At 47.6% G+C, this 51391-nt stretch overlaps 5 protein-coding genes across 5 annotated transcripts; 2 read left to right on the top strand and 3 right to left on the bottom strand.

Annotated features, from left to right (window-relative positions):
• The first annotated feature begins 4406 nt into the window (after positions 1-4406).
• On the top strand, positions 4407-6731 carry LOC122391816. Its single transcript, XM_043386110.1, has 3 exons — positions 4407-4571; positions 4894-5190; positions 6061-6731. Exons 1-3 carry the CDS (start codon positions 4563-4565, stop codon positions 6454-6456), a joined length of 702 nt encoding a protein of 233 aa, XP_043242045.1. The 5' UTR covers positions 4407-4562; the 3' UTR covers positions 6457-6731.
• Positions 6732-13135: 6404 nt separating this feature from the next.
• LOC122391811 (cuticle protein 2-like) lies at positions 13136-14380 on the top strand. The gene is made up of 3 exons (XM_043386105.1): positions 13136-13144; positions 13323-13493; positions 13856-14380. Exons 1-3 carry the CDS (start codon positions 13136-13138, stop codon positions 14378-14380), a joined length of 705 nt encoding a protein of 234 aa, XP_043242040.1.
• A 3554-nt stretch (positions 14381-17934) lies between these two features.
• LOC122391814 (endocuticle structural glycoprotein SgAbd-8-like) lies at positions 17935-20189 on the bottom strand. The gene is made up of 3 exons (XM_043386109.1): positions 19902-20189; positions 19274-19528; positions 17935-18551 (listed from the first exon to the last, which is right to left on the bottom strand). Exons 1-3 carry the CDS (start codon positions 19908-19910, stop codon positions 18075-18077), a joined length of 741 nt encoding a protein of 246 aa, XP_043242044.1. The 5' UTR covers positions 19911-20189; the 3' UTR covers positions 17935-18074.
• A 15731-nt stretch (positions 20190-35920) lies between these two features.
• On the bottom strand, positions 35921-38174 carry LOC122391828 (endocuticle structural glycoprotein SgAbd-8-like). Its single transcript, XM_043386126.1, has 3 exons — positions 37888-38174; positions 37260-37514; positions 35921-36537 (listed from the first exon to the last, which is right to left on the bottom strand). The coding sequence occupies exons 1-3, from the start codon at positions 37894-37896 to the stop codon at positions 36061-36063; spliced, it is 741 nt and encodes a 246-aa protein (XP_043242061.1). The 5' UTR covers positions 37897-38174; the 3' UTR covers positions 35921-36060.
• A 9303-nt stretch (positions 38175-47477) lies between these two features.
• On the bottom strand, positions 47478-50980 carry LOC122391829 (collagen alpha-1(I) chain-like). Its single transcript, XM_043386127.1, has 2 exons — positions 49555-50980; positions 47478-47497 (listed from the first exon to the last, which is right to left on the bottom strand). The coding sequence occupies exons 1-2, from the start codon at positions 50978-50980 to the stop codon at positions 47478-47480; spliced, it is 1446 nt and encodes a 481-aa protein (XP_043242062.1).
• Between the last annotated feature and the right edge of the window lie 411 nt (positions 50981-51391).

The following is a 51391-nucleotide window of genomic DNA, read 5'->3' as shown; positions in this document are numbered from 1 at the left end:
GTTTATCCGTACGAGAACATAACAGCTCTGCATTTATAATAGCCATTCAAAATAGCTACACCACTGTAAAGCAACGTATAAAGGCATACCAATGCACATTGCACATAAATCATTATATAAACTTTGACTGTGCAGTGTCCATCAAGACAGACAGAAGAGTCGTCTCTTGTCAATCATATCTTCAAAAGACATGACATAAGACAAGAATGTGTTTGTGTCTTGACAAAGCAAAGCATTAACCCTCGCACGACCAGGCCATTTCTCATAACACGAACGACCAGGGGGGGTTGTTACGACCCCCCCCCCTGGCGTTTCGAAACGGAAGGTCGTAGAGCTTAGCGCAAAAAACCAACGGATTGCTCTCAACGAGATCTCGCGATTGGTGGTATATTTTTTTGGTCCTAGGTCAACATTTGACCTACTTATGACCGGTCAAAGGTCAAATTTTCCGAAAAAATCAAACTTTTTCAACTTTCCGCGGCGATTGCGGCAAAACGGTGGGAGATATCGACTTGAAACCTTCACTATCGTGTTCCTTGATCAATTCTCTATCGTTTGGTATGTATTTCGTTTCCCTAGCTCTAAAAATGGCGCGTTGGGAGCGCCGGAAGTCGGCAAGGTCACAGTCGGCGGCAGAAATTCGAAAAATCAAAATTTAAATTTTTGAAATCTGATTGTATTTTTGGATTTGGGAGGTCCATTTGCTCCCTATAGAAGCTGATATTGCTGCATATTCCCATTGAGGTGACAAGAATTAGCAAAATAGTGGTTCGGGCGCTTTTCAAAAATAGTACCGGACGCTGTTCCTCTTGTGACGTCATAGCTCCGTGACCTGACCTGACCTGACCCGGTCAATTTTCTTGCACCACACGATAGCCAATGCTTGCCCCAACATGCATGGGAAGTTTCATCATGATCCATCAAACAATGTGGGTATCACCGGCAGAAAACCTAGGGATTCGGCGCACACGTTTGGTAACTGTCGGCCGGAGGCTGTACCTCTTATGACGTCATAACTCCGTGACCTGACATGACCCGATCAATTTTTTTCGGCAAAAGATGCGCAAAGGTTGCCCCAGAGGGTATTGAAAATTTCAGCCCGCTACGACAAGCCGTTTAGCGTGCACTTCGAAAAAACCTCAGGGGGGGGGGGTGATACAACCCCCCCCCCCCCCCTAGGCGTTCTAGGGTTAAAGTGAATCTCATTGCGACATGGGAGCAAGGTTTTTCTAAAAAACGAGGATGACCCGTTCTCATCAGTGATAATCACCTTTGCATGCGGCTGACCGCATAATCAGGACTGATAATAAAGTTATCCAATCTGATAAAACCGGCCTTCCAAATACCTGACCTCTGCGCTGAGAGCATTGCTCCGGAACCGGTTTGAAATGACGTCACCACAGTCGGGTCCATTCAGAGGCTTCACGCCTCTGTAAAGAGGCGCATTTGACAGTCATCTTCGCCCTTGGGGCATGTTGCGTGCGCGTCACTTGAGCAATTCGCGGTCGGTGTTTTCAAAGCCAGCAACGAGAGACGCATTTAGCATACCATCGTTTACACATTTATAGACAGTTGCGAAGAAGGAGGGGCAGAAAGGAAGCTAGGCAGGTAATAAGGGTAAAATGAAGAGACAAGATCAGCGACAAAGACAGAGACAGAGACAGACAAGACGGACAGATGACTCAAGAAGGACAGACACTAGACAGGTGGTTCTGCGGTTGACGAGCTCAGTGTGCGGAATGGCACGTAGCCTGTCGTTGAAACGTCTCCGGGTCATTAATCACCACGCTTCCCCCCGCGGTGTTTCATCACAGCAAGACGTGCCGCACCGCAGTGACGGCTCATAGCGGGTGGAGAATGAAAGGGTGACGGACAGTCCGTGAGGAGCTGCGCCGACACACAGACATGTAGACACAGAGGGTGGGGAGCAGTGCTCTGCGGAGGGTGGACCGAGTTGAGAAAATGTCTGGATCGGATGTCACAATCCGACTTACGCACTGGGTAGTGCGGCACAGATTAGAGCTGATCGGATTTGGTACGCCAAGGAGAAGGATTATTGCAGATGAGGTGATTTGATCAGCATGTGACTCGTCATTAATCGAATCTATGCATCGTGATATCTGGTTCAGCTGAATGTTGGCCAACAACAAACTAGCACTAAGGGGGTTGCATATCACCTAACGTTATATACGGCCTTGATCAGAGGGCTTGAAGAATAAATATTATCTATCAAAAATAGAAATGTAAGTGAAAAAAATGACTAAAACCCAAATGCCTTCTTCACTCAATATCCAGCCGAACCCCTCCTGCAGTTTGAATAACACTCCTGAATACTTGTATGCATGTATGTAGTGTCATCTGATAAGTCCGTGAATACGGAATGCGGCATTACCCTGGATTACGGCAAATTTTGACACAGATGTGCAAAAAATGCCCGACAACCAACACACAAGAATCTGCGCACATCTTACAGACAAAAATGAATGGATGTTTTGTAGGCTTATGCAGCATACTAAACCTTTGCCCTGGATGACCTGAATCAAAATTCTTGATCTCAAACAACGCGCTGTAAAACTCCATCAGAAACATACTATAAGACAGGCCAGCTTGCGGGTCATCAACCGACTGAAATCGATCGACGGCTTATTCTTAGCGGGTCACACTGGGGCCAGGGCTAATTACGTCAACAGGTCCGAGATAACGTCCTCCCATGGCTGTGGTTCTAGCACGACTTTAGGAGTGCTAACCCTCGCCCGTAGAGGGGGGTCGACGGACCCCCTCGGTTTTTCGCGAATAACTCACGTAAAAAGCGGCCGATTGTACTAACCCTCGCCCGTAGAGGGGGGGGGGGGTCGAACGGTTCTAAGTCGAACGGAAGTGGTTCTAAGCGTTCAAACATGTGATATGGTGTTGGTCCCATGCATTAGGGTGGGTGTCAAGGTCACCTGAAGGACAGGTCAGGTCATTGACCTTTGGTGACCTCTGTTCACTTTTTCGAGTTTTACATGATTCTAGGCTAGGTTTTGGAGCTGAATTCGAATTTAGCAACCATATGAACATTTGCGAAGTAGTTTTGGTGCCTTTGTAACATGTTACGAAGCTGTCAGAGGCGGTTGACACCTACTACAAATACTCGGCAGGACTTCTACTGGTTGACGTGACCTGACCCGACCTGGCCTAAATGCATGAAGGCAACATCTGCGATCAAAACTAACATAATATTCGTGATCAGCACCCCGAAAAACCTTATAGCACACACAGAAAAATATTAACACCGTTAGCGGTGTAATTGCACAGTACATATCTGAGCACTTGAGGAAAGTTAATTTAGTCCCTTCCCCGCTTAAATTACTCGCGCTTCCAAATGAACACCAGGAAGAAGGTAATAGAACACTGTTAGGAGGGTTGGGTGTTTTGCTACATGTAGTAAAACACCCAACCCTCCTAACAGTGTTCTATTACCTTCTTCCTGGTGTTCATTTGGAAGCGCGAGTAATTTAAGCGGGGAAGGGACTAAATTAACTTTCCTCAAGTGCTCAGATATGTACTGTGCAATTACACCGCTAACGGTGTCAATATTTTTCTGTGTGCAGCTATCCTTTACGACGTTCTAACGAGTCCGATTTTCCCGACTTTTGGGTTATTGACCTGACCTGGAAGGTCAACCAATGACCTAGGACCTTAAAATTAGGCATCATCGGCTTTCTCTCGTCACTGGCAACACGCTCGTTTTTCCACAAAGCTCTAGCTCAACCAGGTGGGAAGGGGGGCATATGTATACGCTCGCGGCTGGAAAAACACCAATACGAGCGAGGGTTAACGAAACTGACAGCTAGATTCAGATCTGCTCTAACGACCTGAAGGAAGGAATCATTCGCACAATCTGTGTGCCATGAACACAATGTCAATTTTGACACGTTAAACATTCAAAGAGATATGTGTCTCAATTAGGACACGAATGATTTGCGCTATAACGCGCATTATTTGCCATCATACAAGAATGTACTGGCTTTGTTTTCATAACGAGCGAAGATGAGGAGCAAACCAGCGCACCGACCTCTCTTTGTGACAAATAATCACCATCACGGTGGCGATAGAGCTGCACTGAGAGCTCCGTTATTAAAACACAATCGACCGGACGACGGCACGAAGACACAGGGTGAAGACCCGACCGTGTGATTTCATCACCTTCACCTCATAAGCGGGACATCAGCTGCAGCGATGTAGCCACCGGTGCATGACAGCTACCCGATTGGAGGTCGTCCCCCAGTTTCGTGCAGTCGTCTGTCCACTCTTCTCTCATCTCCCCGCCCAGTTGCCGCGGGCGACCACGCAACCGCCGGCCCCCGCTCAGACAGGTCACGGCACTCGGACAACCACGTGACTGGCTACTGTAACACCGGCGCGCCGTTGCCGACGGTCACGTGACCCGGTCAGTGCGGGTGGCGTGTGGCGGTCAGCGGGTCGAGGTCGGGGGCAGCCTTATAAGCCGTCTGGGAAATGTGAGGGACATCACTCTTCGGTCGGCAGCGCTTCTTCTATCATCACGTGCAAACGGAGCTATGAAGCTGGTGAGTGAAAGGAGAGAGAGAGAGAGAGAGAGAGAGAGAGAGAGAGAGAGAGAGAGAGAGAGAGAGAGAGAGAGAGAGAGAGAGAGAGAGAGAGAGAGAGAGGGAGAGGCATCAGAGGCATCAGCACTGGTTCGTGGGGTAATTCAACGTAGGTGAAATGAAATGTGGATGGAGTCACGAAGGAAACATTATATGCTGCGCCGGAAAGAAGTATTCAAAGACGGAAAGTTCTCTAATCATTTTTGGCTCTTTGGTTATAAAGATTTAGTGTCTCATAATGACCGTCGTTTTACCCATTTCACGTTTTACCATCTTGTTTCAGTTCGTCATCTCTTGTCTGGCTGCGCTGGCTGCGGCAGCTCCTCAGCAGTTTGTCGACCAGTTCGGCAACCAGCAGTTCGTCAGCGACGGCAACCAGTTCGTCAGCGATGGCCAGTTCGTCAGCGACAACCAGCAGTTTGTCAGCGATGGCCAGTTCGTCACCGACAACAACCAACAGTTTGTCAGCGGCGGACAGAGTTTTGGTTCTAACAATGGAGTGAGGACCGTCAACTCGCGGTTTGAGCAGGATCAGACGGGAAACTTCCAGTACGCCTACGAGCTGAGCGACGGAACGAAGGTGAGATACTGGACAAATGTCTGCGAATTCTACCGGTCGGGTAATGGGAATAATATCTGAGAAATATACTTTGCTGGAAGCACGGAGCCTCCGTCTATTGTACGCATAATCGTAGAGTTTTTCACAAGCGATCCATTCTACAAATGCTAACGGTCCGTCGGTCCTGATTCAAAGTTCGATCCATACAAAGCATTCATTCATTAGTTCCAAAAAAAATTGAGAAACGGGGACTTTACCGAACCACTTTTATGATCCGTTACTATCAAAATACCCTTGAAATATTAATTGTGTACTTTAAAACAATGAAACATTATATGTTCTCGACTCAATTCTATGCCGCGCATCCGTTATGGGATGTCCAGTTTCAGTCGGGTGCAGATTTACAAAGGCTTGTGAGGATTTACAAATGCTTTCCCTTCTGTGCTGAGAAGGTTTGGAGGTCGCACGTCTGGCAATAGTGTGAAATATGCGACGTAAGACTCGCTCACTTGAGATGTCTTTTTGCAATACTCACACCCTCAGAGGCGCTAGATTCCATAGTTTTATCGCCACCCTTGATGGGAAAGTACGAGTAAGTTACATAAACACGGTAAATGATGCAACAATAAGTTATATGATACTTGAGGCAACGACAGGAATGCGGTAGGCTATAGACCACAAACAGTCTTCGCTTTCTCGGCAAACTTTTGGCCTTCCAAACCTCCAGCTATCACTAATACTTCCACAAGTCCAAATCCTCTTGTATCCTGGCCCTCCGAAAAAGTCCCGGGTGAAGCTTTATGCTACTGGTGTTGCTATGCGCCAACGTTCCAGGATGCTCGTCTGCAGTAAACAACTCGTTTGACATAAGCGGTTTTGTGTGCTCCTCAGGCTGAGCAGGTGGGACGCTCGACCCCGGGCTCCCAGCCTGAAACCGGAAGCCTGGAGCAGCAGGGAAGCTTCGAGTTCGTCGGTGACGACGGCAACACCTACCGTGTGGACTACACCGCCAACGAGGGTGGCTTCCAGCCGCAGGCCGCCCACCTGCCAGTGGCGCCGGCTCAGATTCCCGAGTACGCCCAGCTGAGGCAGGAGCACCCGGAGCTCTTCTGGGCCGAGAACGGAGGAGCCGTCATCCAGCAGCAGCCGCAGCAGTTTGACAACCAGCAGTTCAGCAGCCAGCAGTTCGATAACCAGCAGTTCAGCAGTCAGCAGTTCGATAACCAGCAATTCAGTAACCAGTTTGACAGCCAGCAGGTGCAAGTTCTGGGACAGTTCATCAACTAAGCTCGCAGGCTGACTGAAAGAACACCTTGCTAAATCATTGTTTCTTTCGCAATGTGCGTATGTGGTTTGGATGTGCTCATAAAGCAGTTCGCGGTGCCAAGAGATAGACGTGCGTTTTAGCACTTGTGACATGTGCTCAGTGTTTTTTTTTTTTTTTTTTTTGTTCTTGCATTTAGGTTGAGTGGTCTCCAGCTATTAGCGTTAGCAATGGCTGCTTGTGAAACGTGTATTGTGTAATGTGTATCTCTGTCGATGAAAATACATTGGCTCGATAGGCGTTATCACAAGTGTATTCGCGGCTATTGGGGCGACGTAAGAAAAGAAGAAACCAGCTGGCCCCAAGAACTTTAAATTATCAGTTAGCATGCACCTTTTCCTTGATGTGTAGAGAATTTACCATTATTTGTTACAGAAAATTGCATTTAAAATCTTCCATTTATGCTTTTTTCATCGTTTGCACAATATGTTCTTTTACTAAGCTAGAAACACTAATTAGAAATAGTTCCCGCATCATCAAGAACAATAGGGAAGGCTTGAAGTGAATAAAATAATTTAAACGGTTTTGTAATCTATGTGCAGGCACTTCTAAAATTGCCTGTAGAAATATTGAAGACAAAAGTTCAACTTTTTCACAAGACGGATGTCTATAAACCTATTTAACTTGTGACAACTCAGCCGGTATTTCGTCGCCTACAGCCCAGCTTTCCCTAGTGACCGATAGAGGCGCTGCTATCGATGTCCGCCCGTGCCGCCTAACGTCGCATACATTTACATTGTTAGCTTGCAAACGATATTTTGATATATGAGTTTCCGTCCAATAGTTTCCAAAATTTCATATATGATCAGAAAAGTTGCATCATAATTGCATTGGAATTATTTGCTGCTCAAATGATCGATATGTCCTACGACTTCTTACATTCAATAAATATAAATAAACTGTTTTGCTTTCAGATCATTAACCCTCGCATGTGTAGGGGGGGTCGGATGGACCCCCCATGGTTTTTCGCAAATAACTCGCGTAAAAAGCGGCTGATTGCGACGAAACTTTCAGTACCCTCGCATTGATCAATTTTACACCTACCCTGAAAATTTCATGACTCTGACCCAAATGACCTTTGACCTGTGACCTCTTTTCCGAGACCATGTTTGGCCGGAATCGCGATTCCGCGTATGTCGGCTCGTATTAGCCGCGCGTTTGCAAGCTTTTCGTGGTTTCAAACGTTCAAACATGTGATTTGATGTTGCTCCCATGCATTAGGGTGGGTGTCAAGGTCACCTGAAGGTCAGGTCAGGTCATTGACCCTTGGTGACCTCGGGTGACCTCGGTTCACTTTTTCGAGTTTTACATGTTTCTAGGCTAGTTTTTGGAGCTGAATTCGAATTTAGCAACCATTTGAACATTTACGAAGTAGTTTTGGTGCCTTCGTAACATGTTACGAAGCTGTCAGAGGCGGTTGACACGTACTACGAATTCCCGTCACGACGCCTACTGGTTGACCTGACCTGACCTGTTTATTGATCGGTTAAAAAAGTGACCCGCACAAGTTAGTTGATAGCCTGGAGGTCCCGCATTGCACTTTAGCACCTGCACCAGTGGGTCACTGTCTCTCTCGCACGTGTGCTGCCCAAAAGGCGTTTCTTTATTAGCCATATCAATTTTCAGCACCTACCTTTTTGTGATACCTATTTATTAATTAACACTGAAGAAGATGCACCTCCCTTACCTTCCTTACCTTTCTTTCTATGCCGACAAGGGGCGAATTAATGCACATTAACCCGCGCCCGGCTGGGGGTCCTGGATCTCCACGCCCTGCTGGGGGGTGTTTGAACACCCCCCCCTTCTAACTCGGCTCCTGGGCCACGTAGCGATACGCGGAAGGCGGCGTTCGAAAGAGCGTCAAAAATAATGACGAAATCACTTCGGTCAATTTTTTGGTCAGGTCAAAGGTCAGGTCACCAGAGGTCATTGAAGGCAAAATTTCGCCGATTTCCAGGTCGAATGTAGAAAATTTCCAAGAAGCCAACGCATAACTCGGGAACCAATAGAGCTACAGCGCAGCGGAAAAGCGCATTCGATAGCCCTATTAACACCCTTCCTGAGTTCTCTCAGAATTGACCTATCTTCAACGGTTTTGCCTGCAGGGGCAAAAACTGCCAAAATAGCCGATTTTTTCTGAAACAGTTTTTTTGCGATAACTTTTGACCCAAGCCTTGTACGAGCTTACTTTTACCGGCATCGTGTGTCTCTCGTCAAGACGCATCGAATGAACTTTAACTTGACCTTGAAAGGTCAACTTGAAAATTTGACCTCAGGTCAAGGTCATGACCTGACCGGAAAGGGTCATGTTGCATATCAGTCGATCCGTATCGTCGAGCTGAACACATCTAAGGCGTTTTCATCGCTCTAGCATGCCTCTATCAAAAGTTATTTGCGAAAAAACTGTTAGATACCATTCGTGACCCAAGATGACCTCAGGGCATAAACAGGGGTCACGGACACCATTTTCATGTTCAGTGTGTCTAAAACACTTGTAATTCAGTGTTTGGAAGTGTTTATAATGTCTTTCGTCCAAAAGAGGCGCATTTCAATTTTCTCCCATTGACTTATAATGGGGAGGTCGCAAAATTGACCTGACCTTAGGTCATCGATATAAAAATTCTGAGATATACATTTTGTACATGCTATTGCTCTTAGCAATCGCTGAAAGTTTCAAAGCGATCGGTCACTCGGTGTAACAATGACAGACATTGAAACTTTTTATGAGGTGAGGTCACTTCAAGTGACCTGGTGACCTGACCTTGAATGACCTTGGTCTGAAATTTTCACAACATGTGTAGAATTGATGTATGATAAGGTGTACCAAAAACGGCGGCGCTCCGCGCCGCCGTTTTTGAGATATTCGCGAAAAACCACAAGGGGGGGTGTTCAAACACCCCCCCCCCAGCAGGGCGCGGGTTAACGGTTGCAAAGCGGATTCGTAAGAACGTCACAAGATACCAGAGCTTTGAGACGTCTCAGGATAAGTCTTTTGGCTATTTATAAATCCAACTGAACTACCTACATCCGCCTAGCACCGCCGGGCGCCGAGGGAAGCACAGCAGACACAGATCAGTGGGCATTTATGAAAAATACTGCCATGACACTGTCGCCGTCGCTAGCTCTGTACCTATATCCAGTAGTCATTACTCATTACTCACTGTTCTTATATGCGTAATTATCACACACAGGGGAATTCATGATTCGATGTGTCCTTGGTCCATGTCTCACAGGTCGCGAGCCATTGATGCGTCGGTGACGTGACAAAAACGACGGTGTCGTTGCGTCATATGACGGCGATGTCTTCCCTTTCATAGCGGGCCAGACGGGTGATGCTGCTTGCGCAAGACCCCATGAACAAGCGAAAAACAGACACTGTGCACGTCAAATGAATGCCTGCAACGCTACACGAACAGGTTATAGCGGATAAACAGACCCGTTCGTGTAGAACTGCACCATATAGGTATGCTGACTAGACGCTGATTGCTAAGTTGACACGCAAATAAGTGTTTAATAGATGGAGTTGGGTAGAAAATTCATCACACCAAGGTAGCCAGGTTAGCCAGGTAGAGCGCTTCTGAAGATACAGATACAGATACAGATGCAGATATATTCGAGCCAGATCCACTCAATGGAGTGGCTTTCCACAAGCTCACGTCATACGATGGGGGACGTCATTGAAGACAATGAAGAAACGTGGAGACATTGAAGCCCGTGAAGGACATTGAAGAAACGTGGGGACAACAATGAAATTAGTAGCCGCGAATCTGGGGAACAAACGACCTCTCATGCAGGGTTGTATACCAATCAAGTCGATTGAATTGATTGATTTGATTCAACGCATATTTTGAGTTGATTGGATTGAGTCGATTGACTTTTCGAGATGACTGGTTGACTGACTCGTTTGACTTTAGCGACTGGTTGACTGATTTGATTCCCGAAAATTAGTGACTCGTATGATTGAGTCGATTGAATGGAAAGTTCAAATAAGTTTTAGTTGACGAAAAATAATGACACCAATTGATGACATCAAAGATCACAAAACTACACTGAAAACTGCTTGTCATCACAACTGCAATTATGGGGTAGATGGCCAAATAAAGAACAGGGCCTAAACATGAACAGCCAACTTTGACTTTTAACTGTAATAACTGCTCCAATCCTGGTGATAGAACCTGACGATGCACCTACCTACCTTTCTGCACTCAGCAGGAAACTTTTTTTTTTAATCCAGATGATAAAGTGCAAGGCCCTATATACTAATAAAGTGTGATTAATTAATAATTAACATCTCCACATCTCCCTCCACATCTCCTCAGAAACAACCCACTGAACTCTATAAATATCTGAAACCCCTACAAAAATAACTGAAACAAAAGCGCCGTTTTCGTCTCACTAATTACAGTAGCTAATTTGCTGCATTGTTTAATTTGCAGCAGAACGTTTGTTGATCCTTTTCTCCTGAGAGCCTAAGCATAACATATTTAATATATTTCATTTTCCTTAAAATATTTTACAGAATATTATTAAGTGGTTTTATTTCAAATGAAATAATAAATAAAACGAAATTGGTGTTGTACAACCGATTTATTTTATGATGATCTACCATACTACATGATAATCAATGACGTCATCTTACCAAAAAATCAAAAGACGTAGAATAGGGATTTATAAAAGCTTAGCATTTTTTTTTCAAAACATTTATTTCACGCAGACATGAAACCTTCATAAAGAGACAAGGCACGCAACTCAGATCAAAACAAAAAAGCAGCTAGTCCCCGTGCTCTTACAATCCCTCCTCTCCCATCCCTTCTGCGAAAGAAAAAAAAAACACAGACAAACATCGCCGTCCGGCCCGATGCCATGCCACACTCAACATTTGGATGTTTGGCACCGTCCAGATCACATGGTCAGCGGCTGCAGCGGCTACCCACACAGATGGTCAGCGGCTGCACACATAAATGGTCGCGCGACTAGTGTCTTAACAATCGGGAGCTTAGCATACTTATTGGCAAAACGTTTTCTTCGTTTTTCGCAGTCGCACCGTGCCGTTTTCGCGTTTTAATTTTCATTCTCCCTACTTCCTTTTTCCTTAACTTATCCTGTGGTTCCGAGTCCCTGTCCTCTCCATTTCCTTTTAAATATATTTTTAATGCTCATCCCTATCCCCCAGTCCTAACAGTTTCAAATTGTATTGCAATAAAATGTTTTGAATTCTTCACATATAACCTATCTACCTTCGTTGGTACTGTTGGTAGCCAGTGACACATCTAGGCAGGTAAGTAGGCACCTACCTGCTGTCCTGCTGTCTTCATAAAGCATACCTAATGAAGTTGTCAAATTTGTAGCACATTTTCAACACTTTCATTATTCATATGGTGTCAGTGTGGCATGAAACCTAGCTAGGTTCATTATGTTCAGGGTTCAATTCAGAAGAGCTCCGCATAACTCACATAAGAGACAGACAGGGGCTTTACACGGGGTAGATGGCCTGATGACTTAGCTGGAATATGGCCAAAATTAAATTGACAACTTTTAGGTGAAAGGTGGTGATTTGGGTTAAGGGGCGTTTGTTGAAGTCAACTACTGGGTTATTTTGCACCCATAAAATGAAACTTCTGCTCCAATTCTACCCATTGAACCTCAATATCATGATCCACCTGTCCATCACTAGCCTTCCTTATACATAGAAACTTTGAATGGCATTGCAATTTATAATTTTAAATGACAATATTTTTATGTTTCTTCTGTAGGTAGGTAGGTAGGTAGGTAGGTACATCAGACTGCTATGGACACTTTTCCAAGTTGGTGGGGCAAAAAACCTAATGTATGTCTTGGTTTGAGTCGTTTGATTGAGTTGATTGATTCCTTTCATTGTCGCGTTTGAGTCGATTGAATCAATTCCCGAAAACTGCTCTGACTTGATTGATTTGATTGGTTTCCCAAATTTGTCGTGATTGAATTGATTGCTATTGATTGAGTCGTATACAACCCTGCTCTCATGTCACGGTAACGAAGGAACTCTGGCGTGAGGACCCATGTCTTATAATTCAGTTTTTCAATGCTTTCCTTGAAATAAAAGTAAACAAATTTATTAGACCAGCAGAATAATTGTAGTTTTCAAAACTGTGTTTTTCCTTTATAACGCTCACGGTTGCTGACAGTGCTAGCGCGGTGTCAACACTTTTAGCAATGTTGAAAGACCGGAGCATAGGTTTTGAACGCACAAAACGCAATAGGCAGCGAATATAAATGCGAACGTAACATATATATTGAGCAACAAACTATTCCTTCATCCACAGTCGTCTCCCTTTCACTTAACGACATCCCGAAAATCCGTTTATTTTACACTCGTACACTCAACACCAGTGTCAAAAATTCACACCTGCGTAAACGTTACAGCAACGCTGCTAAACGAGTATTTCTCGCTCACGCACGTGCATGACTGCACATTGGGCCCTGTCGGTCAATTATGGCTGGTCGCTGACGGCTGTCGCGCTGGGGCGACGGCTAATATGAAACAGGACGGCTGGTCCGGATTGGCCTCGGAGACGAATAAGCCGGTATATATGACGTGTGTCGACTCAGAGTGGGCATTACAAGGTGTCAGCTTGACGTGCGAGGGTAGTCTAGTGCGACAACATGAAACTGGTGAGCGCAGTGACGAGTTGGGTTGTACAGAATCAAAACATGAGAGTGACGTTTTAGTGTGGTGCCACAACGATAGTGATTTAAAAGTGCTACCTGTGGAAGGCCTGCCTCTTTGCGTTGTCTGTTCCCAACGGTTCCCGTTGCAGGATTGATTATGCATTCTGCTTTGTCTTCCCAGGCTGGTATGCTGATGATGGCGGCGGTGGCAGCGGCTGCCCCTCAGTTTGAATTAGGCGACCAGCAACAGCTCATCAGTGGCCAGCCATTGATTCGGATCATCAGTCAGAAATATGAACAGGATCCAGTCGGAAACTACGAGTACTTCTATGAACAGGACGACGGACAAAGGGTAAGAAGGATGGAGAGAAATATCGCAATTCAGGTGTAGTAAATTATTTTAGATCTGTTTGTGCATAAGCCTTTCTTTCAACCACTAGTATTTTGTAGGGAAACAAAAACATTTTGAATGCTCGTATATACGAATATTTTTTTGCATGGAGTCTGTGAAAGAGGCAGGAGCATTACATTTTAGGTAGCTAATTTCATTGCAAGGCGTAAATTTTTCTTAGCGACTTTCCAAAAATAATACGACAAATTATATGTGTAATATGCATAGATCATTAGCATAAGTATATCTAATTGAGGTACCGTATTACTCCGAAAGTGTCAGCTTTAGGGTCTAACTATCATTATCGTCCTGTTTTACTTCAGATGTTGGAGGCCGGCCGGGTTCAGCCTGGACCTCAGCCCGAAACCGGAAGCCTTGAGCAGCAAGGTTACTACGAGTACATCGGCGATGACGGCAACACCTACCGCGTCGACTACTTGGCCAACGAGGGAGGTTTTCAGCCTCGTGCTCCGCATCTGCCGCAGGCGCCGGCTCAGATTCCCGAGTACGCCCAGCTGAGGCAGGAGCACCCAGAGCTGTTCTGGGCTGAGAACCAGGGCGTCATCTTCAACGACCAGCAGTTCGTTCAGCAGCAGCAGTTTTCTCAGCCTCAGCAAGATTTCAGCCAGTCTCAGTTGTTTGACCAGCCCCAGCAGCTGGTCCAGCAGGATCTCCTCCAGCCTCAGCAGGTTGTTCAGCAGGATGTCAGCCAGGCTCAGCAGTTCACGCAGGAGTCCAGCCAGTCGCCGGAAAACACCAACGTCCCACAGCAGTTCATAAGCCCGCAGTCGAGCGGAAAACAGCAGTTCGGTGGCAGCGGCGCCGACGTGCCAGTAATTTTGCTCTGAATATTGTTTTCTGTTTGTAACATGGTGTACACCAAATATTGTTCCTTGTTGTTGTTACCAATAGTCAGTGAGCTAGTGACGTTAAATGCAGTGGATATTACGTTTGCCGAGTTTGATTGCATTGCAGTGAATACAAATGCTCAGCAACCGCTTCTTGTTTGGCAAGCAGAACGCACAATTGCATCTTGTTCTTTCTTAACAAGGAACAAAAATGATAGACGAACGCGTTTCGGCTAAATCGCCGTCATCAGCGTCTTTTTAGACGCTGAGTCATCAGCGTCTTTTTAGACGCCAGCGTCTTTTTAGACGCTGATGTTCGTCTATCATTTTTGTTCCGTGTTATTATACTTGTCTGAACTGAAATACACTTGTTCTTTCTCTGCGATATGGAATTGCGGGCCTCAGCACAGCACTGTTTCCCATCGTTTATTTGTTTTGACTCTGTTCTGAAAAAAGTGATACAATAAGCGAAGATCAGGGCGATTTGAAGACAGCGTGCTCCTTGTCACGTCATTGCGGAGAGGCTGCCTTCTTCCTTCGATATCAAAGTCAACAGTACCGATATCGAGGTCACTGAAATTCTTTAGTATGTATGGGTCACGTGACACATGTTTATGGTTTCAATTTTGGCCATAAATGAAAGTTTTGCCATGAAAGTGTTGTCTGTGTTATCCAAAGCCATTTTCAGACAACTTCAGCGAATATATGACATTATCGGGTAAACTAAGGTCAAATTTCGAATCTAAGAATTTAAAACGAAAATGATGTCTGATTTCGGTTCAGGAAGACGATGGTGCATTTTGTTTCGGCTTAAAATGTCTAAGCGCACTGCAAAGTGCATTTGAATTTGAGTTATTGACTACAATAAAGTGTGAAAGCGGACAACTTTCGACCCTTCATGAGCTCACAAAAAGGGTTCACCTGGGACCATGGATCAGGCATGAAAATGGAGGTCGCAAAATCGGGACGGCTGAGAAACTCTCTGCTTCAGGAGTAATGGGAATGGTTAGGTCGGAAATGACATGGCAAAGTGTCGGCGAGGATGAGTTCAACATGATGATCATCTAATAAAAACGGTGGCTATTTTTTTTTTTTTTTTGAAGGACGAACCCATGCGAGACTAACAGCGTTTTGAACGACCCTTGTACGGCAGCAGACTCGTGCTCCGGAAAGCAGCTGAAAATGCAGTCCTAACTATTGAAAACTGACTAGAAGCTAACAGACAGAGGTTACCCAGTTTCAAAAATTGCAGGTCATAATAAAATAAAGACAAAATATCATTTAAAGATGTTTATAATATCTATAACGCGAAATTTTTGGGGAAAATAAAACAAAATCGTCAATGCCGAGAACAAGTGACCCTCCAAAAGTGTCAATTAACCCGCGCCCCGTAACTCTGCCGAGCAACGCGCCCTGTTGGGGGGGGGGGGGCAATTTGCCCCCCCCCCCCTAAGATCTCGAGAACCACGCAACTAGAGATGTCAATCGGATACCGAGTTTTTGGTATACCGATACCAAACCGATACCAACTTGGTATTTGGTATTTCAATCCTAATGTGTTTGGTATTTTGTTGGTATCATGAATCCCACTAATGTATAAGACGCTAAGAAATCGGTAAAAAGTTGGTATTTCCCTCATGTTCCCAAAATGGTTTGGTTTCGGTATTTCTCCACGGTTTTGGTTGGCATTTGGTTTGGTATCGGTATTCCAATTTTCCGTAACTGACATCACTACACGCAACCTAGCGACAACCGGCAAACCGTGTTGGATAGCCCTATCAGGGAAATACCTTGTGACCCAATTTTATTGACCTATGTCAAACCAATGACGTCACAGGTCAGGTCAAAGGTCGAATTTTCACCGTTTACAGGCATTTCAAGAAGTGCGTTGTAAAATCGAGTAAAATGCATTTCATTGAAAATCATCAATGGGGAAATGTCCTTCAAACACATATTTTGCTATTTGAGGTCACTGATACCAGGTCAGTTTCACTCAGGTCACAGAGGTCAGGTCACTGGGGGGTCACAATAATATGAAAGTGTCGTTTAATGCATGTTTTATGGTCCATTTTACATGACAAATGCGATTATGTGGGTCAGGCAGCCTTTGGGGCCAGCTTAGGTCACGTTTTGGTCAAGGTCAGGTCAAGGTCAGGTCAAATTAGGTCAAATTTCAAAGTTGATATTTTGCATAAAATGGGTATCGATTCGATGCAGCTCGTCCCGGGGAGTTCAATGGTGGTCTTTGTCGTGCCCTACGTGGTCTAGAATCGCTAAAAATTGAGTTAAAAAATTTGACTTCATCATTTTTGAACAGTTTTTTTTCGCTATAACTTGGCCAAAAAACGAGATATCGATCTGAAATTTGGTATGTATATATAAGAGCGCAGAGACTATCACATATATTCCGATGTTTTTCGAAATTCGGATTTTTTTAGTTTTTCTAAAAAAAATCAATTTTTGAATTTTTAGGGGTCAAAAAACACATAATTTTGAAAATCCGAGTTAGCAGTTTTGTAGTGCCGCTTTTTGTCTACTAGACCATGTAAAGAACTTTGAAATTGCTTAGTAACTGTAGATTTGGTGAGCGTTTCAAGATTGCATAGTTTTTGCTCATTTTTGCTCAAACATGACCACAGTTTGACCTCAATAACTCCTGACCTAAGGCGACCTAAGACTTGAAATTTGGTGTGAAGGTGTCAAATTGATGCCCGGGAAAGTACTGAAAATTTGGCGGCGCTGCACGCCGCCGTTTTCTTGCTATTCAGGAAAAACCACAGGGGGGGGGGGGCAAATTGCCCCCCCCCCCCAACGGGGCGAGGGTTAATGTTAAGTTTTATCTTACGAAGTCTCAAGAGGCAGATCTGGAGCAAATAACTTTCTTTTACAACCCCCCCCCCACACACACACACATGACGTGGAACCTGCCAGACCTCAACGAGGCGTGGGTTATCTAAGGTATGTCTAGAAAAATATGTTTTTGTAACTGACAGCATCATGCACTGTAATACTTACCACTTACACAACTCAGTAGCCGATATTGGGTATTTAGAGTTGACTTTGAGTCCTCAGATGCCCGCATAGGAGCTCTCACAGATTTCGGCGATCATGAGCCTGCACGTCATACCGTGAGCCTGTTTGAGGCTCTCAAAGGTCGACACGAGGTATTCCAAATCCTGCGTGAGCTATCAGAAACCGGCAAAGCGTGAGACACGCTCAGATTGACGCGGAGCACTCAAAAGCTTGTGCAGTGTGTATTGACCACCAAGGAAGAGTGCTGAACCCATAGACACAGCAGCTAACAGCATCGGACTTCAGAAGCCATGTCAAGTCCCATCTTTATTATCCTATCCCAAATCATGTGGGGGATCCTCCAGAGTCTTCCAAGTAAATGCCCCTTAGATTAAATTAATGACAGTTTTTTTTATGCTACGATGCCATGTTATTATCCAAAGCTCTTTCCTTCTTACACGTGGGGAACAAGCGTAGTATGCTTTTTTTGTGTTTAGTGCCTGTTATAAAAAGTTGTGCTTATCGTGCAGAAAACACAACTATATTAGATGCTTCACGCCCCAAAATGCCATTAGAATATAAGTATCACTTATATGTGTATTGCTTTTGTCAAAGTAAGACAAGTATCTCAACACAAGTCATAAGAATATCACTCAGGAAAGAACATCAGAAATCGTTCTTCCTAAACGATGAACTGCTGACCCTGGGCATACTGGTCCTGCTGAACGAACTGGTCCTGCTGAATAATCTGCTGCTGTGGCTGAGCGAACTGGCCTTGCTGAGTGATCTGTCCTTGCTGAGAGAACTGTCCTTGCTGAGCGAACTGGTCCTGCTGAACGAACTGGTCCTGCTGAGCGAACTGTCCTTGCTGAGCGAACTGCTCAGACTGGACGTACTGCTGATCGTTGATGATGGTACCCTGGCTCTGGTTCTCAGCCCAGAACAGCTCCGGGTGCTCCTGCCTCAGCTGGGCGTACTCGGGAATCTGAGCCGGCGCCACTGGCAGGTGGGCGGCCTGCGGCTGGAAGCCACCCTCGTTGGCCAAGTAATCGACGCGGTAGGTGTTGCCGTCATCGCTGATGTACTCGTAGCTGCCCTGCTGCTCCAAAGACCCGGTGTCGGGCTGCGGGCCCGGCTGGACGCGGCCGACCTCCTGCACCTAAAGGAAAACACAGCGCATGTAAAAATCAAGATACAAAACAGCTCTTTCGATGCAGCGAGATAAGAAAGATTGTCCTGCTTTTCTTTTTTAATATAAAAGCCAGTCTCTCAAGTGCATTAAGAACAAATATACTGGGGCTCAGTGCTGACGGAATGGTTGAACAGAGCAGTATCACAGACGAGAAGAGGAAGACAGGCAGAATGTAATCAACACATTGAGATTGTAGAGAAAGAAATGCGTCTTCCTTGCACATCTATAAGGTGCTTTGTTTTACATCCGCAAACGCCACATTTGGTGTGATGAAATCTTATAAAAAAATTGTAGGCACTAGGCATACCAATTAATTTGACCGAATGTAGGGACATCAAAATACCACAACCTTTCAAACGAGGTAACTTGATTTAACTATGTAAGTACACAGATACATTTCTAGGAAAAACGTCGTTTTCAGGGCAGCGTTCGACTTGCAAGTGCACGTCATGTGATTACATAAATGGATGCATGATACTAGAAAGTGCAGCTGTTAAGGATACTTGCCGGTTTGTAATAACGTTCTCAAGGCAACAGTGCAGGAATGAATCCCATTGTATGTACCTTGACCTAATTTTCATCGCCAGCAATAAGCACATGTGAAGCATGTTTTATTAAAAATGTAGATCTTACAAGTAAAGCTTACAAACAGAGTTAATGACTGGCTCGGCCGCAAGTAGCGGGCTCACCTTCTGTCCGTTGTCCTGCTCGTATCCGTACTCGTAGTTTCCGTACGGGTCCTGGTCGAACTTTTGGCTGATGATGCGGATCTGGGGCTGCTGAGCGCTGACAAACTGGGACTGCTGGTCGACAAACTGCTGGCCGCTACTGACAAACTGCTGACCGCCGCTGACAAACTGCTGACCGTCGCTGACATACTGCTGGCTATCGGCGACAAACTGCGGGGCTGCCGACACGGCCGCAGCCACGAAGACCAGAGCGAGCTGGAACAGAGGGTGACGCGTGAGATTAAAAACGATTAGATATGAATATTTGTTTAGCTATGGCAATGCCGCGTCGCTATTATTTCCTGAAGGGACTTGACATCAAAGTATTTTGAAGAGAAAATCAACCGTAGGATTAGAGAAAAGCAATGCAATGAATTGATTCGGTGTCTTTAAATCAATCAAATATTTTGTATTTTTAATTGAAGTTTTGCAACCATGCTAATGAGTCACCAATGTTCTTGACTGCTTTTTTTCGAAATGAGGACCATTTGATAAAACGCAATTTTGGTCCGGGAAGCTCAGGTTGCAGAAATAACCTGATATTTATCTCCTCTCCAATAGGCATCCCATGACCCAACACCTCACTTACCAGCTTCATGTTGGCTCTGTGTTGGCTGTGTGAACACAAAAGAAGATGTGATGTCTGTTCGCTGCCGACTGGTGTTATATATACCTCCCCTCTGATCGTTCCTCACGCCGTCCCCCGTTCTCGAGTGCTTGACGACCGGTCAGTCCTGTTCTGTACCATGTTCCATGAACTAGTACACAGCTAGCAACACCTCCGACATCCCGCGACTCTGGTAAAACAGGTCGAATAGACATTACCTCATCGCTGTTAGATATCAGGGCAATTTCACGTTTTTTTTGTGTTTGTGACGACAGTGGCATACAAGCGATAGGCATTCGATGTTTCTTTGCTGCTGAATGATGTTCGCACGATGCTTCTTACACCGGGAAGTGATTGTAACATCAACCAACGCTCAACGAGGTCCTCAATACTTGCCCATTGCCTATTTCCTACATCTACATTTAAGTTACTACGCATCGAATATAGAAGAGACATTGAAGCCGCTGCCGTTCGGCTCTTGATCGAGATTTTGCAACAAGCATCAGCATATTTTTTTAGGACGACGGATCCGTCAACCTATGTATGCCAATTCAAAATCCCCGTAGCAAAACAAAGACCATTCTAGGTGAGAAAAAAATAAAGCGCTGCTATTTCCGGAATTCGATCGGAAAAAATTCTGAGTCTTTTCGCCATAACCCTTTCTCATCGAAAATAGCTCACAGTCCATCGCCGGTGACATGTTTGGTGAGGCTAATACAAACTACATGGGGAGGGGCTGGCATGCCCCATATGTGGGCGAGAGCTCAGTGGTCTAATGATGTTGTCCATCATTAGCCGTAAGCCTACTATGTACTTAGTGTGTATAACATCGGTCTTCACAATTACAATCATTGTGTAACGGCTAACGCTCACCCATTGAAGAACAGTATTCAGTAAGCTGATACTGGGCGCTGTAACTATTACAAAATCCTTCAACAAGGTCCAGGGAAAACCGCAGCAGAATAGAAGCGACGAGGCACTTTGTGTTATACCAGATAACATGGATCGTTTCTAAATAGGTTAATAGGTAACGCGGCAGAAAATGTATGCATTAACCGGCAGAAACTGAAGGCTGTTTTTAATGTGACACTCACTATATCAAAATAACTATTAATGCAAATGAGAATAAAGCAATCTAAAACGTAAGAACTTCCATCTCTTGAGCATTCTAATAAAGAGGCTGGTGGGTCTGCTCGACAACATATACGCCGAATCGCGATTCCGGTCCAACATGGTCTCAAAAAGTAGGTCATAGGTCAAACTTCAAAGGTCATTTGGGTCAGGGTCATGAATTTGTTTAGGGTATGTGTAAGATGCGTTACGCAAGTGTACTGAAAGTTTCGTCGTACTGAAATCAGCCGCGTTTTACGCGAGTTATTTGCGAAGAAAACCCTTAGGGGGGGGGCCGCGCCTGCACCAACTCCCCCCACCCCCTGTGCCGGCGAGGGGGGGTCAAGTCAAGGTCATCATCTGATATAACCTCTGACAGGTTATTTTAGCTTTACGACTTCCTAGTGTAGTAGTGTGTGGAGCTGATTTCGAATAACACTCATTTCAACATTTGAGCACTGGTTTTGGTGCCAATGCAGCATGTTGGAAAGCTGTCAGTGGCGGTTAACACCTATTACTCAAAGCCAGCGGGACGCCCGATGGCTGACCTGACTTGACCTGACCCATCTTAACCTAAAGCATGATTACATTATCCTGGATTAAAACAACGCGAAGTTGGAAGTCATTACCCCGAAAAACATGACTAAGCTTCGCTTCGAGAGGTTCTAACGGGTCCCGATTTTCCTCAAATTTGGACCATTGGTATTTGGTATCTGACCTAGAATATCAACTGATAAGCTAGGACCTTAACCCTCGCGGGCCCGGGGGGGGGGACGTTTTTCGCCCCCCCCCCCTTGGCGAATATTTGCGATAGCTCCCGAACGCTTAGGGATAGGAAAGCGAAACTGTCAGTACCTTTTCTCCCATCAATTTGACATCTTCTGAAGTAAAAAACTTGGACATAGCCCCCTTGATGACGTCACAAGCTTCATTTTTCTAGACCCCTGCACGGCAAACTTCGGCGTCACAGACGCAAACTTCAAATAGCTGCTAAAAATAGAGTTTTAGAGATAAAGACAAATTACGGGCACGGTTGTGTAGCGTTTGACCTAGAGAAAAATAGAAAAATAGTTTTGGTGACCTGAGGTCAGAGGTCAGGTCAACGACCCCGAAATGTGGTTTTAGTTTTTCACAAATAACTTCGAAAGAAATGGTCCTAGAGCTACGGCAGCGGTACCATCGCATTCGCCTTGTCAAGCCGCGTCGAATGATATATATTTTGTTCGGAAAAGGTCAAGTTTTATGTTGACCTCATGTGACCTCGAATAACCTCTGGTTGACCTTGACACATGAAAGGTCGTTTATGAAGTATTTATACCCGCTGATCACGAATCTGGCATCTATTTTACTCTAAGCCTTCATTTAGAGCTTCCGGATGGCAAAATTGTCTTATTTATTATTACTAACTTGAATTAGTAAAATAGCTCTAGCAGGGATATTCTTCAGTGACCTTGACCTTTGAGCAGCCTTGTATCGTAAGAGGAGCCACAAATAGGGAACTGATAAACCTCAAAACATTTCAAAACATCTTGAAAGTTAGCACGCAAGATGTGCGAAAAAGTGCTAAGTTTGAGGTCAATTTTGAGCGTGACCTTGACCTTTGATTTTGAGCACATTTTCGGAATCCTCAGACTCTCTTCTTTCGTTTGACACCCAATTTTGCCGGTTTGATGCCGCCTGCCGTCCTCTAGAAGGCTTACTTTGAGATCACTACACATACATGTAAGCCGGTTTTTGCCTTTGACGTTGACCTCTGACCTTGAAAATTGACCTGAAGTCAAAAATTTTAGGTGCTTTAGAATCGTCTCGTAAGGACCTTTCGTTTGGTATCGCTTTTGTTTCCGTAGCTCCCTTATTTACGGAGTTAGACAGGGGGCGAAAAACGCCCCCCCGGGCTGCGGTGGTTGGGATTACCCCCCGGGCCCGGCCGGGTTAACATTTGGTATTATCGGCATCCTCTCATCACGTATATCGTATATCACACTCGTTTTTCCGCGAAGCTCTAGCTTGATCAGAAGTCAAACAGCAGGGGGGGAAGGGGCCGAACGGACCCCTCCCCCTTTACGTTAGCGGATGGCACACTCCGTTATAGAAAGCACTGAAATCGACACTTCACTCAGCCAACTGTCACGAAAGCAGGCAGTTGGACGTTGGTGGTATTACAGCTTTCCACGGGCCACCCTAATTGTGTAGTTCGACGACATTTGATCGACAGTGACGGGTTTCCGAGAGCGATGGTACTGTCTCGGTGACCTCAGAGGGACTTCCCTCGGCTCGGAACGGTGACAGCAGGGCGGGCTTTGCATGGATGGGGCAATACGAAGGATGTCGGAACGCGTGTTGCAGTAGCTAAGCTATCACTCCACCTATGTTCAACTCTATATTGTGCACGAACACGAACATGTATGATATGTCCTCATCACGAGCGGGGCACTTCACAATTTTGCATTATCAAATACACATCTGTTGACTAGCCAAATTGCATATGGAAATTAGTAAAGGCGATTAAGTGTTTATAAGCAGCTTTCGGCTTTCGTTTTTTTTTCAAAGTTGAATCTCCTATACTTTCTCAGTGTTAGGTCATTTAGGTCGGAGTTGCCCGTAGGAATCAAAACGCTGAGTAAGCATGCATGAAAGATATGTGTCGAAATGTTGATACACGATTAGAGAAATCATAATGAGAAGTTGATATGCCTAAATCCCTAATTACTGAATCCGAAGTTAAACTGGCAGAGGTCTGAGGAATGAAAAACAGCCCGGCATGATCCATCATTTACCCCAACACCCTGTAGTACCCTGGCCGCCTACGCCTGGGACCTTATCTGGCACTGGCGGACACGCTGCATGACGCCCGACTTCTTATCAACTTGCAACGGAACGGGGCGGGTTGGGGCCGCGGGGTAGCCCCGCGCTGCATCAGTCGCCATTGCAGAGCGCTGCAATCAGTGTGTGTAGCTGTGCTCCGGCCATGGCCCGGCTGAGGCTGCCGGACAAGAAGGCTAAACTCGTGGACTGGCTAGCGACCAGATGCGGCTCTGCCCTCCACCTGCTGCCAGACACCCTTTCCTGGCGACCACTCTCCTCGGTCACCATCCCATAGCGCACCAAGCTCATGTACTTCGCGAGGATCTGGCTGACGCCGTGCGCTGGCTGCTGCAGGAGCCCATCATCAGGACACTGCTGGACCTGCAGGAGCCGACATGTCGTTACTGTGAGCAGAGCTGCGAACAGCTGAGTGTTGTGCATCTGAACCGCTGCGGCCTCAGCGATCAGAGTCTGTTCATGGCAGGCTCGGCAGCCACAAAATCGCCCCAGCATGAGTGATGATGGAGTTCGGTCCACTCCACTGGACGGACGCCGTGTTGGAGGAGGAGGAGCCGGACTGCGTCGCCCAGCAGGGTAAGCCACAGGTTTGGGCTCAGCCCACCGACACACCCGGCTTTGTGACGTTGCACTGGACGCGAACCACACGATGCGAGCACGAGGGCCCACTGGAGGCACTGCCGGCTGGCTCGATACGCCAGCTGACGCACCGCTTCTGTCGTGTAATGTGCGACGGCGGCGGTGTGGTCACTGTCAACGGTCCTGCGGTGCAAGTCAGGGACGAAGACACCGGACAGTTCGGCGTCGACCACGTGCCGTGTCTCCGTGCTCCCTGGTGGCCGGCGAAGGAGAAATTCCTTGGTCGTCGCCAGGTCACGGAGTTTCCGCCGCCGGACGTGCGTGAGAACATGTGCCGTTTTGGCGTCCACTAGTGCCAGTGAGTAAACCGGGCAGGGCCCCGAGGACATGTGCTGGCAGGTTTCCTTCGCTCGGGCCTTGATGGTGGCTATTCGCTACCTCAGTACTCTGCAAGTCGCGACTATTGAGGCCGTGAAGACCATGCAGGTGATCGATGGTGAGAGCGTCGTCTCGGGGACTGCCCTTAAGTCCAGCTTCATAATCAATGCTGTGCTGTGGCTAGTTCAAGACACAAAGAGTGACTTGTGGACGAGCATCACCGGCAGCGCTCAAATGGTGCTGGACTGGCTGGAGAGGAAACTCAGCAAAGGCAGGCTGCCTTGTTCTTTTACGAGGCCATGGACCTGGCAGAAGGGCTTAGCGGAGTTGCACGTCAGGACATGCTTGACACCATCCAACTACTCAAGAACCAGTCCACCCAACTCCTAGCGGTCCACTGCGTTGAGACGCTTGATCTGGTTGCACTGCTGGGGGAGGAAACCGAACCGCTCTCAGAGCGCCAGCTGCGTTTGCGGCTGGCTCAACATCTGATCATCAGCGGAGTGTCGAGCAGCATTGGTGCGAGGAAAACGGCACCATGGTGGCACCTTTGGTTCAGACACATAGTCCCAAACATGATCTTTGATATTCCGCTGGTGAACTGGTACCACCGCTGCATCTCTGGCACGTACACCTTCAGTGCCTACTGTTACAGGCGTGGAGCGTTCTGGACCCAGCAGATTTGGTGAACGGGGATCAGGAAACGGAATCCTACGAAGGCACCATCATGCTGGACGCAACTCCGCTGACGCCGCTTCTCTCCAAGTCTCAGCTAGAGTTCCTGCTGGGTGATGCAGCTGCCGTGGCCGCCTGGTGTCGCCGCCAGCTGCGGAGGCCTGAGGAGGAGCGACCGGCCGGCCTGACCGCCGAGCTGGACGCGCCTCGGGGCCGCGCTGAGGTGCTGCTGCAGCCTGAGCTGCTGCTGCAGGCGATCAGTAAGGCCGTGCCGAAGGAGCTCAGCCGGCGGAAGGCAGCGGACCACGAGGTGATGCTAAATTGGCGGCCGGATGAACGCGCTCATCAAACCTACCAAGACTGGAAGGTGATGCTGGAGGAGTGCTTCAGATCGAACCTGAGGCAAACACTCCGCGACTGCCTGCCGGAGCTTGACAGCATGCTGGTGGCCAGCGCGGCCGGTCTCTGGAAACGGCACCTGCAGGACTGCTTTCCAGTGGCCACCTGCAAGCCAAGTACACGGAGGCGCGTTGTCAGGGCCGCGACAACTGGCATCTGCGGCCCTGCTGATCAAAGACCCTCCAGTCGGGGGTGAGGATGCTCACAAACAGGTGATATGTTTGTTCCCGTGCTGTCAATTTCAGTTAATTGTTAAAACGAACTTACGGATGAACACCATGCAATGCATAATCTTAATGATATACTGAACATCTATATGACCTATGATGATTTCCGATCGTGGATTAACCCGCGCCCTGCTGGGGGTCCTGGATTTCCACGCCCTGCTGGGGGGGGGGGGTGTTTGAACACCCCCCCCCCCCTTAACTCGGCTCCTGGGCCACGTAGCGATACGCGGAAGGCGGCGTTCGAAAGAGAGTAAAAATAATGACGAAATCACTTCGGTCAATTTTTTGGTCAGGTCAAAGGTCAGGTCACCAGAGGTCATTGAAGGCAAAATTTCGCCGATTTCCAGGTCGAATGTCGAAAATTTCCAAGAAGCCAACGCATAACTCGGGAACCAATAGAGCTACAGCGCGCGGAAAAGCGCATTCGATAGCCCTATTAAACCCTTCTGAGTTCTCTCAGATTGACCTACGTCAACGGTTTTGCCTGCAGGGGCAAAAACTGCCAAAATAGCCGATTTTTTCTGAAACAGTTTTTCGATAACTTTTGACCCAAGCCTTGTACGAGCTTACTTTTACCGGCATCGTGTCTCTCGTCAAGACGCATCGAATGAATTAACTTGACCTTGAAAGGTCAACTTGAAAATTTGACCTCAGGTCAAGGTCATGACCTGACCGGAAAGGGTCATGTTGCATATCAGTCGATCCGTATCGTCGAGCTGAACACATCTAAGGCGTTTTCATCGCTCTAGCATGCCTCTATCAAAAGTTATTTGCGAAAAAACTGTTAGATACCATTCGTGACCCAAGATGACCTCAGGGCATAAACAGGGGTCACGGACACCATTTTCATGTTCAGTGTGTCTAAAACACTTGTAATTCAGTGTTTGGAAGTGTTTATAATGTCTTTCGTCCAAAAGAGGCGCATTTCAATTTTCTCCCATTGACTTATAATGGGGAGGTCGCAAAATTGACCTGACCTTAGGTCATCGATATAAAAATTCTGAGATATACATTTTGTACATGCTATTGCTCTTAGCAATCGCTGAAAGTTTCAAAGCGATCGGTCACTCGGTGTAACAATGACAGACATTGAAACTTTTTATGAGGTGAGGTCACTTCAAGTGACCTGGTGACCTGACCTTGAATGACCTTGGTCTGAAATTTTCACAACATGTGTAGAATTGATGTATGATAAGGTGTACCAAAAACGGCGGCTCCGCGCCGCCGTTTTTGAGATATTCGCGAAAAACCACAAGGGGGGGTGTTCAAACACCCCCCCCCCAGCAGGGCGCGGGTTAACGGTTGCAAAGCGGATTCGTAAGAACGTCACAAGATACCAGAGCTTTGAGACGTCTCAGGATAAGTCTTTTGGCTATTTATAAATCCAACTGAACTACCTACATCCGCCTAGCACCGCCGGGCGCCGAGGGAAGCACAGCAGACACAGATCAGTGGGCATTTATGAAAAATACTGCCATGACACTGTCGCCGTCGCTAGCTCTGTACCTATATCCAGTAGTCATTACTCATTACTCACTGTTCTTATATGCGTAATTATCACACACAGGGGAATTCATGATTCGATGTGTCCTTGGTCCATGTCTCACAGGTCGCGAGCCATTGATGCGTCGGTGACGTGACAAAAACGACGGTGTCGTTGCGTCATATGACGGCGATGTCTTCCCTTTCATAGCGGGCCAGACGGGTGATGCTGCTTGCGCAAGACCCCATGAACAAGCGAAAAACAGACACTGTGCACGTCAAATGAATGCCTGCAACGCTACACGAACAGGTTATAGCGGATAAACAGACCCGTTCGTGTAGAACTGCACCATATAGGTATGCTGACTAGACGCTGATTGCTAAGTTGACACGCAAATAAGTGTTTAATAGATGGAGTTGGGTAGAAAATTCATCACACCAAGGTAGCCAGGTTAGCCAGGTAGAGCGCTTCTGAAGATACAGATACAGATACAGATGCAGATATATTCGAGCCAGATCCACTCAATGGAGTGGCTTTCCACAAGCTCACGTCATACGATGGGGGACGTCATTGAAGACAATGAAGAAACGTGGAGACATTGAAGCCCGTGAAGGACATTGAAGAAACGTGGGGACAACAATGAAATTAGTAGCCGCGAATCTGGGGAACAAACGACCTCTCATGCAGGGTTGTATACCAATCAAGTCGATTGAATTGATTGATTTGATTCAACGCATATTTTGAGTTGATTGGATTGAGTCGATTGACTTTTCGAGATGACTGGTTGACTGACTCGTTTGACTTTAGCGACTGGTTGACTGATTTGATTCCCGAAAATTAGTGACTCGTATGATTGAGTCGATTGAATGGAAAGTTCAAATAAGTTTTAGTTGACGAAAAATAATGACACCAATTGATGACATCAAAGATCACAAAACTACACTGAAAACTGCTTGTCATCACAACTGCAATTATGGGGTAGATGGCCAAATAAAGAACAGGGCCTAAACATGAACAGCCAATTTGATTTTAACTGTAATAACTGCTCCAATCCTGGTGATAGAACCTGACGATGCACCTACCTACCTTTCTGCACTCAGCAGGAAACTTTTTTTTTTAATCCAGATGATAAAGTGCAAGGCCCTATATACTAATAAAGTGTGATTAATATAATTAACATCTCCACATCTCCCTCCACATCTCCTCAGAAACAACCCACTGAACTCTATAAATATCTGAAACCCCTACAAAATAACTGAAACAAAGCGCCGTTTTCGTCTCACTAATTACAGTAGCTAATTTGCTGCATTGTTTAATTTGCAGCAGAACGTTTGTTGATCCTTTTCTCCTGAGAGCCTAAGCATAACATATTTAATATATTTCATTTTCCTTAAAATATTTACAGAATATTATTAAGTGGTTTTATTTCAAATGAAATAATAAATAAAACGAAATTGGTGTTGTACAACCGATTTATTTTATGATGATCTACCATACTACATGATAATCAATGACGTCATCTTACCAAAAAATCAAAAGACGTAGAATAGGGATTTATAAAAGCTTAGCATTTTTTTTTCAAAACATTTATTTCACGCAGACATGAAACCTTCATAAAGAGACAAGGCACGCAACTCAGATCAAAACAAAAAAGCAGCTAGCCCCGTGCTCTTACAATCCCTCCTCTCCCATCCCTTCTGCGAAAGAAAAAAAAAACACAGACAAACATCGCCGTCCGGCCCGATGCCATGCCACACTCAACATTTGGATGTTTGGCACCGTCCAGATCACATGGTCAGCGGCTGCAGCGGCTACCCACACAGATGGTCAGCGGCTGCACACATAAATGGTCGCGCGACTAGTGTCTTAACAATCGGGAGCTTAGCATACTTATTGGCAAAACGTTTTCTTCGTTTTTCGCAGTCGCACCGTGCCGTTTTCGCGTTTTAATTTTCATTCTCCCTACTTCCTTTTTCCTTAACTTATCCTGTGGTTCCGAGTCCCTGTCCTCTCCATTTCCTTTTAAATATATTTTTAATGCTCATCCCTATCCCCCAGTCCTAACAGTTTCAAATTGTATTGCAATAAAATGTTTTGAATTCTTCACATATAACCTATCTACCTTCGTTGGTACTGTTGGTAGCCAGTGACACATCTAGGCAGGTAAGTAGGCACCTACCTGCTGTCCTGCTGTCTTCATAAAGCATACCTAATGAAGTTGTCAAATTTGTAGCACATTTTCAACACTTTCATTATTCATATGGTGTCAGTGTGGCATGAAACCTAGCTAGGTTCATTATGTTCAGGGTTCAATTCAGAAGAGCTCCGCATAACTCACATAAGAGACAGACAGGGGCTTTACACGGGGTAGATGGCCTGATGACTTAGCTGGAATATGGCCAAATTAAATTGACAACTTTTAGGTGAAAGGTGGTGATTTGGGTTAAGGGGCGTTTGTTGAAGTCAACTACTGGGTTATTTTGCACCCATAAAATGAAACTTCTGCTCCAATTCTACCCATTGAACCTCAATATCATGATCCACCTGTCCATCACTAGCCTTCCTTATACATAGAAACTTTGAATGGCATTGCAATTTATAATTTTAAATGACAATATTTTTATGTTTCTTCTGTAGGTAGGTAGGTAGGTAGGTAGGTACATCAGACTGCTATGGACACTTTTCCAAGTTGGTGGGGCAAAAAACCTAATGTATGTCTTGGTTTGAGTCGTTTGATTGAGTTGATTGATTCCTTTCATTGTCGCGTTTGAGTCGATTGAATCAATTCCCGAAAACTGCTCTGACTTGATTGATTTGATTGGTTTCCCAAATTTGTCGTGATTGAATTGATTGCTATTGATTGAGTCGTATACAACCCTGCTCTCATGTCACGGTAACGAAGGAACTCTGGCGTGAGGACCCATGTCTTATAATTCAGTTTTTCAATGCTTTCCTTGAAATAAAAGTAAACAAATTTATTAGACCAGCAGAATAATTGTAGTTTTCAAAACTGTGTTTTTCCTTTATAACGCTCACGGTTGCTGACAGTGCTAGCGCGGTGTCAACACTTTTAGCAATGTTGAAAGACCGGAGCATAGGTTTTGAACGCACAAAACGCAATAGGCAGCGAATATAAATGCGAACGTAACATATATATTGAGCAACAAACTATTCCTTCATCCACAGTCGTCTCCCTTTCACTTAACGACATCCCGAAAATCCGTTTATTTTACACTCGTACACTCAACACCAGTGTCAAAAATTCACACCTGCGTAAACGTTACAGCAACGCTGCTAAACGAGTATTTCTCGCTCACGCACGTGCATGACTGCACATTGGGCCCTGTCGGTCAATTATGGCTGGTCGCTGACGGCTGTCGCGCTGGGGCGACGGCTAATATGAAACAGGACGGCTGGTCCGGATTGGCCTCGGAGACGAATAAGCCGGTATATATGACGTGTGTCGACTCAGAGTGGGCATTACAAGGTGTCAGCTTGACGTGCGAGGGTAGTCTAGTGCGACAACATGAAACTGGTGAGCGCAGTGACGAGTTGGGTTGTACAGAATCAAAACATGAGAGTGACGTTTTAGTGTGGTGCCACAACGATAGTGATTTAAAAGTGCTACCTGTGGAAGGCCTGCCTCTTTGCGTTGTCTGTTCCCAACGGTTCCCGTTGCAGGATTGATTATGCATTCTGCTTTGTCTTCCCAGGCTGGTATGCTGATGATGGCGGCGGTGGCAGCGGCTGCCCCTCAGTTTGAATTAGGCGACCAGCAACAGCTCATCAGTGGCCAGCCATTGATTCGGATCATCAGTCAGAAATATGAACAGGATCCAGTCGGAAACTACGAGTACTTCTATGAACAGGACGACGGACAAAGGGTAAGAAGGATGGAGAGAAATATCGCAATTCAGGTGTAGTAAATTATTTTAGATCTGTTTGTGCATAAGCCTTTCTTTCAACCACTAGTATTTTGTAGGGAAACAAAAACATTTTGAATGCTCGTATATACGAATATTTTTTTGCATGGAGTCTGTGAAAGAGGCAGGAGCATTACATTTTAGGTAGCTAATTTCATTGCAAGGCGTAAATTTTTCTTAGCGACTTTCCAAAAATAATACGACAAATTATATGTGTAATATGCATAGATCATTAGCATAAGTATATCTAATTGAGGTACCGTATTACTCCGAAAGTGTCAGCTTTAGGGTCTAACTATCATTATCGTCCTGTTTTACTTCAGATGTTGGAGGCCGGCCGGGTTCAGCCTGGACCTCAGCCCGAAACCGGAAGCCTTGAGCAGCAAGGTTACTACGAGTACATCGGCGATGACGGCAACACCTACCGCGTCGACTACTTGGCCAACGAGGGAGGTTTTCAGCCTCGTGCTCCGCATCTGCCGCAGGCGCCGGCTCAGATTCCCGAGTACGCCCAGCTGAGGCAGGAGCACCCAGAGCTGTTCTGGGCTGAGAACCAGGGCGTCATCTTCAACGACCAGCAGTTCGTTCAGCAGCAGCAGTTTTCTCAGCCTCAGCAAGATTTCAGCCAGTCTCAGTTGTTTGACCAGCCCCAGCAGCTGGTCCAGCAGGATCTCCTCCAGCCTCAGCAGGTTGTTCAGCAGGATGTCAGCCAGGCTCAGCAGTTCACGCAGGAGTCCAGCCAGTCGCCGGAAAACACCAACGTCCCACAGCAGTTCATAAGCCCGCAGTCGAGCGGAAAACAGCAGTTCGGTGGCAGCGGCGCCGACGTGCCAGTAATTTTGCTCTGAATATTGTTTTCTGTTTGTAACATGGTGTACACCAAATATTGTTCCTTGTTGTTGTTACCAATAGTCAGTGAGCTAGTGACGTTAAATGCAGTGGATATTACGTTTGCCGAGTTTGATTGCATTGCAGTGAATACAAATGCTCAGCAACCGCTTCTTGTTTGGCAAGCAGAACGCACAATTGCATCTTGTTCTTTCTTAACAAGGAACAAAAATGATAGACGAACGCGTTTCGGCTAAATCGCCGTCATCAGCGTCTTTTTAGACGCTGAGTCATCAGCGTCTTTTTAGACGCCAGCGTCTTTTTAGACGCTGATGTTCGTCTATCATTTTTGTTCCGTGTTATTATACTTGTCTGAACTGAAATACACTTGTTCTTTCTCTGCGATATGGAATTGCGGGCCTCAGCACAGCACTGTTTCCCATCGTTTATTTGTTTTGACTCTGTTCTGAAAAAAGTGATACAATAAGCGAAGATCAGGGCGATTTGAAGACAGCGTGCTCCTTGTCACGTCATTGCGGAGAGGCTGCCTTCTTCCTTCGATATCAAAGTCAACAGTACCGATATCGAGGTCACTGAAATTCTTTAGTATGTATGGGTCACGTGACACATGTTTATGGTTTCAATTTTGGCCATAAATGAAAGTTTTGCCATGAAAGTGTTGTCTGTGTTATCCAAAGCCATTTTCAGACAACTTCAGCGAATATATGACATTATCGGGTAAACTAAGGTCAAATTTCGAATCTAAGAATTTAAAACGAAAATGATGTCTGATTTCGGTTCAGGAAGACGATGGTGCATTTTGTTTCGGCTTAAAATGTCTAAGCGCACTGCAAAGTGCATTTGAATTTGAGTTATTGACTACAATAAAGTGTGAAAGCGGACAACTTTCGACCCTTCATGAGCTCACAAAAAGGGTTCACCTGGGACCATGGATCAGGCATGAAAATGGAGGTCGCAAAATCGGGACGGCTGAGAAACTCTCTGCTTCAGGAGTAATGGGAATGGTTAGGTCGGAAATGACATGGCAAAGTGTCGGCGAGGATGAGTTCAACATGATGATCATCTAATAAAAACGGTGGCTATTTTTTTTTTTTTTTTTGAAGGACGAACCCATGCGAGACTAACAGCGTTTTGAACGACCCTTGTACGGCAGCAGACTCGTGCTCCGGAAAGCAGCTGAAAATGCAGTCCTAACTATTGAAAACTGACTAGAAGCTAACAGACAGAGGTTACCCAGTTTCAAAAATTGCAGGTCATAATAAAATAAAGACAAAATATCATTTAAAGATGTTTATAATATCTATAACGCGAAATTTTTGGGGAAAATAAAACAAAATCGTCAATGCCGAGAACAAGTGACCCTCCAAAAGTGTCAATTAACCCGCGCCCCGTAACTCTGCCGAGCAACGCGCCCTGTTGGGGGGGGGGGGGCAATTTGCCCCCCCCCCCCTAAGATCTCGAGAACCACGCAACTAGAGATGTCAATCGGATACCGAGTTTTTGGTATACCGATACCAAACCGATACCAACTTGGTATTTGGTATTTCAATCCTAATGTGTTTGGTATTTTGTTGGTATCATGAATCCCACTAATGTATAAGACGCTAAGAAATCGGTAAAAAGTTGGTATTTCCCTCATGTTCCCAAAATGGTTTGGTTTCGGTATTTCTCCACGGTTTTGGTTGGCATTTGGTTTGGTATCGGTATTCCAATTTTCCGTAACTGACATCACTACACGCAACCTAGCGACAACCGGCAAACCGTGTTGGATAGCCCTATCAGGGAAATACCTTGTGACCCAATTTTATTGACCTATGTCAAACCAATGACGTCACAGGTCAGGTCAAAGGTCGAATTTTCACCGTTTACAGGCATTTCAAGAAGTGCGTTGTAAAATCGAGTAAAATGCATTTCATTGAAAATCATCAATGGGGAAATGTCCTTCAAACACATATTTTGCTATTTGAGGTCACTGATACCAGGTCAGTTTCACTCAGGTCACAGAGGTCAGGTCACTGGGGGGTCACAATAATATGAAAGTGTCGTTTAATGCATGTTTTATGGTCCATTTTACATGACAAATGCGATTATGTGGGTCAGGCAGCCTTTGGGGCCAGCTTAGGTCACGTTTTGGTCAAGGTCAGGTCAAGGTCAGGTCAAATTAGGTCAAATTTCAAAGTTGATATTTTGCATAAAATGGGTATCGATTCGATGCAGCTCGTCCCGGGGAGTTCAATGGTGGTCTTTGTCGTGCCCTACGTGGTCTAGAATCGCTAAAAATTGAGTTAAAAAATTTGACTTCATCATTTTTGAACAGTTTTTTTTCGCTATAACTTGGCCAAAAAACGAGATATCGATCTGAAATTTGGTATGTATATATAAGAGCGCAGAGACTATCACATATATTCCGATGTTTTTCGAAATTCGGATTTTTTTAGTTTTTCTAAAAAAAATCAATTTTTTGAATTTTTAGGGGTCAAAAAACACATAATTTTGAAAATCCGAGTTAGCAGTTTTGTAGTGCCGCTTTTTGTCTACTAGACCATGTAAAGAACTTTGAAATTGCTTAGTAACTGTAGATTTGGTGAGCGTTTCAAGATTGCATAGTTTTTGCTCATTTTTGCTCAAACATGACCACAGTTTGACCTCAATAACTCCTGACCTAAGGCGACCTAAGACTTGAAATTTGGTGTGAAGGTGTCAAATTGATGCCCGGGAAAGTACTGAAAATTTGGCGGCGCTGCACGCCGCCGTTTTCTTGCTATTCAGGAAAAACCACAGGGGGGGGGGGGCAAATTGCCCCCCCCCCCCAACGGGGCGAGGGTTAATGTTAAGTTTTATCTTACGAAGTCTCAAGAGGCAGATCTGGAGCAAATAACTTTCTTTTACAACCCCCCCCCCACACACACACACATGACGTGGAACCTGCCAGACCTCAACGAGGCGTGGGTTATCTAAGGTATGTCTAGAAAAATATGTTTTTGTAACTGACAGCATCATGCACTGTAATACTTACCACTTACACAACTCAGTAGCCGATATTGGGTATTTAGAGTTGACTTTGAGTCCTCAGATGCCCGCATAGGAGCTCTCACAGATTTCGGCGATCATGAGCCTGCACGTCATACCGTGAGCCTGTTTGAGGCTCTCAAAGGTCGACACGAGGTATTCCAAATCCTGCGTGAGCTATCAGAAACCGGCAAAGCGTGAGACACGCTCAGATTGACGCGGAGCACTCAAAAGCTTGTGCAGTGTGTATTGACCACCAAGGAAGAGTGCTGAACCCATAGACACAGCAGCTAACAGCATCGGACTTCAGAAGCCATGTCAAGTCCCATCTTTATTATCCTATCCCAAATCATGTGGGGGATCCTCCAGAGTCTTCCAAGTAAATGCCCCTTAGATTAAATTAATGACAGTTTTTTTTATGCTACGATGCCATGTTATTATCCAAAGCTCTTTCCTTCTTACACGTGGGGAACAAGCGTAGTATGCTTTTTTTGTGTTTAGTGCCTGTTATAAAAAGTTGTGCTTATCGTGCAGAAAACACAACTATATTAGATGCTTCACGCCCCAAAATGCCATTAGAATATAAGTATCACTTATATGTGTATTGCTTTTGTCAAAGTAAGACAAGTATCTCAACACAAGTCATAAGAATATCACTCAGGAAAGAACATCAGAAATCGTTCTTCCTAAACGATGAACTGCTGACCCTGGGCATACTGGTCCTGCTGAACGAACTGGTCCTGCTGAATAATCTGCTGCTGTGGCTGAGCGAACTGGCCTTGCTGAGTGATCTGTCCTTGCTGAGAGAACTGTCCTTGCTGAGCGAACTGGTCCTGCTGAACGAACTGGTCCTGCTGAGCGAACTGTCCTTGCTGAGCGAACTGCTCAGACTGGACGTACTGCTGATCGTTGATGATGGTACCCTGGCTCTGGTTCTCAGCCCAGAACAGCTCCGGGTGCTCCTGCCTCAGCTGGGCGTACTCGGGAATCTGAGCCGGCGCCACTGGCAGGTGGGCGGCCTGCGGCTGGAAGCCACCCTCGTTGGCCAAGTAATCGACGCGGTAGGTGTTGCCGTCATCGCTGATGTACTCGTAGCTGCCCTGCTGCTCCAAAGACCCGGTGTCGGGCTGCGGGCCCGGCTGGACGCGGCCGACCTCCTGCACCTAAAGGAAAACACAGCGCATGTAAAAATCAAGATACAAAACAGCTCTTTCGATGCAGCGAGATAAGAAAGATTGTCCTGCTTTTCTTTTTTAATATAAAAGCCAGTCTCTCAAGTGCATTAAGAACAAATATACTGGGGCTCAGTGCTGACGGAATGGTTGAACAGAGCAGTATCACAGACGAGAAGAGGAAGACAGGCAGAATGTAATCAACACATTGAGATTGTAGAGAAAGAAATGCGTCTTCCTTGCACATCTATAAGGTGCTTTGTTTTACATCCGCAAACGCCACATTTGGTGTGATGAAATCTTATAAAAAAATTGTAGGCACTAGGCATACCAATTAATTTGACCGAATGTAGGGACATCAAAATACCACAACCTTTCAAACGAGGTAACTTGATTTAACTATGTAAGTACACAGATACATTTCTAGGAAAAACGTCGTTTTCAGGGCAGCGTTCGACTTGCAAGTGCACGTCATGTGATTACATAAATGGATGCATGATACTAGAAAGTGCAGCTGTTAAGGATACTTGCCGGTTTGTAATAACGTTCTCAAGGCAACAGTGCAGGAATGAATCCCATTGTATGTACCTTGACCTAATTTTCATCGCCAGCAATAAGCACATGTGAAGCATGTTTTATTAAAAATGTAGATCTTACAAGTAAAGCTTACAAACAGAGTTAATGACTGGCTCGGCCGCAAGTAGCGGGCTCACCTTCTGTCCGTTGTCCTGCTCGTATCCGTACTCGTAGTTTCCGTACGGGTCCTGGTCGAACTTTTGGCTGATGATGCGGATCTGGGGCTGCTGAGCGCTGACAAACTGGGACTGCTGGTCGACAAACTGCTGGCCGCTACTGACAAACTGCTGACCGCCGCTGACAAACTGCTGACCGTCGCTGACATACTGCTGGCTATCGGCGACAAACTGCGGGGCTGCCGACACGGCCGCAGCCACGAAGACCAGAGCGAGCTGGAACAGAGGGTGACGCGTGAGATTAAAAACGATTAGATATGAATATTTGTTTAGCTATGGCAATGCCGCGTCGCTATTATTTCCTGAAGGGACTTGACATCAAAGTATTTTGAAGAGAAAATCAACCGTAGGATTAGAGAAAAGCAATGCAATGAATTGATTCGGTGTCTTTAAATCAATCAAATATTTTGTATTTTTAATTGAAGTTTTGCAACCATGCTAATGAGTCACCAATGTTCTTGACTGCTTTTTTTCGAAATGAGGACCATTTGATAAAACGCAATTTTGGTCCGGGAAGCTCAGGTTGCAGAAATAACCTGATATTTATCTCCTCTCCAATAGGCATCCCATGACCCAACACCTCACTTACCAGCTTCATGTTGGCTCTGTGTTGGCTGTGTGAACACAAAAGAAGATGTGATGTCTGTTCGCTGCCGACTGGTGTTATATATACCTCCCCTCTGATCGTTCCTCACGCCGTCCCCCGTTCTCGAGTGCTTGACGACCGGTCAGTCCTGTTCTGTACCATGTTCCATGAACTAGTACACAGCTAGCAACACCTCCGACATCCCGCGACTCTGGTAAAACAGGTCGAATAGACATTACCTCATCGCTGTTAGATATCAGGGCAATTTCACGTTTTTTTTGTGTTTGTGACGACAGTGGCATACAAGCGATAGGCATTCGATGTTTCTTTGCTGCTGAATGATGTTCGCACGATGCTTCTTACACCGGGAAGTGATTGTAACATCAACCAACGCTCAACGAGGTCCTCAATACTTGCCCATTGCCTATTTCCTACATCTACATTTAAGTTACTACGCATCGAATATAGAAGAGACATTGAAGCCGCTGCCGTTCGGCTCTTGATCGAGATTTTGCAACAAGCATCAGCATATTTTTTTAGGACGACGGATCCGTCAACCTATGTATGCCAATTCAAAATCCCCGTAGCAAAACAAAGACCATTCTAGGTGAGAAAAAAATAAAGCGCTGCTATTTCCGGAATTCGATCGGAAAAAATTCTGAGTCTTTTCGCCATAACCCTTTCTCATCGAAAATAGCTCACAGTCCATCGCCGGTGACATGTTTGGTGAGGCTAATACAAACTACATGGGGAGGGGCTGGCATGCCCCATATGTGGGCGAGAGCTCAGTGGTCTAATGATGTTGTCCATCATTAGCCGTAAGCCTACTATGTACTTAGTGTGTATAACATCGGTCTTCACAATTACAATCATTGTGTAACGGCTAACGCTCACCCATTGAAGAACAGTATTCAGTAAGCTGATACTGGGCGCTGTAACTATTACAAAATCCTTCAACAAGGTCCAGGGAAAACCGCAGCAGAATAGAAGCGACGAGGCACTTTGTGTTATACCAGATAACATGGATCGTTTCTAAATAGGTTAATAGGTAACGCGGCAGAAAATGTATGCATTAACCGGCAGAAACTGAAGGCTGTTTTTAATGTGACACTCACTATATCAAAATAACTATTAATGCAAATGAGAATAAAGCAATCTAAAACGTAAGAACTTCCATCTCTTGAGCATTCTAATAAAGAGGCTGGTGGGTCTGCTCGACAACATATACGCCGAATCGCGATTCCGGTCCAACATGGTCTCAAAAAGTAGGTCATAGGTCAAACTTCAAAGGTCATTTGGGTCAGGGTCATGAATTTGTTTAGGGTATGTGTAAGATGCGTTACGCAAGTGTACTGAAAGTTTCGTCGTACTGAAATCAGCCGCGTTTTACGCGAGTTATTTGCGAAGAAAACCCTTAGGGGGGGGGCCGCGCCTGCACCAACTCCCCCCACCCCCTGTGCCGGCGAGGGGGGTCAAGTCAAGGTCATCATCTGATATAACCTCTGACAGGTTATTTTAGCTTTACGACTTCCTAGTGTAGTAGTGTGTGGAGCTGATTTCGAATAACACTCATTTCAACATTTGAGCACTGGTTTTGGTGCCAATGCAGCATGTTGGAAAGCTGTCAGTGGCGGTTAACACCTATTACTCAAAGCCAGCGGGACGCCCGATGGCTGACCTGACTTGACCTGACCCATCTTAACCTAAAGCATGATTACATTATCCTGGATTAAAACAACGCGAAGTTGGAAGTCATTACCCCGAAAAACATGACTAAGCTTCGCTTCGAGAGGTTCTAACGGGTCCCGATTTTCCTCAAATTTGGACCATTGGTATTTGGTATCTGACCTAGAATATCAACTGATAAGCTAGGACCTTAACCCTCGCGGGCCCGGGGGGGGGGACGTTTTTCGCCCCCCCCCCCTTGGCGAATATTTGCGATAGCTCCCGAACGCTTAGGGATAGGAAAGCGAAACTGTCAGTACCTTTTCTCCCATCAATTTGACATCTTCTGAAGTAAAAAACTTGGACATAGCCCCCTTGATGACGTCACAAGCTTCATTTTTCTAGACCCCTGCACGGCAAACTTCGGCGTCACAGACGCAAACTTCAAATAGCTGCTAAAAATAGAGTTTTAGAGATAAAGACAAATTACGGGCACGGTTGTGTAGCGTTTGACCTAGAGAAAAATAGAAAAATAGTTTTGGTGACCTGAGGTCAGAGGTCAGGTCAACGACCCCGAAATGTGGTTTTAGTTTTTCACAAATAACTTCGAAAGAAATGGTCCTAGAGCTACGGCAGCGGTACCATCGCATTCGCCTTGTCAAGCCGCGTCGAATGATATATATTTTGTTCGGAAAAGGTCAAGTTTTATGTTGACCTCATGTGACCTCGAATAACCTCTGGTTGACCTTGACACATGAAAGGTCGTTTATGAAGTATTTATACCCGCTGATCACGAATCTGGCATCTATTTTACTCTAAGCCTTCATTTAGAGCTTCCGGATGGCAAAATTGTCTTATTTATTATTACTAACTTGAATTAGTAAAATAGCTCTAGCAGGGATATTCTTCAGTGACCTTGACCTTTGAGCAGCCTTGTATCGTAAGAGGAGCCACAAATAGGGAACTGATAAACCTCAAAACATTTCAAAACATCTTGAAAGTTAGCACGCAAGATGTGCGAAAAAGTGCTAAGTTTGAGGTCAATTTTGAGCGTGACCTTGACCTTTGATTTTGAGCACATTTTCGGAATCCTCAGACTCTCTTCTTTCGTTTGACACCCAATTTTGCCGGTTTGATGCCGCCTGCCGTCCTCTAGAAGGCTTACTTTGAGATCACTACACATACATGTAAGCCGGTTTTTGCCTTTGACGTTGACCTCTGACCTTGAAAATTGACCTGAAGTCAAAAATTTTAGGTGCTTTAGAATCGTCTCGTAAGGACCTTTCGTTTGGTATCGCTTTTGTTTCCGTAGCTCCCTTATTTACGGAGTTAGACAGGGGGCGAAAAACGCCCCCCCGGGCTGCGGTGGTTGGGATTACCCCCCGGGCCCGGCCGGGTTAACATTTGGTATTATCGGCATCCTCTCATCACGTATATCGTATATCACACTCGTTTTTCCGCGAAGCTCTAGCTTGATCAGAAGTCAAACAGCAGGGGGGGAAGGGGCCGAACGGACCCCTCCCCCTTTACGTTAGCGGATGGCACACTCCGTTATAGAAAGCACTGAAATCGACACTTCACTCAGCCAACTGTCACGAAAGCAGGCAGTTGGACGTTGGTGGTATTACAGCTTTCCACGGGCCACCCTAATTGTGTAGTTCGACGACATTTGATCGACAGTGACGGGTTTCCGAGAGCGATGGTACTGTCTCGGTGACCTCAGAGGGACTTCCCTCGGCTCGGAACGGTGACAGCAGGGCGGGCTTTGCATGGATGGGGCAATACGAAGGATGTCGGAACGCGTGTTGCAGTAGCTAAGCTATCACTCCACCTATGTTCAACTCTATATTTGTGCACGAACACGAACATGTATGATATGTCCTCATCACGAGCGGGGCACTTCACAATTTTGCATTATCAAATACACATCTGTTGACTAGCCAAATTGCATATGGAAATTAGTAAAGGCGATTAAGTGTTTATAAGCAGCTTTCGGCTTTCGTTTTTTTTTCAAAGTTGAATCTCCTATACTTTCTCAGTGTTAGGTCATTTAGGTCGGAGTTGCCCGTAGGAATCAAAACGCTGAGTAAGCATGCATGAAAAGATATGTGTCGAAATGTTGATACACGATTAGAGAAATCATAATGAGAAGTTGATATGCCTAAATCCCTAATTACTGAATCCGAAGTTAAACTGGCAGAGGTCTGAGGAATGAATAAACAGCCCGGCATGATCCATCATTTACCCAACACCCTGTAGCTACCCTGGCCGCCTACGCCTGGGACCTTATCTGGCACTGGCGGACACGCTGCATGACGCCCGACTTCTTATCAACTTGCAACGGAACGGGGCGGGTTGGGGCCGCGGGGTAGCCCCGCGCTGCATCAGTCGCCATTGCAGAGCGCTGCAATCAGTGTGTGTAGCTGTGCTCCGGCCATGGCCCGGCTGAGGCTGCCGGACAAGAAGGCTAAACTCGTGGACTGGCTAGCGACCAGATGCGGCTCTGCCCTCCACCTGCTGCCAGACACCCTTCTCCTGGCGACCACTCTCCTCGGTCACCATCCCATAGCGCACCAAGCTCATGTACTTCGCGAGGATCTGGCTGACGCCGTGCGCTGGCTGCTGCAGGAGCCCATCATCAGGACACTGCTGGACCTGCAGGAGCCGACATGTCGTTACTGTGAGCAGAGCTGCGAACAGCTGAGTGTTGTGCATCTGAACCGCTGCGGCCTCAGCGATCAGAGTCTGTTCATGGCAGGCTCGGCAGCCACAAAATCGCCCCAGCATGAGATGATGATGGAGTTCGGTCCACTCCACTGGACGGACGCCGTGTTGGAGGAGGAGGAGCCGGACTGCGTCGCCCAGCAGGGTAAGCCACAGGTTTGGGCTCAGCCCACCGACACACCCGGCTTTGTGACGTTGCACTGGACGCGAACCACACGATGCGAGCACGAGGGCCCACTGGAGGCACTGCCGGCTGGCTCGATACGCCAGCTGACGCACCGCTTCTGTCGTGTAATGTGCGACGGCGGCGGTGTGGTCACTGTCAACGGTCCTGCGGTGCAAGTCAGGGACGAAGACACCGGACAGTTCGGCGTCGACCACGTGCCGTGTCTCCGTGCTCCCTGGTGGCCGGCGAAGGAGAAATTCCTTGGTCGTCGCCAGGTCACGGAGTTTCCGCCGCCGGACGTGCGTGAGAACATGTGCCGTTTTGGCGTCCACCTAGTGCCAGTGAGTAAACCGGGCAGGGCCCCCGAGGACATGTGCTGGCAGGTTTCCTTCGCTCGGGCCTTGATGGTGGCTATTCGCTACCTCAGTACTCTGCAAGTCGCGACTATTGAGGCCGTGAAGACCATGCAGGTGATCGATGGTGAGAGCGTCGTCTCGGGGACTGCCCTTAAGTCCAGCTTCATAATCAATGCTGTGCTGTGGCTAGTTCAAGACACAAAGAGTGACTTGTGGACGAGCATCACCGGCAGCGCTCAAATGGTGCTGGACTGGCTGGAGAGGAAACTCAGCAAAGGCAGGCTGCCTTGTTTCTTTTACGAGGCCATGGACCTGGCAGAAGGGCTTAGCGGAGTTGCACGTCAGGACATGCTTGACACCATCCAACTACTCAAGAACCAGTCCACCCAACTCCTAGCGGTCCACTGCGTTGAGACGCTTGATCTGGTTGCACTGCTGGGGGAGGAAACCGAACCGCTCTCAGAGCGCCAGCTGCGTTTGCGGCTGGCTCAACATCTGATCATCAGCGGAGTGTCGAGCAGCATTGGTGCGAGGAAAACGGCACCATGGTGGCACCTTTGGTTCAGACACATAGTCCCAAACATGATCTTTGATATTCCGCTGGTGAACTGGTACCACCGCTGCATCTCTGGCACGTACACCCTTCAGTGCCTACTGTTACAGGCGTGGAGCGTTCTGGACCCAGCAGATTTGGTGAACGGGGATCAGGAAACGGAATCCTACGAAGGCACCATCATGCTGGACGCAACTCCGCTGACGCCGCTTCTCTCCAAGTCTCAGCTAGAGTTCCTGCTGGGTGATGCAGCTGCCGTGGCCGCCTGGTGTCGCCGCCAGCTGCGGAGGCCTGAGGAGGAGCGACCGGCCGGCCTGACCGCCGAGCTGGACGCGCCTCGGGGCCGCGCTGAGGTGCTGCTGCAGCCTGAGCTGCTGCTGCAGGCGATCAGTAAGGCCGTGCCGAAGGAGCTCAGCCGGCGGAAGGCAGCGGACCACGAGGTGATGCTAAATTGGCGGCCGGATGAACGCGCTCATCAAACCTACCAAGACTGGAAGGTGATGCTGGAGGAGTGCTTCAGATCGAACCTGAGGCAAACACTCCGCGACTGCCTGCCGGAGCTTGACAGCATGCTGGTGGCCAGCGCGGCCGGTCTCTGGAAACGGCACCTGCAGGACCTGCTTTCCAGTGGCCACCTGCAAGCCAAGTACACGGAGGCGCGTTGTCAGGGCCGCGACAACTGGCATCTGCGGCCCCTGCTGATCAAAGACCCTCCAGTCGGGGGTGAGGATGCTCACAAACAGGTGATATGTTTGTTCCCGTGCTGTCAATTTCAGTTAATTGTTAAAACGAACTTACGGATGAACACCATGCAATGCATAATCTTAATGATATACTGAACATCTATATGACCTATGATGATTTCCGATCGTGGATTAACCCGCGCCCTGCTGGGGGTCCTGGATTTCCACGCCCTGCTGGGGGGGGGGGGTGTTTGAACACCCCCCCCCCCCCTTGTAACTCGGCTCCTGGGCCACGTAGCGATACGCGGAAGGCGGCGTTCGAAAGAGAGTAAAAAATAATGACGAAATCACTTCGGTCAATTTTTTGGTCAGGTCAAAGGTCAGGTCACCAGAGGTCATTGAAGGCAAAATTTCGCCGATTTCCAGGTCGAATGTCGAAAATTTCCAAGAAGCCAACGCATAACTCGGGAACCAATAGAGCTACAGCGCCGCGGAAAAGCGCATTTGATAGCCCTATTAACGCCCTTTCTGAGTAATTCTCTCAGATTTGACCTAACGTCAACGGTTTTGCCTGCAGGGGGCAAAAACTGCAAAAATAGCCGATTTTTTCGAAATCAGTTTTTCTGTAATAACTTTTGACCCAAGCCTTGTACGAGCTTACTTTTACCGGCATCGTGCTCCTCTCGTCAAGACGCATCGAATGAACTATAATTTGACCTTAAAAGGTCAACTTGAAAATTTGACCTCAGGTCAAGGTCATGACCTGACCGGAAAGGGTCATGTTGCATATCAGTCGATCCGTATCGTCGAGCTGAACACATCTAAGGCGTTTTCATCGCTCTAGCATGCCTCTATCAAAATTTATTTGCGAAAAACTGTTAGATACCATTCGTGACCTAAGATGACCTCAGGGCATAAACAAGGGTCACGGACACCATTTTCAAGTTCAGTGTGTCTAAAACACATGTAATTCGGTGTTTGGGAGTGTTTATAATGTCTTTCATCCAAAAGAGGCGCATTTCAATTTTCTCCCATTGACTTATAATGGGGAGGTCGCAAAATTGACCTGACCTTAGGTCATCGATATCAAAATTCTGAGATATACATTTTGTACATGCTATTGCTCTTAGCAATCGCTGAAAGTTTCAAAGCAATCGGTCACTCGGTGTAGCTATGACAGACATTGAAAGTTTTTATGAGGTGAGGTCACTTCAAGTGACCTGGTGACCTGACCTTGAATGACCTTGGTCTGAAATTTTCACAACATGTGTAGAATTGATGTATGATAAGGTGTACCAAAAACGGCGGCGCTCCGCGCCGCCGTTTTTGAGATATTCGCGAAAAACCACAAGGGGGGCTGTTCAAACACCCCCCCCCCCCAGCAGGGCGCGGGTTAATAACAAAAACTTGATTTGTAACGTGTTAACTTTGACCTTCCTTTTTATTTTTTAGAGGCGTAAGAGGGTGGAGAAGCAGGCTAAGCAACCATCTGACCAGCTGACTGACGACCGAGCTAATCAGCAAGCTGGCCAGCGGAAAATTCCGGAAGCTGACCAGCGGACCGAGCGAAATAGTGACCAGCGGACTGAGCGGAAGTCTGAGCAGGGGACTAAGCGGAAATCTGAGCAGCGGACAGAGCGCAATGGTGACCAGCGGAATAAAAGGAGGTCCGGTCAGTGGGCTGAGCGGGATGGTGACCAGCGGACGGAGAGGGGGGCTGACCAGTGGCCTGAGCGGGATGGTGACCAGCACCTTCCCAAAGAGCTGCAGGAGCTCTCTAGGCGGCAGCAGCAGGAACGGCTCGAGCTGGAGTCTCGGCATCGCCAGGAGATGCAGGAGCTGAAGCAGAGGCAGCGCGACGAGCTGGAGGAGATAAGATCGCGCGACAACCAGCAGCCAAACGGCCGGAGACGATCGCCCCGGGGCAGGCCAGACGAACGGGGCTGACCCTTAGGGGGAGGGCTGAGGTTTACAGTCGGACGGTGAGGGGATGGAGTCGCTGGGTGAATGCAGGGGTCATACTGGGGAGAATTGAGCTGTGACTTGCGATCGTGACTAACTCACACTCATCTTATGGGCAATAAGTTCGCCTCTCACCTCACCGCCGTGCTCAAGCCGTCGCGTAGCCGTCAGGCTTAAGCGTCCAATCCCGGCAACACGTAGCAGGTGTGACACCATAGTTGGCTATTATGTGTTCCTCCCACTGCTTTGTTAGATCACTGTGATGCTACATTAGGTGTGTCGATATGATTCTTGACTTTTTCAGTAGCGCTTCTTCATCATGTACCTATCAATTTGTCATACCATGTCATATCAGTTGATGTAGGGGAGAGTGGGGCAAGTCGCCCCCGTTAAGGAAAAACTGTTTTCACGGATAAGTATGAAGGCACAGATCTCTAAGTAAAAGATTTTCTGGAAGCACATTCAATTTACCACTTAATGTATAGCAGGGCCTCGTCTAAGGAATTTTCACTGGGGGGGGGGGGGGGCCAGAGACTCAAGGAGCCAAACCTAGGGTACCCCCAAATCCTGTTTTCTCATCGGACTTAGGCCACTTACTTTTCGTCACAGCCCTGACACCATATTTTTTTAAGTTACGAAAACCGAAAAAAACATGGGACATCCGAGCCATGCTATTACATTAGTCTGTTCATCACATCAGCCTCGAAGGCTAAACTGTTGATCTGATTTAAAATTCAACGACATACACCCGTTATGGCTATGACAGAGCCATTATTTCCTCTTATGCGCTTTTTGACTCCCCCCAGGGCCCAGTTCCCGTTCGTGCAAGGTAGAGTTACAACATTTTTTTTTTATAAATTTAGCCCGAACCTTTTGATAGGAAGGATTCACAAGGACAGAGCCACCTCTAAGCGAAGCTTGTTGCGGTGACCCTGCCCTCTACCCTCCGATCGCGCAATTCCAGTTCCATGGCAGAGTTTAGAGTCCAAAGTTCAATGTGCGTACATAGGCGCGCACGGCCGGTCCCCTCACTGACTTCGCCTGGCTACGGCCCTAATATTTCAAATCAAATATTTTCTGACTGAGAATAACCGAGCGAAATCGACAATTGATGCCCTCCAATGGACTGAGAATCTACCGTTTATTAGCAAGTTAATACGAGCGAATGCGGGGGCAAGCCTTAAAGGCGGTCTTTTCTATTCGAGTATGCCGTCTTTTTTTTGCAGATGGATGATTGAAGACAAAGGTGGGCCCTGAAACGAGACGCCGCGCCCTGTGGTCGCTGTGAGGGCCCGAACCTTTTTTTGTCAAACCCTTTCCTGATGAGTCCCCGCCGGCTTTTGAGCGCCCGATGCCGATCTCGGAGGGCCAATGCCGACTTCTGGACCCACGTCTGCCTCTGGTAGCAAATACTGGTCTCTGATGATCCATACTACGCTTTGAGGTCAAATCTGAGTTGAGACCGTATTTTCCCACGTAGGGCCCTACCAGGCCAGGTTAATGCCTGTGTGACAGCTTGGAGACTGAGGGCTTCTCAGATGGATTCTCCCTAATCGCCGTGGATCTCAGACATAGAATCAGGGCCGTCAGAGGCTAGCGCGAGACAACCAGGGACCGGTGTAGTAGTGCACTTTGAGGCCGGTATAGACCCAAAGTTAGCTGGCAATGGCATATGCCCTCCGAGAACCCATGCCGACTTCTTTAGTTAATTCAGTTGACAGTTCAGGTTGCTATATGTTCCAGTCTCCTGAAGAGACAGCCGACAGGCCACCAAGCTCCGCTTACGATCGCCAAAAACGGGAACTTGCTTAATTACGATTAGGGACTACTCTCACAGCGACCTTCAAACCAGAAGCTAGACGTCGCGTAGTGGGAACAGATAGGTAAAAACAAGACTGACGCCCCGAGGACATAAGCAGCAGATTAACACGTAAAGGAGAATATCCAGGACACGGAGGTGTGCGGCCTGAGAAGACGAAATGTAACTACATCTTGCTGAGCGAAAAAAATTGACATTGCGATGATAGCCACAGGTAATCGGGTACCTATATCAATATTCAATATGCTTACATTGCATCGATGTTATGTTGACTCATTTGCTTTATGTGCGTTGACGCCTCGCATAGAAAAAATATCTGCCTTTTCGGTGTTGCCGGCCCCCCCCCCCAGTACGGACGTTTTTGCCCTGACTGGGGGGGCCAGGCCGGTGACTGCGGGGGTTTGGCCCCCCCAGTTAACATGTTAGACGAGGCCTTGATGTATAGACGGCTGCTCGGCTGTTATACGGACGGGCCGCGCGGAGAACGGTCCTGAGGCTGGGCTCTCTCGGAACGGCCCTGCCGGCCCAGCCGGGGCTGTCTGCGTGACCCGGGCGGGGCGTGTGCTGCCGGGGGCGGTCACGTGATCGGAGATGACCTCGCTCTGATCTGCCGCCGGCCCGGGAGACTGGTACCTGAGAGCTGGGACTGCGGATGTGCTGGACTTGTGACAGTGCAATACAGAGCTACGACGAATAACGAGCTTTACGGCACGTCTACAAATGCATCGCACATAAGTCCAGTCTATTCTAAATGTGTTAAGCAATTAACGTTTTTCTCGAACAAGTCATTTCGAGCATCTTACCCCGTGGGCGGGTAAGATGCCCACTCTATAGGGGTAAGATGCACATAATAAGGGCGTCTTAACCCACAGTGGTGAAATTTATGTTTTGATGTGCTGGGGCAGGAAAACGTATTGCTACTGTGTGAAGTACGCAATTTGGCAGGACTTTGATCATTTACCAACGACTGAAATGACATATTAAATCAGCTTATAGGCAATATATCTGCATATGGCGCTGATACATCGGACGATCTCGCAATAGATAGCTTTATTAACATCGTTCTTGTATTGAACAAATGTAAAAACAAACTGCGTTTGAGTCAAGTACCGGACCTCCCTGCTGAACATAAGCCCATGTCTTCAGCGTAAGAAACTCCATATGACATGCCAGACTGAGGCATCAAAGCTGCAACTATAATGGGGCAAGCCCCGGTTTTGTGACCGGTTCGCGTTACGATACCCGTAGTCGCGCCGCTCAGTTGCGGCAGAAGTCACACGTGTAACTTTCCCTCACGTCATTTGCATCTGTGCAGGGCACACACGCCCATCCTGAGCACCTCCCGCACTGAATCCATTCCTCACACGACCTTACAAAACGCATCCCACAGATGATACAGTTGACATCACTGTCTTTATCTGCAGCCATGCTTCCGGAGTTTGCTTCTTTCTTAGCCTTTAGTCGCCCTGTGTTCTTCCCCTTTCTGGCCGTTTTTCTTTGTGTGCACTCGAGCATCCTTTTCAGTGGCGAAGAAGTTAAAACGGCTGCCCGCTCCGCCCTTCGCGACCTCTTCCTTTTCGGCCCGTGAGGAGTTGGGCATAGCGAGTTCAGCGTGCTACCGGCGCATACACCGGCAGCGACAGCGGCCTCACCATCAGCGGGCGGCGCCGCCACGCCGCTGGGACCAGCTCCTCCACCACCAGCGGGCGGCGCCGCCACGCCGCTGGGACCAGCTCCTCCACCATCAGTGGACGGCGCCGCCACGCCGCTGGGACCAGCTCCTCCACCATCAGGGGGCGGCGCCGCCACGCCGCTGGGACCAGCTCCTCCACCATCAGGGGGCGGCGCCGCCACGCCGCTGGGACCAGCTCCTCCACCATCAGGGGGCGGCGCCGCCACGCCGCTGGGCCCGGCTCTTCCACCATCAGGAGGCGGCGCCGCCACGCCGCTGGGACCAGCTCCTCCACCATCAGCGGGCGGCGCCGCCACGCCGCTGGGACCAGCTCCTCCACCATCAGTGCGCGGCGCCGCCACGCCGCTGGGACCAGCTCCTCCACCATCAGGGGGCGGCGCCGCCACGCCGCTGGGACCAGCTCCTCCACCATCAGGGGGCGGCGCCGCCACGCCGCTGGGCCCGGCTCCTCCACCATCAGGAGGCGGCGCCGCCACGCCGCTGGGACCAGCTCCTCCACCATCAGTGCGCGGCGCCGCCACGCCGCTGGGTCCGGCTCCTCCACCATCAGTGGACGGCGCCGCCACGCCGCTGGGTCCGGCTCCTCCACCATCAGTGGACGGCGCCGCCACGCCGCTGGGCCCGGCTCCTCCACCATCAGGGGGCGGCGCCGCCACGCCGCTGGGCCCGGCTCCTCCACCATCAGGGGGCGGCGCCGCCACGCCGCTGGGCCCGGCTCCTCCACCATCAGGAGGCGGCGCCGCCACGCCGCTGGGACCGGCTCCTCCACCATCAGTGCGCGGCGCTGCCACGCCGCTGGGACCGGCTCCTCTACCGTCAGTGCGCGGCGCTGCCACGCCGCTGGGACCGGCTCCTCTACCGTCAGCGGACGGCACCGCCACGCCGCTGGGACCGGCTCCTCCATCGCGCTCGGGCGGCACTGTCGTGCGCTCCTCGCGGGGCCTGAAGCCATCCACCATTGGATTTTCATCTGGCTCTTCCTCTGTGAGACCCGCTGGTGCGAAATCCTCTTCTGTGAAGAGCATTTCGCACGGCCAGATACCAGACGCTCTGAAGCCATTGATAGCTCGCTCCATCGTCGCTGCCCTGGTGTAGGCGGTGCCAAAGATCTGTGCGACCTCGTACTCCGTCACGCGTCTGCCGGGATGGGCCCTCATCCAGCTGTCGGCGGCGCTGTTATAGCTGCTCTTAATAGCTTTGAACACCCCCATATCCAATGGCTGCATCCTGTGCGATGAATGTGGTGGGAGCGTTATGATCGTCACGCCGTGCTCTCGCGCCAGGTCGATCACCTCGATAGATTTGTGGCTATGGTGGCCGTCCAAAATGAGGATGTGCTTTTCCTCAACCCGTGGTTTCACTGACTTCAAGAAGTGCTGGAACCACTGGAGGAACACTTCTCGATCTGTCCAGCCTGATTTGGTGCAGGTTCCAACGGAGCCCGGTGGTGCCCCGTTCATGAGACTTCCGACCATCCTCGTTCGGCCGAAGACAAGGAGAGGGGGCAGGTAGCCTCCCGCGGCGTTTGCCGCGCACAGCACTGTGACCAACTTCCCCCCTCTGCACTCGTGATCTTGCCCACCCGCTTCACTCCCTTCGAGGCTACGATCTTTCCAGGTGTCTGCACTGTGGATATTCCCGTTTCATCCATTTTCCACACCTTCGCCGGACCGTAGTTATCCGCGTCGAGAACTTCCTTGTAGATGGTGAAGAACCGCTCAACTTGAGGCCGATTAAAACCGACGGCCCTGGCCATACTTGTGGCCTCCGGACTCCTGATAGAAAGATCAGGGTGTCTCTTTAAAAAAAACCCTGCAGCCAGTCCTTGCCAGCCATACGTGAGTCTTTGGAAAAGCGTGTCTTCAGGCCCATCTTCTTTGCGAACT

Source organism: Amphibalanus amphitrite, unplaced genomic scaffold, assembly GCF_019059575.1.
Source record: "Amphibalanus amphitrite isolate SeventyFive unplaced genomic scaffold, NRLGWU_Aamphi_draft 000456F_arrow, whole genome shotgun sequence".
Lineage (NCBI taxonomy): Eukaryota > Metazoa > Arthropoda > Thecostraca > Balanomorpha > Balanidae > Amphibalanus > Amphibalanus amphitrite.
The sequence above is the reverse complement of the archived record's forward strand: the minus strand, read 5'-3'. Positions and strand labels throughout refer to the sequence as shown.

Bases quoted from the DNA above. Each gene is read 5' to 3' on its own strand.
- LOC122391816 (XM_043386110.1), top strand. The intron at 5,191-6,060 runs GTGAGATACTGG...TGTGCTCCTCAG, and splicing joins AGCTGAGCGACGGAACGAAG to GCTGAGCAGGTGGGACGCTC.
- LOC122391811 (XM_043386105.1), top strand. The intron at 13,494-13,855 runs GTAAGAAGGATG...GTTTTACTTCAG, and splicing joins AACAGGACGACGGACAAAGG to ATGTTGGAGGCCGGCCGGGT.
- LOC122391814 (XM_043386109.1), bottom strand. The intron at 18,552-19,273 runs GTGAGCCCGCTA...GTTTTCCTTTAG, and splicing joins AGCAGGACAACGGACAGAAG to GTGCAGGAGGTCGGCCGCGT.
- LOC122391828 (XM_043386126.1), bottom strand. The intron at 36,538-37,259 runs GTGAGCCCGCTA...GTTTTCCTTTAG, and splicing joins AGCAGGACAACGGACAGAAG to GTGCAGGAGGTCGGCCGCGT.
- LOC122391829 (XM_043386127.1), bottom strand. From the start codon at position 50,980: ATGGTCGGAAGTCTCATGAACGGGGCACCACCGGGCTCCGTTGGAACC. The intron at 47,498-49,554 runs GTGGAGGAGCTG...GCTGTCACACAG, and splicing joins GGCGGCGCCGTCCACTGATG to GCATTAACCTGGCCTGGTAG.